Source organism: Corapipo altera, unplaced genomic scaffold (assembly GCF_003945725.1).
Source record: "Corapipo altera isolate COAL_440 unplaced genomic scaffold, ASM394572v1 113, whole genome shotgun sequence".
NCBI classification, from domain to species: domain Eukaryota; kingdom Metazoa; phylum Chordata; class Aves; order Passeriformes; family Pipridae; genus Corapipo; species Corapipo altera.
In genome coordinates this window covers 2,410,483-2,478,277 of record NW_020884895.1, presented here as the reverse complement: position 1 = coordinate 2,478,277, position 67,795 = coordinate 2,410,483, and the positions used below count along the sequence as shown (strand labels likewise).

At 52.1% G+C, this 67,795-nt stretch overlaps 4 protein-coding genes and 2 non-coding genes across 8 annotated transcripts in view; 4 read left to right on the top strand and 2 right to left on the bottom strand.

Annotated features, from left to right (window-relative positions):
• Positions 1-8,877: 8,877 nt before the first annotated feature.
• Positions 8,878-12,021, top strand: NMUR1 (neuromedin U receptor 1). Its single transcript, XM_027647653.1, has 3 exons — positions 8,878-9,036; positions 9,484-10,380; positions 11,618-12,021. The coding sequence occupies exons 2-3, from the start codon at positions 9,486-9,488 to the stop codon at positions 12,019-12,021; spliced, it is 1,299 nt and encodes a 432-aa protein (XP_027503454.1). The 5' UTR covers positions 8,878-9,036; positions 9,484-9,485.
• Positions 12,022-29,992: 17,971 nt separating this feature from the next.
• On the top strand, positions 29,993-37,841 carry NCL (nucleolin). Its single transcript, XM_027647355.1, has 15 exons — positions 29,993-30,097; positions 30,732-30,839; positions 31,405-31,708; positions 31,950-32,099; positions 32,504-32,686; positions 32,895-32,978; positions 33,229-33,364; positions 33,698-33,834; positions 34,300-34,426; positions 34,653-34,786; positions 35,142-35,277; positions 35,389-35,540; positions 36,042-36,168; positions 36,614-36,834; positions 37,093-37,841. Exons 1-15 carry the CDS (start codon positions 30,080-30,082, stop codon positions 37,167-37,169), a joined length of 2,094 nt encoding a protein of 697 aa, XP_027503156.1. The 5' UTR covers positions 29,993-30,079; the 3' UTR covers positions 37,170-37,841.
• On the top strand, positions 33,079-33,148 carry LOC113949331. Its single transcript, XR_003528424.1, has one exon. It is a non-coding gene; the product is annotated as a small nucleolar RNA SNORD82 (small nucleolar RNA).
• Positions 35,658-35,734, top strand: LOC113949332. The gene has a single exon (XR_003528425.1). It is a non-coding gene; the product is annotated as a small nucleolar RNA SNORD20 (small nucleolar RNA).
• A 3,803-nt stretch (positions 37,842-41,644) lies between the features above and the next one.
• On the bottom strand, positions 41,645-47,673 carry B3GNT7 (UDP-GlcNAc:betaGal beta-1,3-N-acetylglucosaminyltransferase 7). Its single transcript, XM_027647638.1, has 2 exons — positions 47,584-47,673; positions 41,645-43,114 (listed from the first exon to the last, which is right to left on the bottom strand). The coding sequence occupies exons 1-2, from the start codon at positions 47,592-47,594 to the stop codon at positions 41,914-41,916; spliced, it is 1,212 nt and encodes a 403-aa protein (XP_027503439.1). The 5' UTR covers positions 47,595-47,673; the 3' UTR covers positions 41,645-41,913.
• An 18,271-nt stretch (positions 47,674-65,944) lies between these two features.
• ARMC9 (armadillo repeat containing 9) overlaps positions 65,945-67,795 on the bottom strand; it is a 64,428-nt gene continuing 62,577 nt past the window's right edge. For all 3 annotated transcript variants that reach the window (XM_027647328.1, XM_027647329.1, XM_027647330.1), the window contains one exon: positions 65,945-67,795. This exon is cut by the window's right edge and continues 1,364 nt beyond it. The gene's annotated coding sequence lies outside the window, so the exon portion shown is untranslated.

The window sequence follows — 67,795 nt, the reverse complement described above, 5'->3', positions numbered from 1 at the left end:
TGTGTGTGTGTGTGTGTGTGTGTGTGTGTGTGTGTGTGTGTGTGTGTAGCCACCCCAGAGCCTATTCCCAGGTTTGGGAGCATATTGTACCAGACAACACTGGGTGTTTTCCAGCAGTGAGACTGTACCAGCCTAGTGGCTTTCACCCACCAACCACCATCCCGCTGGAAGGGGAAACTGGACTGGCTGGACCAGCTGTGCTTGTCAGATGTGGCTTTGGGATTATCCTCAGTCTTTGCAGGTGGGATGTTTAATTACTTATTACAGTTTCTTTCTGAGTGTAAAAATCGGGCTAAGAGTCTCTCATCTTTATCCCTTCACTTAGAGAGAAATCTTCTTTCATCCCCTGGGTGTCCCCAAGGTCTCAACTAATGGCAGGATGACTTTGGTGTCTTGATGTGGTCCCCCAGGGTGGGTGTCATTTGGACCTGCCACCCTGCATGTGTCTGCTTAACCTGTTAGTGCCTGTGTCCCCATCTCTGGCTTTATGCCATCACTGTGCATGTCACACCCTAATTAGCTGATGTGACTTGGCCCTATGGCTTCTTGTTCAGCCCATCCTGTGCTACGCTGAGAGGTTGGGTTTGCCAGTGTCCTCAGGTACAGTTCCTATGCACTTCATGGTCATGGTAGACACAGGCTGGATCTTCTCCCTGTGCCCCCTCCCATACAAATGAAGTGAAAGAAGGGCTGGTGAGAGCTGCAGAGGCAGTGAGGAGGAGGAGGAGGAGGTGGGAAGTGGAGTTGTGACTTTGGGCTGAAGAAGGTGTGTTGCAGCAGTGATTGTTTTGATGGGGTGGGCAAACCATGGGAAGCAGCAATTTCATCTCAGAGAGACGATCAGCTGCCTGAAACACAGTGAACTGTCCCCCTTGGGACCATCAACAGAGGCAACTCCTGCCTGCCCACCTCAGTGACCTCTGCTTGCTGCTGGAGCAGGTGAGGTGATGCCAACAGCCCTGGGAAGTGCAAGTGAGTCCTCTGAAAAGCCCAGGCCATGGCATTTCTCCTGCTTCTTACCCATCCTGGTGTGATATATCTGATCCATCCCAGAGCAGAAATCAGACTCCCGGATGCTCCAGTCTCCCTGGCCTCTGCAATGATTGTTTCTCCCTGAACCAAAGCAATGGTCAGGCAGGTGACACAGAGAACTGGGAGCTCACTGGAGCTCTCCTCGTATCCATCTCCAATTCTGCTGGCAGCAAAACACTACAAGTTTCTGAAGGGGCTGGGCCCACCATTCTCCCTGGTGGAGCCTGAGCATCCCCTGCTCTCCAGCACAGCAGCACTGCTGGCAGCTGTCTCGCAAATTCAGCTGCTGTTTGCTGCCTGTGCTCAGAGATGAACCCTGCCAGCTCCACCAGTTTGCTAGATTTCTTGATTTCTTCTCTCAGGAGTATTTCAGGCTGTTTGTTCACAATTGTGGCTTTTTTTTTTTTTTTTCTTCCTGGGGGTCAGGAGACTTTTATTGATGCTGAAGTTGCCATGTTGCTATCCCTGAGAGCTCATGATGTGCTTTCAGTTTTAATTCTCTCTAGCTGCAGCATAAACTTTTTGATTGAAAAAGGTGGAATCTGTGCGTGTGTCCTGCTTTTTTTAAGTTGAATTTCTTTTGAATGCAGAACAAGACTGGAAAAGTCCAGCCCTGAAGTTTATCAGTACCTGGCAAGTGAGGTGTAGAGAAAAGTTCTGTCCCAGGACATGGAGCAGAGTGGGGTACTTCTTGCATAGGGAAGATTCAGGGAGAGCATCTTATCTGGTGCCTGGCAGTCAGAGTGAAAAGGGCTTTGAATGTGGCATGTGGGACAGTCTGTATGGAGGACTGGCAGCACCCTTGGCTTGCCAGCTGGATAGGGAGGTGCAGGGGCCTTACTGGGAGCCCTGAGCCCAGGTCTTCCAGGAGGTCCCCCCACTTTACTATTGTAGGGTCCATACTCGGTTGAAATGCTGTGGGTGTGATGTTTCAGGTGACAGGTTAGTGTGACCCTCTCCAAAGCTTTCTCACCTCTCCCATCTGCCCCACTGAACTTTTCTTATGCCCTGGGGGAGGATGCTGCAGATGTGGGGAGGGTTCCCTGCCCTTCTCCCCAAAGCAGCCATTCTCTTACCCCCAGCTCTTTGTTCTCCCAGTGAACCAGTAAAGGCACCAGCAACCAGTGCAAGATACTCCCACCCTCCCCAGTCGCCAGCTGTCATGCTGAAAAGGAACAAAGCAATAAGGAAAATTGCAGTATCATTAATGTGATGATTAAATTGGCATCTGGGGGTGTCAGCATGAAGAACAAGGCACTCACAGCAGACCTCATCCCTGCCATTGCCATGGTCCTGTCCCTCAGCCCTATTGCATCCCAGACCAGGGAGATCCTCATTTGCAAATTACTTCCAGGGAAAGTGCTGCAGATCCTGTGTTGACTTTCCCTTTCTCTATCCTGCATCTCTATTTGCTGCCATGCTTATGTTTCATTGGGATGTTGTTGTAGCTGATTGAGGTTTTTTTATGAGTATAGGTTTTGATTTTGACTCGGAGAGTGAGTCACTACATGGCAAATGGAGCCCATCACAGAAATGTCATTTCCTCGCCTGGTATTCTTTGCAAATGAGGTTTTGCAGAGCTTGAGCAGCTCTTTTTCCTTCCAGCTGAAAGCCTCTTCCCAGGCCCATTTAAAGACTTATGAATTGGGTGCTGAGAGCTGTGCATAGGCAGGGAATTAATATCTACCATGGCCCAGTGGGGGAGGTAAAAAAAGTCTTGGCAATCAATCCTGGGAGACCTGGGGGCACCTTAAATCAATCTGTGAGTACAAAGTGGCTCTGAACCAAGGGGAATGGAGGGAGCCATCCCTGTGCTATACCACGTAGTTACATATTTTTGATAACTAAAAAAGGAGGAGACTTGGAAAGTAATAAAGCCCACAAAGTGACTTCTTGATGCCTGGGAAAATACCCTGGACCCATGCTCCATTGAAATGTGTTTAAGAGATTGTCTTGCTGGAGATGAAGTGGCCCCAAGCTTGTTATGTGTTGGCCAGGATGTTTCTAGCTGGCAAAATGTTACTTTGGGTGTTCCCTGGCTTGGCTGTGCTACTGAGCAAGGGAAGAACTGGTCTGGCCAAGTGCCGAGTCCCTCCTGCCCACTGAGTGTGCCACAGTCTTTGTCATAGGGCAGATTTCAGCCAAAACAAGGGATTTCCATCACAGCTTGTTTGCTGCCTCTGGGGCTGGCAGAGCACTCTGCTGCAGCACTGGGACCTGCTGTGGGCTGCCTCTCATTCTCCTCAAAATGGAATTTTCCAGGTTAAGGAAAACATGGTGGTAGCTGTGTCCTGAACAGGGGGCTGAGTGCCACAAGACCTCTCTTCTTGCATCTACATCTCTCCTCTCCAGGTACAAAATGCCATCTCCATTGCTGGTTGCAATGCCAGTGTTGGCTCTGCCACCTCTGCTGACCCTGCATGCTGCCATGGAGCAGCATCAGATAGGAGCTGAAGGAGGTGGCAAGGGGGAGGCAGGAAAATAGTGTGTTATTATTCAAGTCCTGGCTGACAGACACATCCACAGCTTGGGGTGAAATAATCTGATCCTTTTCTGATCTTGGGTGATTCACCTTGGCCTCAGTAGAAAAACATGGTCCCCAGCCTCATGCTGGATGGAGGACACAGTGTTGGGACTGTGCAGCTTCTTGTCAGGGTGCCCTGGCTGCATCCAGCCCTCATCCCACTCCATCACTGTGCAGGGAGCACAGCCAAGGCAGCACCACCAGGCAACTTGGCCTGATGGGGGACCTGCAAGAGCCCAGTGCTCCTGCCAGATGAAAAAGCACTTCAAGTCTGTGCCAGCCCTGATTAGCAAACTTATGGTTGCCATGGGGCCTGAATACCTGCTCACAGAATACCTGACTTTCCTGTCCCCCCAGCAGACCTGGGGGACACATGCCATGGAGCAGAGGCCAATTTTGCTGTTCCTTAGAGAGCTGATTGCTTTTACCCCAGTGGCCATTGAAACGTTCCTTTCTTTCCTTTTTTTTTTTTTTTTTTTTTTAACGTCCCCTTCATTCCTTCTCCTTTTAGCCTAGATGGAGTGGAGGAGAAATGCCTATTTCTCAGGGGAGCTATGGGTCTTTAGGTCCAGAGATTACTGCCAGGAGAAACCTGAGGCTGTGAGCAGGGTACCAGTCCTGCATCCCATAGGGATGTGGTTAGCTGTCCCAGGGAAGCACGGGCTCCTTTCTGGTTACTTTGCTAGATGCCTGCACCCTGGAAAGGTGCTGGCAGATTTATGACTAGCTCAGAAAAGGACCAAATTTATGACCAGATCTAGAAAAATTTGCCAGTACTGGGAGAGACTAAGATGTCACCTGCTTAGGCTGTGTGCAAGGGGATGAGGAGGTAAAAATGCTTAGATGAGATTTGGGGAGTGGGAACAGCTTTTATACATACAAAAAAGGCCTCTGGAGAGCTAGTGACTTGAAATGCACATGACAAAAGATGGCCAAAAGATTACTACAGGAGAGTGTCCCACCGAGACAAGGAGAGAGGGGGGCTCTGCTGGGTAAATGACATCAGGACTGCTTTGAAAAGGCCACCCCAATGCCTTACCTTCAACCCTGGCTATGTTTGTGCAAAATTACCCAGATCCATCTGTGTTCAGTGCCCTGTGGGTCTGAGTGGCCCCTCCTGGCCTTGAGGACTGAAATAAGCATGCTCCTGCTCTGTGAAATGCATCCTCTAGACATGTCACCTCCAGGTGACCAAGAGGGGCAACTTTGAGTAGGCAGCTCCCAGCAGGGAAAGAAGCCTCTTGCACATCCCCATGGCCAAGAGATTTGCCTGCTCTCCAGGGGGAGAGGGTTCGTTCTTGTCCAAAAGCTTCATGACTGTTCTGTCTGTGCTGGCTATCCCTGTCCTGGAAAATTTGCTGCAGCAATATCCTGAGAAGGGGCTGCTCGTCCACTTGCTTCTGTGGCAGAAGGATGCATCCCAGAGGCTCTTGCCTGCTGCAGGGTGGCATGGAGGGGACAAGCAACTGTTCATGCCTCAGTTTTCCTCCTGGATGCAGTGTCACTCTGTGGCTTGGTGGCTTTTTGTGCTCAGGACCAGAGGTTGTTAATTAAAACTGCAAAGTGGGGGAAGAAGCAGGGACGGAGCACAGACAGCTCTAAAAGGCTGTGCTGGGCTGCCCTGCAATTACTGTGATGCACTCTTGAAAAGAGCCAGGAGTGGATGCAGTTGGTTATTAGGGCTGTGCCGCTCAAGCTTCAAAACTGCTGTTTGTCTTCACTTTCGGCCTCTTAATCCTCCTGGAAATGCTGCAGACCGGTGCTTTCTCAACTTCTGTGTGCCAGCCTTAACCCCCTTGTGGAGGGACCCAAATACCAGGAGGGACAACCTCCCCACTGACTGGTTCATTGGGAGGGATGGGTCTACATCAGGGAGCAGGAGCAATTTTAGCCTAACCCAGAGACAGTCTGGCCATAGAGATGGCTGGGATGTGGCTGACAGATCATGGCGAGGAGCAGGTTTTGCTGTGCTGCTGGTCATCCCCCTTGCTACCTCCCCAGGCAGGGTTAATATAATAAAATACTTGATAAGGGGAATAGGTTGAAGGATCATGCTCCCATGCGCAGTTCACCCTCTTTAAAGCAGTGAGGGAGCAGAAGTTGAAGAGGGGTTGTCACCTCCTGGTCATTTGGTTTATCAGAAAATTGAAAAAGACAATGGATCATTCTGAATGGATCATCACATTAGATGTGTGGGGCCTCAGAGGTGGGGTGTAGCAAGAAATGCAGATCCAAGGGAAAGAAGTGATGTGCAGTCAGTCCCTGAGAGCTACCAACTCTTCTCAAAGAGGTGACAGAAGGTAGAAGGGGAGCAGCTGTTGAGGCCCCAGTTATGTGGGATGCTCGAGCAGGCTGATGCAAGTGATGGAGGCAAAGGGAGAAGGACCCCCATGTCTGGTGGTTCTGGTGTCCCAGGAAAACTGGTGCTGGGAGAGCTGGACTGTAGGTCTTAAGTGGGACAGAGAGGTCTGTCACCACCTAGAAGTCAGGATCTGACAACCTGGGGAGGGATGGGTAAAGCCGTGGTTCAGCTCTGAGTGAACCAAGCTCTGTCTGCTCCTTGCTCACCATCCTTACTATGTGCCTGCTGTCTTCAGCTAGGAAAGGAGACTTTAGGGAAACAGATGTCGAAGCAGCATCTCCATTGCTTTGCTCCAACCCAAGAAACCTCCAAACATCTCACTCCTGGGAGTGCAGGACAAATGAGCCATGGGGGTCCCTGCAGGGACAAGGACAGCAGTGCAGAGCTCAGGGGGCTCCCCAGGGGCTGCCCTGCAGCAAAACTCGGGTGGGAATGAGGTATGAAACAGGGGTGGGAGGCATTGTGGCTGCATGCAGGCAACTGCCCCAAGGATGGAGAGATGGCTGTGTAACTGCACAGAGCTTGGGGAACAGCTGGGACTGCGCTGGGAGCTGGCTCATCAGGGTGGGTGTTACCATCCTCATCAGGGTGGCCAGAAAACAGAGGGGACAGCTGAGGGATGGAAGGGAGAGAGATTTCCAGGAATGTTTCTTTCCCTGTTGCAATCCCTGAAGTGGGTTTGTGTTCAGGCTCCTTGTGCCTCAGCAGTACAGCACAACCTGTCTCTGCACTGGCACAGATCTGTCCCCTGCCTCAGGCATTCCCCAGGGAAAACAGACTGTGCACTGTCTGGAGGCAGGGACAGAAATTCATGCCTTATTAGCTCCTGATTCTGGCTTTGCCACACAGGGACTGTGACCTGCAACGTGCCACTTCCCTGGCACTGTCACCCGTCCTGGCATCTGCCGAGCCAGTCCTGCTGAGTCCCTGCCAGCATCATCTGGCTGCTGTCCCTGTGTTCTGTCCCAGCTGTCACCAGCACTGTGCCATAAACCCCTGTTTGACTGTGTCTCCATTTCCCTAAAGGGGGTGAAGTTTCATTTCCTTCATTGCTTCCATAGGAGCAGGCAGCAACTCTTCTCCCTCTCCCTCACCATTTCAGACACTATTTCCAGCTTGTTGATTTCTTCCCTTGAGTAATGTCTTGTTTACACTCATTTACCCTCCAGCCCTTTGGCTTCAGCAATTCCTTTCCTCTGGGGAAAAAGATGATTTTCCGAGGAAAGTCATGTCTCAGGGCAGCCCCAGACAATTCCAGCCCTCAGTGTGTTTGCTCTGCCAGGTCCCTCTGCTTGATGCCTGTTTGCTGCTGTGAGCAGAGGTAGGGCCAGCTTAAGGCTACCAAGCCAGACCAGGGCTTTGATGGTCTTGCCCTGTCATCCCTCACCTGCTCTGAAATTTCTTTGACCAAAAGCATCGAGGGGTGAGTGGTGCTGCTCCCATCTGCTGTGCACTCTGGCATCAGGAGGAGGATTTGGGAGTGCAGCACCCCAGGGGCAGTGTCCTGATGCTGGAGGCCACAGGATCCAGGTAGCTCCTCACATCCTGGCTGCAGGCGCCAGGCTCAGCAGTGCAGTGAGCTGTGCTGGGGCTCAGCCTGAGTGGGAGTGGGGAGCAAAGGTCTCTCCTGGTAAGTCTCTCCACACTCCCTCTCCAAGATCCCTACACTGCCTGCTCGAATCCAGCCCCACCGGAGGCTCTTTCAGCTCCAGTTCAGCCTCTGTGCAGAGTGGGATGGTGCCGGGATATGCTGAATGAGGAGGGTCCCGGGATGCCAAAGCCCTTCAAGGTGTCATCCTCAGGAGGAACCGGGTCCACCTGCGCCCTGCCACCCTCAGAGAGGATGAAGAGACCGATGCGTGTCCCTGTGCACACGGGCACCTGCCCGTCCCGTCCCGCGGGGTGGCAGTGCCCGCAGCCGTCGCACGGAGCGGCGGAGCGATTCGCAGCCGCCTCCTCACTTACCCACCCCCCTCTTACTCACCCGCCGCCTCCTCCCCACCTCCGGGGGGTCGGGGCGGGCTGGAGAGCCCGGGGCCGGGGAGCCCCCGCCCCGCAGCCGACAGCCCTTCGCCGCCTCAAAGGGAGCGGGAGCCCGTGGGCTCCGCCGGCTCCAGGAGGGTCTCGGGCAGGTGCAGCACGTGGAGGAGAGAGGAGCCGCGGGTGGAGCAGGGACACGCATCCTCGACACGCGCCCGTGGGGCTCAGGAACGCGTGAGTACCTCTGTGTGCGAGTATCTGTGCGAGTGTGTGCGGGGGGCTGCGGGACGGCAAAGCGGGAGTGCTCCTTGCGGCCGGAGGCTGCCAAAGGACGGGGTGCCCGCACGGAGGACAGGCTGGAGCGCAGACAGAACTGGGAACGGAGAGGGAGCTGCTCGAGCCGGACGCGGAGCAAGGGGCGATGCTGCGAGCGCAGCAACTTCCTCGCACTGAAGTGTGACAGGAGCCGGCTGGAGCCACCTGCTCCACGGGGGAGTGATTCGAGTGACCCAGGGGTTGCACATCTGGAAGTGGGGACACGCCAAGAAGCCGCAGGGTCCATCTGCATGTCCCTGAGATGAGCCCGGACAACTGGGTTCTGCACAGGCCCCCGCGCCCGGCAGTGCCAGGGCGGCAGCGGGGCTGATCGATGCTTTACTCACCACCGAGGCCATGCAAATGACAAATGCCGGCGTTGCGAAGGCTCCTGGCGGGGCTGGAGACGCCTGCCTGCGCCGCCCTCCCCTGGGACTCTCGGAGTCAATGGGGTTTATTACTTTAACGTTATTTCCTCTCTCTCTGAGGAGCATCTTTTCGGCAGTGCTACGTTGCAGATGAGGAGCCAACCCCTGCCAGGAATAGAGGTCTCAGCACCGGGATTTGCCCAGCCAGCGGTGGGAAAGGAAGCCCCCGGCTCACCCACCAGACTCTCAGCTCACAGAGAACAAGAGGGAGAAGGTGAATAAGGGCAGGCGGCTTCCCCGAGCTGAGCCGAGGGGAGAGCAGCCGCAAGATTTCGTTAGCCTGCCTCTTAAGGCAGTGAAGTCTCCATCCCCTCCCACACTCCCTCCCCAGCCTGACCCTGTCCGGCGCAGGGGTGGTGGGACCTCAGCCTTCAACTGGAACTTCTCAACAAGCCGTAAGTCCTTCTCATGTTGGAAAATCAATTTTCCCTCAGCTGTTTTATGGTTGCCTTGCCAGTCCCTCTGCACAGCTGGTAGAATTGGAGCTGTGAGTGATTTTTGGGGTTGGCTTTTTGGGCTGTGTCCTGCTCTGCTTCCAGAGCCCTGCTGACATTTCCCTGATGATGGGGTGAAGGGGCTAAGGTGGGCTGGGGAGTTGCCAGGGTTGTTTGTAGATGGGAAATTGGGCAAGAAGCACTTGGGAAGCCTGGAGGGAGGTTAGGTGGAGACTTTCCTCTGAGATTTTTGCCAAAGGAAAGGCTGTGGTTGGGGTAGGATGGGCACAAGGGTGCAGAGCAATGGTGATCAGCAGCACCGTGATACCAGTGGGGAGGGGGACAGAGGGAGCAGGGTTAGCAAAGGGGTTGGGAAAGGATCCCGCAAACCTCCCTGTCTCTTGGCAGCCATGAATCCTTATGTCAACTGCTCCAGTCCCGAGTTCCCTCTGTCCCAGCAAGACTTTCCTGTGGAGCCCATCAGTCCTGATCTCAGCAACAGGACTCATGCAGAGACCTTGTTTGACCCCAAGGATGCCAACCTGACGGAGGAGCAGCTGCGGGATAAGTACCTGGGGCCTCGACGGTCCAGCTTCTTTGTCCCAGTGTGTGTCATCTACCTGCTGATCTTCTCGGTGGGGGCTGTGGGCAACACACTCACCTGCATTGTCATCCTCCGGCACCGGTTCATGAGAACACCCACCAACTACTACCTGTTCAGCCTGGCCGTGTCTGACCTGCTGGTGCTGCTGCTGGGGATGCCGCTGGAGCTGTACGACATGTGGAGCAACTACCCCTTCCTGCTGGGTGCCAGCGGCTGCTATTTCAAGACACTGCTCTTTGAGGCCGTTTGCTTTGCCTCCATCCTCAACGTCACAGCCCTGAGCGTGGAGCGCTACATCGCTGTGGTGCACCCGCTCAAAGCCAAGTACGTGGTGACCAGGAACCACGCCAAGAAGGTCATTGTCACCATCTGGGTCTTGTCAGTCATCTGCTCCATTCCCAACACCAGCCTCCATGGGCTGCAGCCTCTCTATGTGCCAGGCCGGGGGCGGGTGCCCGATTCAGAGATCTGCACCCTGGTGAAGCCACGCTTGACCTACAACCTCATCATCCAGATCACCACCATCATCTTCTTTTTCCTGCCCATGGGGACCATCAGTGTCCTCTACCTTCTTATCGGCCTGCAGCTCAAGAAAGAAAAGATGCTGGAAGCCTTGGGAGCCAAGACCAGCAGTAGCCGCAACTGCCACAAGAGCCAGGGGCAGAAGAAAGTCAAGAGGAGGCAGGTCACAAAGATGCTGTGTGAGTCAATGCTGGGGATGGCAGAGCCAGGGAGTATCTCCCAAGGCTGTGTTGTGAGGGTGCTGGGGGGAAACTGAGGCATGGACAGTCCAGAGCACTGAGGCTGGGTCATCCTAGAGGAAGGCTGTGGCTCTGGCTTATGGGGTGTCAGGGCAAAGGCAGATCTGGTTGTTCCAGTACAGCACGAGGATTGCTCATGACAGCTCCTTCCCAGCCATGAGACCTCCCCTCCTCAAGGAAAGTGCTGGGTGAGAAAGGGAAAGGAGTTGGGTTGGACTGGGAGAACCTGCTCCCCTTCCCCCAGCCCAGACCTCACATGCTGGTGGCAATGATGGGATTTCCCAGAGGGGGACCATTTTTGTCCAGCCCCACAGCCTCTGTGACTGTACTGGGGCAATGACCCAAGGCTGAACTGGAGCATCCTCTGTTCCCCTGCTCTGTGCTCTTGATCTCCTCCCCACAGCCTCTGGCCCCCTTCCAGCAGTGGGAGCTGGATGCTCATGGGTAGCTGTCTCTCCCCAGCATGCTGACCTCTGCATGCTCCCAGTCCCGTGATGGCACAGCAATGGCAGGTTGCCCAGCCCAGTCCAACAACAGGGCCAGAGCTGCTTCCCCACCACGTCCCAGACAAGTGGTAACTCTGCTTCCCCTGGCACCAGGGCTGGGAGGGGGACAAAGGGGGACCTGTCCCTGCATGCCACAGAGGTGCATCGTGGCACAGGTACAGCAGAGCAGGGGACCCCAGGACTACCTATACATTACCCCCTTTGCTTTCCATCAGCAGAGCTGTGTTATTAAAAAAAAAAAACAAAAAAAACCAGAGTACAAGGAAAGGTCGCAAATAGCTCTTGCTCCTTGGACTTTGCTGGTGAAGGTGGCAGGTTCCTGGGGGCTGAATGCCAATAGGAGAGTCCCCCAACTGCGCTGCATGGCCCCAGGGCTGTGGTAGGGCTGCTGCCTGCCAATGAGAAATGGAGATAATGTGGCACAGGAAGCCCTAGAGCAGCCCTGGCAGGAGATGGTAGGAGGGAGATCCTGTCCAGACTTCCAAATCCCTCCATGACAAGTCCAAAAGGCACTGGATGGACCTTTCCACTCTCTGTCTTTCTCTCTGTCTTGCATTTTCAGTTGTTCTTTGCTATGGCCAAAGCTGAAATGGGGAGGTGCTTGGCCATGGACTAGAGGTCTCTGGTAAACCCCATCCCCCCAGTAACACTGGCTCCTCATCTCCCCACAGTCGTGCTGGTGGTGGTGTTCGGGATCTGCTGGGCTCCCTTCCACACCGACCGCCTCGTCTGGAGCTTTGTCTCCACCTGGACCAGCAACATGCTCCACATGTTCCAGTATGTCCACATCATCTCAGGTGTCTTCTTCTACCTGAGCTCGGCTGCCAACCCCATCCTCTACAACCTGATGTCCACCCGCTTCCGGGAGATGTTCAAGGAGGTGATGTGCCGCCCCGGCCACCGCCCGCCGTGGTCACGGAAATACTCGCCCAGCGTCACCCGCACCACCACCCGCAGCACCGAGTGCGAGCCCATGCCCGGCACCAGCGGGCTGCCCCTCTCTGACGCCGAGGAGTACGAGCTGGAGGAGATGGAGAGGGGCCAGGCCACCACCCACGCAGTGTCCCTCTGCTGAAGAGTGCGGAGACACAGAAGGACTGGGACCAGCTTTCTTCACCACCAGCATCCACATGACACTCATTCTGTGGTGGGGAGTGGGGCAGGAGTAATGAAGGGGTCCCTGACTCTCTGGGCTCATCCCACTGGGATGCAAAGGCTGGTTATATCGACAGCACTGCTCCAGGGACATGGTGGCAGTGGCCATGCTGTGCCCTGGATGCATTGCACGCACTGTGCTCAGCACTAGGGCTGGCCAAGGCATCCCTTCTGATGTGGGGACAGTTGATTTCTATGCCAGAGATATGCCAGCAATTCCCAAAAACATCCCAGCCCAGTGGGGTGAACCCACAGGGGCTGGTATTGGGGGTGTCAGGCACCCCGGGCTGTTTTGGGGCACAGTGCTGGATGGGTGCCCTGAGAGGTGCTCCTATCTGGGGTGAGACCCATGGAGATGGGAGAGGTTTGCATGGGATGGAGTGGGGAAAAAACAGTCTGTGGGTGCCTTCTCCCTCAAGATGTCCTCAGGGCTCTCTGGCACCAACATGACCCTGATTTTGTGGCACCGGTGGGGCCAGCTGGTGTCCAGCTGCAGGGTGATGGTACAGCTCCTTCCTCCCACTCTGCATTCCCAGCCCTTTGAGGGCAAGGGAAGGAGTATGGCTGCTCTCTCCAAAGCTGGAGTCTGCAGGGGAAAATACAGGGCAAAGGGAGCCCCAGACTGCCTGTAGTGCCAAGGCACAGCTCCATGCCTGTCCTTGTGCCCCATGAATATGCTCCCCTCTCCCCTCTCTGATCAACATCTCATGGGTGCCATCCTCTTCTTCCTCTGCCCACTGTGGCCCCCTGAACCCCTGGGGAATGTGGGGAGCCCTTCTCCATCCCTGCTGTGCACGGATTGAGCCTCACCGAGAATTAAAAAGGGTCATTGGCTTGATTTGTGCTCTCGTTGTGTCCCCCAAGACCCACTGCTGCTCCCAGCATGGGACTGAACCTGGGCCGTGCTCGTGGAGAGGGCCATGTGCCAGGGTGGTGGGCACCAGGGTGGTGGGCACCCGGGTGTTTCACCAGGTCTCCCTGAGGGCTCTGCTGCCTCTGTGGGTCTGCGGGTCCAGGCACATTCAGGGCACAGCAGGGAGGCATAAGTGGGATGCATGCACCCTTCCTGGTCTCCAGGATGCTCAGGCTGAGCTGGGGCTGGGGCTTTTGCAGAGGGACAGCTGCCTCTAGAGTGGTGGCCATCAGTCTGTCCCCAGACACATGGCTCATAAAATGTCGTGAAAATGCCAGGGAGCGCGGCCTGGCTGGTCATGCTCTCCTGGGGTGGAAGGACCCATCAATTTTGTGTCTGAGATCAATGCTGCTGACTCCCCGATGTACACGAGGTCCTCCCACAGGATGAAATATTGAGGATCTGAAACGGCAGCTGAGGGACTGTCCAAGCAGCTTGAGTTCTTGCTTTGCACTACTTCCCCAGCCCCAATTCCCCCTGGCCAGCTGTGGAGGCTTCCTTGGCTCAGCATCCCATGGCCTTGCCTCTGGGCAGCATAGACCCTGAGGGGACCTGAGCAGAAATACAGCAGGAGCAAGCCCCAGGCAGAGCACTGGCAGCTGCTGCTCTGCTTCCAGCCCCTTCTGAGCACATCACATGGGACTGTGGCCAGGCCAGTGAACAAAAATGGGCAGGATTTGGAGCTTGCAAACTCACTCCTGCCCCCATTCACTCAGTCCCTGGCTCAGGGGCAGTGCAGATGGCTCCCCTCCACTTCCCATCCCCACAGCAGGATCTGCCATGGGCAAAGCCCTTCCTCAGCCCTTGTGGGTCCTGTTGGGTGCTGCTGAATGAGGGTGGGCATTGGGCTGCAGTAACTCTGCACTTCAGTGTACTTCAGTCCTGCTGACTGCTTGCATCCTCTCTGGAGGATGTCAGCATGGCCAAGGGCATTGAGATCCCTCTCTGTCTGCTGTTGCTGATGGTCCTGGCAGGAACAGCACTTTGGCTTCATGTGAAGACTCTTGTTGCTGTTACATGAGTGGATGTGACTGATGCCTCCTTGATGGCCATTATTGCCCCATCTCACTTCACCCAGCCACTTCCCCAGCCAGTAATCTCCAGGGAATGGCTTTTTAATAGGCAGTCAATAGTATTTTATTATGCAGCAACAGACAGGTGCCCACGTGAAGCTTTGGGGTCCCTTGTGCTGAAAATCGGGAGAACATGTTCCCCTGCTCATGAGCAGACAGGCTGTGCAAGGATGCAGCTGTGGTTGCTCCAGCTCAAGCTCCTTGTCAGTGCCAGAGGACAGTGTGTGTGTTCCCAGGGTTTTTTTAGGGCATTCTGGGTCTCAGCACAGCTGGAGTAGAGTTCAGAGCAGCCAGAAAAACAAGACACTGGCTTTGCCTTCATCCAGCGTTATGTCCCCAGCTGTCTGGCCATCCCCTGACCTGGGACTCCCCATTCTCCTTGGCTACCCCAAATTCCCCTCTCTGAGATGCAGGAGGGGTGTGTTCTGCTCAGGCCGTGGCATATTGGGCAGTGATGTTGAGGGCTGCCCCACTACCCACTGCCCCCACACACAGCTGGGCCAAGATCACCCTGAAAAACATCCCAACAACTTGGCAAAGCTGCAGCTGCAGCACAGCTGGTGGCACCTCCTGGGTGGAGATGTGTGGGCAAACTTTGCCCCCCTGGCTGTGGTTTGGCTACAGTGTGTGGAGACGTCCGGGGTTACCACGTGCCAGCCAAGCTCTCGAGAGATGCTGGAATCAAAGGCTCCCAGGCAAGTCCTTTAATCCCTTAATTAATAGTAAAATCTGCAGTCAGGGCATGTAACCTAATGAAAAGAACTGATCTCCTCAGGGAGAATGGTTTCATGGAGAGGGTTTTATGCCTCTCCATCACTAGGAAAGGAGTGGTTGATGGCTCCTGCCAGCCTCAGGCTCATTGCAGACCCCAGGAAGGGAATTATGGAGCCTGTTAGCACTGAGGACAATGCTCCCAACTGCCTCAAGCCCTCAGGGTCAGTCTAGTCCCTGCTGCCTTCCCAGTATAAATTAGGGGGATTATTCCTGCCAGGGAGGTGGTATAGAAGCAAAAAGCCCTGCTGGACAGGGGAAGACAGAAGCAAGGGATGGGTAAATTGTTCCCACTGCTCCACCTATGTAACTGGCCAGGGGGAATGACTGGCATTTCAGGATGGTTGCAGGGAAGGGGCATCCCAAAACAATGCCTGGGAGTCAACTGAACAAACATTTCAGGACCCAAGGCAGTCCAGAGGGGACAGAGCAGAGGTACATCGAGGGACCAGGAGCTGCAGGGAGTGTGTGGATGCCTTTGCTCCATGTCTTTGCTTGGAGCTGGAAGAAGCACCTCTCTGTCCCTGCAATATGGAGCACATGGCCAAATTGGGCTCCACACCACCACCTCCTTTCCAAATACTTAGTCCGAAGAGCTGTTCCCCATAATGTGTCTCTGTCTCATCTGTCCTGCCAGACTTAGAGCAGCTTCTGTCCTGCTCCTGCCTAATCACCTGTTCCTGGCTGCAGGGAGCCCTCCTGCCCTGCCATGTCCACTCAGCACCCCCACAGTGAGCACCCGTCCTCCTCCATCACCTCTGACCCCGCTCCCAGGAGACTCCCTCCCTCCCAGCAGCTCATGGAGTTGTTTTCCCCCTGCGCTGCCGCACACCCTGAGCGACACAGTATCTCCAGAGCTTTCAGTGAAAAGATTTATCACCATAGCTTTGGGGATTAAAAAGCAATCCATCTGTGAGGCTGCCCCAGCCTTGTAAGGCTTTTTTTTTGTGCTGTGGTTGTTTGCAACAGGCATGGGGTGGTTTCTTTTTCCTTTACGGAGCCAAACTCAAGTTTTACAGCAATTGCCTTGTATATTTGTAGCCATGATAGATGGCTCCTGAGTGTGCCAGCAGATTTTTTGCCGCCCCTTTTCAAGGGAAAATGGTTTCAAGAAAAGAATTGTTTTTCACTTCCTTCGCACAGCCATGGCATGGGGAAAACTTGTCCAGTGTTAATTTAGCAAAGCCTTTCTGTTCCTGGGACTGAGCAGTCCCTGTCTGGGGCTGGGCAGTGGGGCAGATTTGGGCTGCCCAACCATGGATGTGGCATAGAAGCCTTTCCCACCAAGATCCCAGCCTTTGTGAGGGGAGCAGGGAAGCAGGAAAATGCAGGTGTCAGAAAACCACAGGGATGTGCTGGGTTTGAGCTTAGGCAGCTTTTTGAACCATATTTCATTTATTTCTCTTGAATCCCGGGATAGTGGTGGTGGTGAAAAGCCAACACCCAGGGGGACAAACAGACAGTGAGAGATCATAGAATCATAGAATAGTTCAGGTTGGAAGGGACCTTTGAATGTTATCTAGTCCAACCCCCAACATATATATGTAGAGTTTGATTCTGCTCCTCTGGGGCACCCCTGGGCTCAGCTTTTAGCCCCATCTTCCTGCTGCTTCCTAAAGAGCCAGGACTTACAGAAAATAGCTTTCAGGCAGCCTTGTGCTGTGGGGAGGCTGGGAAGAGGCAGTGTGGGAAGCACAGCCCACCCAAGGGCCTGGATGGAGGAGCTCAGGTGCAGTTCTGGATGCTCAGGCTGACTCAGCTGCAGTCCAGTGTGACTGTCACCTGCACTGGGGATGTCCTTCTCCATGTCACAGCAAACCGAACAGCCCTGGAGAAACCAGGCCATGTGCAGGGAAGGGAGGGCATCCGTGTACCCCACCTCTCCCTCGGGGAGGGAACACACTAGGGCTAGAGGGACAAAAGACATTCCTAAGAAGTGAAGGTCTGGGTGTTATTTCCTTTCTGAAATCCCACTGTTTTCATGGCAGGGTGAGGGGAAGGACAGAGTTACAATGCACAGTGCAGTCTAGCAGAGACAACGCATTAAAGCCACTGGTACCTCGCAAGCATCACCTGGGACAGTGTTAAAACCCCACCTCAGTGGGTTAGAAGAGAAGAGACTGCCTGGTTAGCCCACGTCTTCTCCCGTCGCGACTGTGTTGTTGCTAAAGATGACAGAATTTATGTCAGAGGAGCCTGTGTGATGCTTAATTTTGTTCATGGGGACACTTTGGTTAAGAAATGAAAGTGATGCATAATTAGCGCAGCAGTAAGTGGATTAAAGCTGGCTGCATGGCAGAGCTCTGAGGCTAATGGGGACTGCTAATAACTGGGTATGATTGCTGGCAGGACTGGGGGGATTGGGCTCAGCCCCTAGGCCCCAGATTGTCCCTGAATATTGTCCCTGAACAGGTCCCCAGGGCTTAGGGAGTGCAAGTAGAGCACCCTGAGACTGACCTGGAAAATAAAAGCCCTGCAAAGGACTTCCCCACAGCCCACACAAGCCACACTTTGGGGCCCAGGCATACGTGTCCCAGGGGTCTGCCCTGGTCCCCTGTGTGGGATGAGGGGGCACCAGCTCTCCAGTCCTCATTGGGGTGGAATAAATTCCAGTATGAAGAGGAAGGCTGGGATGCCCCAACTGGGAAAAGCTAACTTTTATCTAGTGTTATATATATATTTAGAACCAGTGAAACTGGTCTCTGACCAGTCCCTATTGTCCCTGAGCAGGTCCCTGAGGGTGGTGGTGGAGTCTCTCAAGGGGAAATGCCTCCTCATGGATTGGGTGCTTTTCTATGATGTCAGCTCCTCTTCAAATGTGGTTGTGAGAGTGTTTGCTTCTGCTAAGGATCTGTCTGTGTCACAGAATCAGGAAGGGAATAACAGCCCTTGCTCCTCCATTCCACCATGCCCAGATGGCATCTTCCCTTCCCTCCTGGCAGCTGGCAGTACCTGGGCTGAATCCCTCCAAAATGAGTTTGAATGAAAACAAGTAAAAACCCAAGATATGGACCCAGGCTCAGGGCTAGACCCCAGCTGTCTCTGCTGCAACATTATTATAGTGGCAGAATTTAATTATGTGGGTTTATCACTCTTTGTGCTTATCACGGCAGCCAGGGCGAGTTTGTCTTCTCAGTTCAGGACTATTTAATGTGGTGCATTGGAGAAAGCTGTCTGAGAGGCCAAATACATCTTTCTTCTTATCTTTCTTTGGCAGCTGGAGTGACTGTCTCACATTACAGACGATCTCACATTAATGATGCTGAGACTGAGCATGAGACATCCCCTTCCGCCCCCATAGCTTGCATCAGGCACAGGATGGTCCCAGCTGGCCCTGGGGCTGAAAGCCAGGCCAAAAGCTGTATTTCACACAGCAATCAGCCTGAGGCTGCCAGGAGGTGAGAACACAGGTTCACAGTAGGTATTTGGCAGAGACTGAGTGGCTTCCCCAGGCAAGCTCCTCTCCATTCCCCTGCAGGTAGGTGCCTGCAGGGGCAGGAGCTGCCAGTGGGCAGCAGAAAATAAATACACGGACATAAATCTGTTTTTCCTCAGCTCCGTGCCTGACGTCTTCCAGGACAGCTGCTAGAAACTCTTTGCTGCCTGACACTTGCTTGGGTAGGCTCGTAAAGAAACTCAGCAGCACAGCCCTTCATGCCCAGCCAAGGGATGCTCCAAGGGGAGGGGGGGAATCCCTGGGGTGCTGCAGCTTTATGGCAAATGGTGGACAAGTCCTGTTTTCTCAGGGCAGGCTTTTGGCTTGTTTGTCCTGTCCCTTTCGGGCAACTTCCACCTCAAAAAGCATTCCTACATGTTCCCTGTCTCCCTTGGCTGGGCTAGGTCCCACAACCTATCAGTCTCCGTGTGTGCTCTTGCATGGCAGTGGTCTCAGCACACAAACAGATGTCCCTTCCTCAGCCAGACCTCGCTGTGGCAGACACCTGCTTTTCAGTGTCCTGCTCACAGGGAAAAGTGTGAGCTCTGGCACCACTTCTCCCTTCCTGGCATCTTCCACTACTCCCATTACTGCAGCTCCCCATCCCCCCTGCCCAGTTATCACTGGCCCAAAGCACCCCCTCCTCTGCACACCAACCCCTCCAGCACTTGGCTCAGTTTAATTCCTTTTAATTTGTCATCCCTTGCTCAGAACAGCTGGGACCAATTTGCTGCTGCTGTCACCAGAAAGAAATCAAGTTAATGACAAGAAAGACATTATAATTTAGGAGACCCATCAAGCCTCACCGCTGTATTAATAAGGAACCAGGAGGATATTGCTGCTGCCTGCTTTGCTCTTCTCTCCCACACCTACAGCCCCAAGCCATCCTGGGAGCCTGTTAGCAATACCAGGCTCAAGCTGCCTTTTTTCAGGTACTGCCTTGTGTTTGCATTTGTGTTTTCAAGTGATTTCTGCTCTGGCTAAAGGGAGATTCACACCTCGCTGCAGCTCTTCACTTGTCCAAACTTATCCTGGCCTCAGCTCCAAATCTCTCTGATGGGACTGATTTAAACAACCTCCTTGCACAGATGGAAAAGCAAATGGTTTGAGCTGGGTTTCATTTCTATTTTTCTGTGGCAATCCTGGCTGACAGGCGGTTAGTCCATCTGGCAGGAGCCTGAAACACAACAGCAGCAAGTGCTGTGCTAAAGCATCATCTGTGTGAGCTGGGAGCCCTGCAAGATCAGGGCTGGGTGAGAACTTCTTCAGCCCCCTGCCATGGGAGAAGGGAGGTAGATGAGGCATTTCTACTGATTGTGTGTGTGATGGATCATTGAACAGCAGCAAAAAGCTAAAAGAAAGAAAACAGAGTAAATGGTGATAGCTGCAATGAAAAGCACCCATTTGCACCCAGTGGGGTGGGTGAGTGTGGCCACAGAAGCATTTAAAGGTTTTTCCTCCTAAAATAGGATTTGTGTGTCTCTGGTGATTATCTCTGTGCAGATGTAGCTGGGAGGTGTAACAGAGTTTAATCCCTATTCCAAAAGCCACTGGGCTGCAGTAGGAAACCATCCATCCTTGGAACTGACATAGGTCTGATGGGCCCTATCTTCAAGCACCTCCTCCCTTGCTGGGAGCACCAGACTTAGGAGGCGTCTCTGTGTCCATGTGCTGTTCCTCACAGCTCCTGGCCTGCTTCCTTGCCCCAAAGGTTTAACATCCCCCCAGTGCAACAGCTCTCCAGAGCTGAACAGGTTCTTTGGCTGACACTGGTGCAATTTTATTCTGCAGGTGTGTGTTGGGAGATGCTGGGATCAGCAGTGAGGTACCCTGTGCATGGCTCATGATTATCCCCCCTAAACCTACTAGTAACAGGTTTGGGGATCTCTAACCCCATTCAGGAGGTCCCAATACTTGGCTTTTCTATGCCAATGATGATTTTGGTCACTAAGCCTGACTGTGCTTGAGCCAGGAGTTGGGAGAAAAATTTAAAACAGCAGGAAAGACCAGGCTAAGCAATCTGGTATCCTTTCAATTTAGCACCCAGAGGGAGCTGGAGCATCTCCAAGCAAAAGCTGCAGGGAGACATGGTCCCACTGCAGTCCTGCTCTGCCAAGGGCCTCACTTCAGCCTTGTTCCCTCCTTGCTGGTGAGGTCAGGACCCCTCCTACTGCAGCACCAGTGGGTGTGAATTCACAGGTCACCCCACAGTAACTGCTTTTGGCACCTGGGACACTCGTGAGTGTGATGTGGCTCAATGGGCACCTGTCAGCATCTTCAGGACCTTCTGCTTTAATTTTCCCTCATACAGGAGGCTGCTCTGTGCCCAGTGCCAGCCCCACAAAATCAGGCTCATCACCCGAGAGAAGGATGTCATGGGTATTTTTCCAGAAAACAGTTGGGCACTTTGCAGTGAGCCACCACATTGCTGCTGTCCCTCTAAGCCCCCTGTTCACTGCCTTTGCTCCAGCCTCAGTGTCGGCAGGAGGAGGATCTTCTTTCTGCAGGTGAAAGCAAGGCCAGCAGGAGGAGAAAAATAGATCTTGGTTTTGTGCAAATACCTGCTTGGGTCAACACACTGGGGAAAAGAGAGAGGGCTCAATATGAGTGAGCAAAGCAGGACTCTCCATGCTAGGTGCGTTTTTGCACCCTCTGATCATTCCTGTGCTAAATTCATATTTCAATACCAAGAGGGTGAAGCTCAGGCTGTGCAGTACTGCACTAGTCCTGCAGGAATGACAGTGCAAGTACAGCTCAGTGCTCTTTTAGACTCACTAAGATTTGCCTTAAGATAGTTTTCCAGCAAATCCTTGCCGGATTCTGGGGCAGGGACCTAGGGATGCACTTGTCTCCTCTGTCTTTGTCAGATGTGAAAACAACTCTTGACCCCCACCTTTGGTCAATCTGCATGATCTTTTCAATAACCCCATCCCGGTTTTGGCCAAGACTTTGGCAAAAGATTGATGGTGAAACGAGGCTCTGTGTTAACCCCTGCACTGCTGCAGCAGGTGTTTGGGAGGGCTCAGGCTAGTCCTGAACAAAAACCTCCTGTCTCTTCTCTGTCCACAGGCAGCCTTTACCTGCAGTGTGATAGAGGCACTTGAAAACTGAAGCCCAAGGAAAACTCATTAAAATAGAAAAACTTGGCACCCCTGTAGGCTTTCCATTAAATTTTCCCTTCTGGACCTTTCTCCCAGTGCAATCTCCTTTTGCAGACAGGTTTGATCCCACAAAGGCTGTGGATCGTCCACTGGGGATGTTTTATCACCTTCAAGGTTTGGACGATGCAGGCCCTGCAGCAGGAGACATTTTTGTGGAGCAGCCTCAGTTTCCCTGGGAGCGATGCCCTGAGCCAGGGTGAGGATGCAGGCACAGGATGAGCCCCGGTGAGGTGGTAGGACTAGTTTGGACGCTCCTCAGCCTAGAGGCACATCTGCACCAATCTCAGCAAGTTTAGGCATGAGGCTATGAGGCTCAGAGCCCAAAGGGTGCTGGGTTTGGCATCCATAGCAGTGATGATTCATTCTGCTCCCAAAAAAGGGTGCAGAGCAAGCACTGTCTGTGCTCCACAGCACAGACCCTGACCTCTACCCACCACTGCACAGGCACATCCAAAGGGAGACACAGGAACGTGCTTCCTTTACCCTCAGCATTCTCAGGAAATCTATTTCTTTCCTAATATCCCAACAAACCCTTAGCAAGGCTGTTATACACACATATGTACCAACATAGGTGTATTTAGGCTAACTTTAGTTTCATAAAGGCTTTTATAGAGTAAATGCAGCAGCTCACACAGTCAGGGCTGCCTTACCTGGAGAGATGGGACACGGGGAGCACCAGTACTCCTCCTCCCCTGGCTCAGTCTCTACCTTCAGCCATTTCCAAAACACCAGAGGGACCCTCTTCCTCATCCCTAGGGCTGTAGGAAAGCACCTTCTCTTTCTTTCCAGACTTTTTCTTTTTTTAAACTCTGTAAAGAAATATACTTAAAGAGGTTCGATTTCAAGCCATGAATCAAATGTTTGGAAGAACTGCAACCTCACGAAGATAAATCAGGCTACAAACAGTGCTCAGAGGTTACTTACCCCACTGAGAATGACTGTAAAAAGCCATACTTTTTCCAATCAACAGCATACCTAGGGAGCCCATCCTCACAGGCAAGACAGAAAGTGCCAACTACTTGTAAATTATATTCATGGACCTTTTATGGGGCAGATGCTACATTATTGGACTATGGCAGGGTAGAGAAAGTAATGAAGGCAAATAGTGCAGAGCTGCCAGAAAAACAAATCAAATAAGGCTTTGACAGCATGATCTGTACTTGGTTTTGCTCAAAGAAAATTGCAAGTTCTTTTCATTTTCATGCTGGAGGTCAGGAAGGGCTGCATGGGCTCCCTTTATTCTTGGGCAGGGGGTTGATGATATGAGTTTGAGAGCTTAGATGGAAATTGTGCCTCTTGTGGATTTTTAAGCTCCAGGTGAGGTGCTGGGGTAACCCAGTGCTGTGGAGGGGCAATGCCTCGCTCATGGGTAAGTGGGAAAAAACTCAGCAGGGGATGGTCTTGAGAAGGATCCCTTCCCCCCATGCTGCTGCAGGTCCTTCCTTCCTCCACCTTCTGTAAATGGGCCTTATGCATCCTGCTCAGCAATGGGACATGGGATTCCTGCCACGTGGGCTCTGAAGTCCCCACAGGGGGTGATGCTGTACAGCCACTATAGCAATCCCCATCCTTCACTGGCTGAGAACCCCTTGGGAAGTGCACAGAAACTGCTGCCACGTTCTGAGGGTCGACACTGCTTTTCCCAGCAAGCAAATCACCCTCTCCAGCTTGAAGCAGTGCTCACTCAGCCCCACTCTGATGTGCTTAATCCCAGGCAATGTGCAGGCTCTGCCCTGTGCTCCACATCATCTATCATCTGCATAATAAATATACAAAAGCAGACAGCTAATTACTGGGAATATGGAACCTGGCAGGAGGTGGGCAGACCTTCTCATGCCTTTGCCATGGCTTGTTATAAATGGGTTGTACTGCTTAGAGTTACCTTCCAGATCCCACAGCTGACAACATCCTAGAGCTGTGCTGGGGGCAGCACTGATGCTTGAAGCCCAGACTCCCATCCCCACTGCCATGGCTGGGGGGAGCCTCCCTGGGGTAGGGGCTGCCTGCCTTCTCCATGGTCCTTCTAGCCCTTCCCTGTTCCCCTGCTCCCCAGGATAAGCTCTCACTCCTGCAGGTTGTCACGGCACTAATTCATTCAGTCCCTAAGGTTTCACTGCAAGCTCCCATCCCGCGTAACTATCATGTTCCTCGGGAGCAGCTCATGCCCCTTCCTTGCCATGATATAAGCGATTATTAATGCATTAGTGTTGGGCTGCTGAACCATAATGTTTTTATAGTCAATAGCATTAAGCATTTAATTACCCAGCGGGATGAATTGATGGGCTTCTTTCTTTGCTCTACAATTAAAACTAAGCAGGAGAGATGCAGTGTAATTTTCAGTCTGCTTCAAGCTTCCTCTGCCATTTCATACGCAGGGAGATGAGCTGTTGCCTTGTAAGGGATGGGAAGGAGAGGACTTTTCCCCAAGAAACCATGTTCTCACCTCCCTCCCAGGATGCACATATCACGATCACATGCTTGCCCAGCTTAACGAGACACCACTGAGTCGTTCAGGACCAGGTTTCAGGTCTGACAGCACCAACAGTGGGGATATTATTCCTCTGAGTCTTATTTTTAACTGCAGTTGTAGGAAGTTTCAAAGCAGTGGTTTTAACTTGCATCCTGTCAGTGAGAATTTCTGCAGTGAGAGCTGGTAAGTGAAACAGCCCAATGTACTGCTGGGACAAGGCACAAACAACCCAAGAGTGGGCTGGGCTGGGACAGTACTTTTAGCCCTCCCTTTTGATGGAGTTTGCTGTGGAGGAGAGGCTGGGGCAGATGGAGAGTGAAATCTGGATGGGCTCAGTATCCCTGACTCCTGAGCTCTGACTTCTCCCAGGCTCTCAGGTGGTCTCTACACCTCGACACCTGCACAGGTTGCTTGAGCTCTGCAGGCACAGCCAAGTGCAAAGTGACCCTCTCCACAAAAGCTCAGCTTGTGTCTGGATCTCTCCATGCAACCATGAGAGCCCTCAGGGTGGCTAGTCCCTCCCACTGGCAAGTTGAGGAAAGAGCTTTGCAAACTGCATGGATGAGGCTCAGTAGGCAACTTTAGCCGGGAGAATACAGCACAGCAGCTCCCTGGGGGAATGATACAACATTTCCTACTAAGCTAAAGAAGCCACCTGGCATGCTTTCCACTGGCACTGACACCTGTTTTCAAGGGCAGTTTTGGCTCTTGCTCCCTGGCAGAGGCTAGGACACATTATACTGGGGACACGTGTGCGTGGCTCTGCTCTTCCTGGTGGCATTTGGCTCTGTTCTGGTTCTAGAGGTAAGGGGAAGCCCAGGGTTTCATGCCAATCTGCTCTCTGCCTTCGCTGAGTGATGGGTGCATGTGGCTCCCAAGGCAGGGATGAGCTCACCCCCTCGCTCAGATACAAACACAAAAATAAAGGGAGTGGAGAGAGACTCCTGCTTTTCCAGTTTGGACTCAAGACTGAATTTTTTTTGAATGAGAAGTAAAATAAGAAAAAAAATTGCCTGGTTTGGTTTTATTCCAGGCAGTGTCTGCCTTCTGCTGGCCCTGTGCCTGGGAGCTGCTGTGAAATGGAAATAGCCCAACACAGACCTGGGAGCAGAGACAACTTCCAGCAGGTAACATGTGAGTGAGTTGAGGCAAAGCTCCAGGTCACTGCTCCATGGGGCTGTGCTAAGGGGCAGATGTGCTGAGCCACAAGCAGGGTGCAGATGTTTTACTTGAATGTCTTGACAGTCATCCCTGGGGACCCAGTGCTTGTCTGGATCCTGTTCCCTATTGCCCCAGCTCTAGGAGATGAATAGAATGCACAGAAATGCCTGTGCAAGAAGAGCTTCCACCTCTGGGCTGTCTCCACAAAGGTCCTGGAAAGCCTTCCCAAGTGCCGCAGGGCAGTGCAGGGAGATGTGCAGCCAGGACTGTGAGGTGAACTGGCTGCTGGCCTGGGATTGCTGAACTGGGATCACCTGTAGCTTCTCTCCAGATTGACTTGCCCTGGGATATAAAGGCATTTGCATGCATTGCTTCAAACCACCTGCCTATTCCCATCTCACTGACTTTCTCCACTCCAGCTTTCTCCAACCCAAGAGAGAAGAGTGCTCCCAAGCCTTCCTCTCACCACTCAAATTGTTCTACATCTCCCTATCCTGGTTCCTCCTCTTTATCTCACACGTACTGCAAGTCCTCTTGGTTTCAGTCCCACTTCTCTCCCTCATAACCTTTTTTCCAGGGCTGCACTTGTTCCTCCCACTGAGCAGAGCCAGAGGGGAGTCCTTCCTGGCCCAGAGGCTCTGGGTGTCTGCATGGACTTGCTGAGGGCTCACAGGCAGGCAGGCAGCAAGATCCTGCTGCCAGCTCCAGGCAAGAGGCATTAGGGAGAGGAACTGGACCGCCAGAAGGGTCATCTTACGGGAATTGGCTCCTTCTGGAAATAGAAAAGCCCTTTTTCTCTGCAGAGAAGACCACTCTGAGGAATACTTGGAGGTCAGGGGGAAGCGCAGCATGTACAAAACTCCCTGTGTGAGTCATCAGGGTGTTTCCTTGTTCATGAACCCCAGGAAATGGCACAGGGATGTGCTGGGTTATCACCCAGCATCTGCTGGAGTGACAACTGGTGCCTCTGGCTCCAGGGGCCCATCAATACCTTCAGCATCCCACCTCAAGAAAGGATGGTCTGCAGAGAAGAAATCCCGTTCTCTGCCAGGCACTGTCATTCCTGCAGCCTAATGTGTCCCACGCTGCCCATTTCAAGGCACAGGACATGTGCTGGTCTGCGGTCACTCAAATTAAATGCCATTCGTCACAGCAAGCCCTGCGCCAACTTCATACTCATCAGCCTCGAGGGCTCTCCTCTTGGCATGGACAGGGGGATAATGAAGAAGAGACTTAATTAGAGTACCACACAAACCCATCTCATTTGATGACCTGCATTAATCAGGGCCTCGGGATAGTTTTCTCCACCTGACAGGTATTTGAAGTGAGCTGTGCGGTTGGGAAGAGAGAGAACAAGCCCTGAGTGTCTGGTCCTGCTGAGTTACCATCCGTCATCTGTGGTACCTGCTGGCATGGGAGCAGCACAATGGGGTGAGGTGGGCACTGGTGACAGGGGAAGAGGTTTTGCCAGTGGGACGTGGGGATGCTCAAGAGGTTTTAAGCAGCACCTAGACCTGGGATGGGTAAATTTGCTTATTTGGTGGTATTTTTGCTGCCATCTTTGCCATGCCTTATCCACATTCAGCTACTGCTCAGACCACACAGCCACTGAGCTTCCCTTGCCAGGGAAGCAAGTTGGGGATGGGGAACTTGGACACATTCAGTGACTTTTTTAGCTCGTTTTCCCCCTCTCTGAGCACCCGCGGGGTGTTTGCATGGAGATTCCTGTTAGTCTTCCGGCAGCAATTGCCTTCACCAGCCACTTTTCCCTCTCCTGACTGCACTTGGCTACTGCTTATATCTGACAGGTATCGAACGCGGGGCGCGTCTCAGGCTCTTCTCCACATCCCCAGATCTCCTGGGAGTGATACAGTAGGCAGGACGGGATGTCCGGCTCAGCTGCGCCCACAGAGGCTGTTTCAGGGGCCGGGCTCCCTGTTTCAGCCCCGCGGGCTCCCACCCGGGACAGGCGCTGCAGCCTTTTGTCACCATCTAGTGGGAACACGCAGCCGCGACCAGGCACTGGTTGAACAGGACGTTTGGGGACACTCACTCCCCTCACCTGTGGTTCCTGCGGGGATCCCCCCGAGCTGGTCACCCATTTTTCATGGCTTTTGGGGAGGCCGTTTTGCCTCGCAGCCCAGCTTCCCCTCAGCCCTGGGCAGCAGCAGCTGGGTAAGGTGTCTCCAGTGCTGCCAGGCTCGGGAGAAGCATAGGGGATGAGTCTCTGCTGTGCCAGAAACTGCAAATCCATGGCAAAGCCCTCCTGGGGTCTCCACTAAACCAGTTAAATTCCCTTTAACTGTGGAATTAGATCAACGCTCCCAAGCTGCAGACATGCTGCAACAAGAGACAGCCATAAAAGGACCTAAAGTATATTTACTGCACAAATAGAGCTGTTAAACCTGCTCTTTTGGCCAAATTACCCTTCACTGATGCTGCTCTGCAGACCTCCCTTGGTTCTGAAATTTCTAGCAGTGCCTGCAGAGGAGCGGGGCTGTGCTGTGCCACTGGGTCAGCCTTGCAATGTGGTGTGTTCCCAAAACAAGGCTGGCCTTGCTCCCCTCCAGCATCCTCCTGCCCCCTGCTAGGGCTGCCTGGAGGTCCTGACCACAGGTAGGATAGAGGCCCAGCCTAAGTGTTGGAATCTGCAATGCCCTGGCTACCTTCCTCCCTGCAGCATCCCAGGCCCTTTATGGCCACAACAGCAGCTGGCAGGGTCAGGCCATATCCAGACCTGTTCAGTGGTGCATGGATTAACACAACACTGTAGGCAGAGTTGGTTCTCACTCCTCTGCATGGGGGTGCTGTGCTCCTTTCCCTGAACATTGGGTCCTGCTGCACCCTCAGAGATGCCAGTGCCAAGGACAACCTTCCAGCACGCTGCTGGGAAAAGAGCTGGAGCACAGGTCATACAGAGATGTCCCTTGCCAGGGCTGGGAACTGAGACTGGCCAGCTTCCAGCCCAGCTCTCTGCTGATCCCACCACTGGCACCGTGTTATAAGACACATGCAGTGTCCCAGCAGCCAAAACTGCCCCTGGCTGGAGCAACAGTTGTCCCTTTCTCATGGCAAACCACCCCTCCCACAGCATGGGGAGGAGCCAGGGCCAGCCCCAGCACTGGCAGCAGAGCTGTACAGGCAATCATAGTAGCGGATTTTGTTGCACTACATGGATGGCAAGGAAAGTGCAATCAGCTCTTGCTTCACACAGATAAAAATGCCCTCCAGGTCTCTCTGTCCTCTGTCTCCATCACTCTGCAATCTCTCGGGCCACCCTGGGTCTGTGTCTCTTCTTCCCCCAGCCACTTGGGGACAGCTCCTGCAGCACACAGTGGGACAGGAGCCAGGCGTGGCTATTTCATGTGCAGAGTCCAGCTGCCCTACACAAAGGGTTTTCCCAGCTGGGATCCCATCTGCCTGCATATGTGACCAGGGCTGGGACATGGTCAGTCTCCCCTCTGTTTCAGCTCCCTCTCTCCTTGTACTAGCTGATGGTGGCAGGCTCTCCACAGGTTGGCTTGCTCCTGGAGAGGCTGGCTGATCCCATCACCTCTTTGTGAGCAGGTGCCTTCAGCTATAGCTCTGCCTGCCTGGAAACTGCCTCTCCTTGCCCAGCAGAGTAGAAAGAGGCACTAGGACAGCCTAGGAGCCAGTAATATTGGCTCATCCACAGTGTGTCCTTTGCTTTCAGGTGGCACTGAGCAACCCAGCGGTATCCCCTCAAGGCCATCGGGGCCATGGAGGTCTGCATTCTTTGATAATCTGCATTTTTTTTTCTTTAGGTCTCACTAGGATTTTGTGTTCCCCAAGTCAGGGGCTTCTCTCAAGCAGGCCCTGGAAGGGCACATGCCCGAGTCAGGAGACCTCAGGAGCTGGCTGGACACCCAGTCTGAAGTGGGAGGGGATGTAAGGCAGTGGGGAATCCCCATCAAAGGAGGACACTCCAGTCCAGGGGGAACACAGGCAGGGGTAACGCAGCACTCAGCCCTGCCAGCACACCAGCAAGTTAAACAGGAGCACCGGGGGTCATTCCTATACTGACTTTACAACCACCGAGGTAAAACTCCATGGGACGAAACCTGGTATCTTCTTCAATGACTGAATTCAAAAGCATTCATCGGGCAAGCATGGGCTTATTTTTTTCTCCAGCTTTGTGCCTTTTCTCCCTGACGGGAGAGGTGGAGGGTGGCAGCTGCAGGGTGCTCCTGTGCCAGCTGCAACCCCAGCAGCTGTACACTGACCAGGTCCTGCGGATTCTTCTTCCTGAGGGCCGGCAGAGGATGCCCGCGGGGAGCGGAGCGGGGCTGGCAGATGCAGCGCTGGGAGACCCCAGCCCCAAAGAATAAGGCGAAAGTGTGCTCGGGCAGGGTTCCAGTGTCCCCGGGCGCCGCGCTGCCGCAGGGCGAGCTGTGGAGGGCGGGGATTCCCGGGGGATTCCCGGGGGGTTCGGGACCCCCGGTACCCCGGCCCTGCCGCACCACGTGGCTGCGCCCGCCACGTGCTCTCCCGCGAGCGCGGCCACGCCCCCCCTGCCGGGGCCCCACCACCCAATCAGCGCGCAGGCGCCGCGCTGCCTCCCCCCCATTGGCCGGCGTTCATTTCCCCCTGGCGGGCGGTGCGTCCCCCGCCCGCGCCCCCCGCCGCGCAGTACCGGGGCTGTAACGCGCCCTCCCGTTGGCCGATGGCAGAGCGCCGGCCATTGGCGGAGGGGCTCGAGGGGCGGAGAGCGAGGATTGGCCGGGCGACGCGGCGCTCGCGGCGATTGGCCCGTGTGGGGGCGGCGGGGGCGGGGCCTGGCGCGGGGCGAGCAAAGGGGGCGGAAGGGGCGCGCTCTCGCTCTTTCGTGTCAGTGCCCGGCCCGGCCGCCCGCGCGTCCCCGCCGCTCCCGCCGCGCCACCGGCACCGCTCCCGCCGCGCCGCCGGCACCGCCCGCCCCGCGCCCTGCACAGCCCCGGCCGCCGCCCCTGCGCCGCCAGGCACCGCCGCCATCATGGTGAAGATCGCCAAGGTGAGGGCGCGCCGCCGGGGCGCAGCCGGCCGGGCGGGGGAGCGGGGTGGCCGCCGTCGTGGCGTGGCCGGTGGGGATGGGGATGAGATGGGGAAGCAGAGAGGGAGCCGGGCCGCCTTCCCGCCGCTGTTCGCTCGGGCCGCGCGGCGGGTCCGGGCCTGCTCGGCCTCGCCGTGAAGATGGCGGCGAGGGGAGGGGCCGCGGCCCCGAAGGGAGCGGCTTCGAGCCCCCCCCCCCGTCCCGCTCCGCTCCGAGCGGCGGTCGCCAGCGGGGCGCGGGCTGGAGGGGAGGGTCGGTGTTGGGGGGGCGTGTGTGTGAGGGACGGGGGGAGCGCCGCGTGTAAGGGCGCGCGGCACCGGGGGGCGGGGCTACGTCACCGCGCGGCCACGTGGGGCGCGGGAACTGCGCGCACGTGGGAGCGGCCCCCGGACCCCCCGCAACACCGGGAGGGCCCCGCACACCGGCCGTGGGAGAACACCCCGGACCGCCCCCCCCCCCCCCCGTTATCCCGCGGCGGCCCCTTGAGCGCCGCGGGGCCGGGCGGGGCGGCCACGTGGTTGGTTCAATTGTCCGCCGGAGCGCGGGCGGCCAAGGTGTGCACAGAGCTAAACGTGCTGCCCGCGCTCTCTTTCAGACCCCGAAGAACCAGATCAAACAGAAGAAAATGGCTCCTCCTCCGAAAAAGTTCGAGGAGAGCGAGGAGGAAGAGTCCTCTGACCTAGACGAAAGCAGCGGAGAAGAGGTGATGGATCTATAGATAAAAGTCGGAAGGATGCACGTGTTACAAAAGTGTCATGGGGCCTGTGGGTTACACTGTGGCAAAATGAACATTAATAAACAATCGGTGTCCGTCAGTTAACTGTGACTAAAAAATAAAGTGAATTTTATAAGGCAAAAGCAATAGGGAGGAAAACTAGCTTAGAAATGTAGCAAAGTCTGTACTTCCAAACTTTGGAAGGACTGCTGGGGTCTCAAAGCTGTCCTAAAGGTGATGAGCAAGTGGGTAAATATTAACTCTTGTAGAGCACAAATTATGTACAAGTCTAAAAGTTTCAACCTATTACATGCTATTAGAGATCACTGGTCTTGCTTCAGGACCAGGAAATTTGGAGGGGCCTGAATGTTACATAAGCAGTTTGTTAAAAGCATGGTCTTTATTAATTCAACAGGATGGGCAATTAAGGTAACTTAACAGAAACTTTCAGAAGGTAATGCTTTAGTTTGCAGTTGCTGTATGTTTGTCTGATATTGAAGTAATTGTAGCATAAAGGGGCAGCATAAGAGTCTTACACTAACGTGTCTTTCAGATGATCCCTCAGAAGAAACCACAAAAAGTAGCTGTTACCCCAGCCAAGAAGGTTGCTACCCCTGCAAAGAAGGTTGCTACTCCTGCGAAAAAGGCAATTACACCTGCAAAGAAGGCTGTGCCTACTCCACAGCCCAAAAAGGCTGTTGCTCCATCACCTAAAAAGGCAGCTGTCTTAACCAAAGGAGCAAAAAACGGAAAGAATGCCAAGAAGCAAGAGAGCGAGGAGGAGGAGGATGACGACGAAGATGATGACGAAGATGAGGAGGATGATGATGAGGAGGATGAAGAGGAAGAAGATTCTGGTAAGTTACTTTTGAAATATGCATTGATCCTTGTATAAGTTGTGGGAGAGGTGGGCAATTGGTGAAGTCTGGAGGAGAACTTGGGCTGCAGCTGCATTACACACAGCCCGTGAAGCACCTCCTAGTTTCCTGACTCTTCTTTGCTGAACTTTGTAAAAATCTTGTGAAACAAAATACTTTTTACCCATACCACTCAGCCTTCCAGCCTTGATAATAAAGACTTGTTGTACTCTTGATGCAGATGAGGAAGAGGAACCACCAATGCCTGTGAAGCCTGCAGCCAAAAAGCCTGCAGCAGTACCAGCCAAAAAGCCTGCAGTTGTGCCAGCAAAGCAGGAATCTGAAGAGGAGGATGAAGAGGATGATGAGGAAGATGATGAAGAAGATGATGGTATGTGGGATTTAGGGAAATTTTGTCTGACTCTTAAAAAAGGGTGGGTAACTAATAAACACTTATAGGGAGCCTGGGGAGGGGAGTAACTTAATGAATTAGTGGGAATGATGCAGTGTGTGCCCATCTGGTTTTAGCTGGTGGATGTTGTCCATGTGGCTGAATGGGTGTTAGTTTATCCCTATTAGTAAAACTTCTTACTTTTGGTGAACAGGTATTATTTTTTAATGCAATAAAACTTTAGGGGGAGAGGCAGCGTTTATAAACAACTATCAAACTTCTTTCTTGAGAACAAACAAACTTAAGGAGGTGTGAGAAACACTACTTTGCTTCACTGAATTTTCTTAGTCTCAAAAGAGGCTTAATCTGAAACTGACTGAAATACTGTGCTGAACTTGTTTCAGAGTCTGAAGATGAAGCCATGGACACAGCCCCTGTTCCAGTGAAGAAAACCACTCCAGCCAAGGCCACACCAGTGAAAGCCAAGGCAGACTCTGAAGATGAGGAAGATGATGATGAGGAAGAGGATGAAGAGGATGATGAGGATGATGAAGAGGAGGATGCTGAGGAGGAAAGTGAGGATGAAAGTGAGTTTAAATGTTTTTGAGATCATAACTACTCAATAACAGGAAGGATGGCTGAACAAAAATTTCATCCCATCTTTTGGGCTGAAGAGCAGTTGTTCTATGACAAGAAGTCTTGTGTATGGCTGGTGTAAGGTTTAATACTCCTGAGTTGATTCTGTATAGGAAAAGTTCTGTATTTTTCAGTGTTGTTGTTTGTTCTCTGTCACAGAACCTGTCAAGGAAGCACCTGGAAAGAGGAAGAAAGAAATGGCCAATAAAAGTGCACCAGAGGCCAAGAAAAAGAAAACAGATGGTAAGTGGTGTGGGATCATCATACTTTTTGATGGACTGAGATTGGACTGCTGGGTGAAACAGAACTGTGAAGAGCCAGAATGCCAGGGGTGGGGTTTCCCAGCACAAATGATGATCATAAGGGACTTAATACTGACACATGATGTCACTTTTGAGAAGCAACTGATGTGCTAAAGTTGTCTGGAGTCTGGCTCCCAGTTGCTAAAAAAACTGCCTTAAAAAACTCCACTTTATTATCTTTTTATTTAAAGGGCCTGTGTCAGCTTTCTCCCTCTTTGTGGGAAATTTGGTCTGCACCAAGGAGTTTGAAGAGCTGAAGGCTGGCATCAGAGAATTCTTTGGGAAGAAGAATATTGAAGTTTTAGATGTCAGAATTGGTGCTTCCAAGTGAGTTCATCAGCAGAATTCTGCTGCTTATTTCTTCTAACTGGCAATAATTTGTTTAGAGAGGTGCAAGTGTGCTGATGCTGATTTGCCTTCAAGATGGTTTGCTTAGTAGTGTATGGAGGAGCTACAGTACTGATAAGGGTTTAATACTTTGCCTGGTGTGCAGCTATGTCAGAGTGTCTTCCTGCAGAGCTGTTTCTTAGGTGGAACAGGTAGCACTTAATTTATTACAGTCAAACTTGACCAGTGGAAACCCCTGGGTTTGGGTTTCTGTTTGTGGTCTTTGCTGCCAGAGGGAGATCAGTTGAGATATTAAGGCTGCTGTTGTTTCAGGCGGTTTGGCTATGTGGACTTCTCATCTGCTGAAGATCTGGATAAAGCTCTCCAAATGAATGGAAAGAAGTTAATGGGTTCAGAAATCAAACTGGAAAAAGCAAAGAGCAAGGAAACTATGAAAGAAAATAAGAAAGGTATGGGCAACAACTCTGCATACCTGTGTACATCAAAGAAGAGTTGTTATAATGGGGGCTTGGAGCAGGCTTGGGGTATTACTGATGCCTGCTTTTCTACTCTGTCATGGCAGATCTTTGTACTCTGGCCTCTACATAGTAAAGTTTCTCAAATGCTGACACGTAGATATGCAAGTTCAGACTGGAATATCTGCAGATGTGGTCCTAAGAAATAGTACATATTGGGATGACTTTGGAGGAAATGTGTTTCCTTTAAAGCTTTAGGACCTGTTTCCTGACCTTGATGCCCTTAAAAGAAGTTCAATGGCAGCATGGTTAAGTTTCATAATAGTTGCTTTTGCAGCTTCTGAAAATGTGAATACTTACTGCGGTTTATTTTCTGCTAGATAACTTGCTGGCAGTGGCAGTGAAGACGAGGAGGGATTTTTAGCTGGTGACCTGAAAGTAACTTTTCTCTCTTTGCAGAGAGAGATGCCAGAACACTGTTTTTGAAGAACCTGCCCTACCGTGTAACCGAGGATGAAATCAAGGAGGTGTTTGAAAATGCAGTAGAAGTCCGGATAGTACTGAACAAGGATGGAAGCAGCAGAGGGTGTGTAGCTGAGAGGACTGTTGGATGTTTGCTGTTCCTTTGACTCTTGGCATATGTGTAAGCTTGTGTGTCCTTTAGCTGCCTTAAAGGAACCTGCTGCATTAGGTATACTGAAAAAGCTACTTTTTGCAGCATTTTTTTCCCACATCCTTTCCCCTTCTCCCCATTCATGAGCTTTGTCATTTCCAGAAGGAGACATTTGCTTACATTCTTTCTTGTGCTGTAGGATGGCCTATGTTGAATTTAAAACAGAAGCTGAGGCAAACAAAGCTCTGGAGGAGAAGCAGGGCACAGAGATTGAGGGTCGTGCCGTGATCATTGACTTCACTGGTGAGAAGAGCCAGCAAGAACATCAGAAAGGTACTTTTCCAGACCGATAGCGTGCGTACAAATGACATTCAGGATTTAAGTCCACATGTTTCAGAAGTTTTCTGTGGGTATGGCAACTTTAAGCACTGCAAGAAAACTAAGATATCAGGAAGGGACCTTTTGCCCGACTCGTGCTCTGCATCCTATGAATTTTATGTCTCTACTGCATGTTTCAGACAAGGTGGGTCAGCAGATCTAGGTGACCAAAACAGGGTTGGACTTGGCTTTGTGCCTCACCTTGAGACAAGGAGAAGGCAACAACTACTCCCCTTAGACAGGGTCTGGTAGCAAGAGGAAGAGAGCTCTCCTCCAAACTTAAACTTACAGAACTGACTTTTCCCCATAGGAGGTGGAGAGAGGGAGTCAAAGACCCTAATTGTCAACAACCTCTCGTACGCCGCTACAGAAGAGACGCTCCAGGAACTGTTTAAGAAAGCTTCTTCCATCAAGCTGCCACAGAACAACCAGGGCAGGTCTAAAGGGTATGTTGTGCCTTTCTTCTGCCTCTCCCCCCTGGGCTGGCATTGTGAATGACTTGCCTCCAGATACTCCATGTTGCTCCCAGGCTGACTGAAATCTTCCTCTCCATGTAGATATGCGTTTGTAGATTTTCCCACAGCGGAGGATGCCAGGGAGGCATTGAATTCCTGTAACAACACAGAGATCGAAGGCAGAACAATCAGACTGGAGTTCAGTACACCATCATGGCAGAAAGGGAACACGAACGCACGAGGAGGATTCAGCCGTAAGTGTTGAACGCTTGATCGTGTTGAGAGGGGCAGCAGTCAGGCAAACTTGGGGCTGTTTTAAAACAAAAAACTGTGCCAGTGGAGTGAAAGATCTGCACTGTAAGTGACTGTGCTGGATATGATGACTGATTATCTGAATTGCTGATGAAACTGTTGTCAAATTCCTCTAGATAGTCAAGTGCTGATCCAGCAGTGTCTGTACAGTTAGTTGTTATCGCTGTTGATAAGATGCAGGCATCTATTTTACAAAATGGGGGAGTGGGAAGAACTTATTTTGACAGTATCAGGTTGGTGAATGGAAATCCTTTGATGTCAGTTTCTAACTACAGTCTTGGAAAAATTTTCACGAGTTTCAGGTGCCTGAGGTGTTACTTGAAAACAGCCCCGTCATCCCTGGGAGGTGTTCTAAGAGCCAGTAGCACAAGCTGGATGTGATAAGAAGCTAAAGGTTGCCTTGTTCAGGTTGAATGACCTGTGAATATATTCCTTTTCCATAGAACAAAGCAAAACGTTGTTTGTCAGAGGCCTTTCTGAGGATACCACGGAAGAGACGCTAAGAGAATCATTTGAAGGCTCTATAAGTGCAAGAATAGTCACAGACAGAGACACTGGATCGTCTAAAGGGTATGTTAAACATCCCCTGGGATCAGTTCAGGTGCTACAAAGCACCTCACACTGGATCTGTGCAGTGGAGGAGGTTGTCATGCTCACGCGGGTGATTGTGTGAAACAACTAAATTGGGTGGAAGCAGAGAATGTGCTTAGAGCTTTGGGGCCTGTTCATGGAGTGCAGCACATGCTCACTTCTCACCTCTTCTCAATGAGCTCCTTCCTGCCAACAAATCCGTGGCAGCTGATGGATTCGCACGAGAAGGATATTAACTGTTCAGTACTGGCAAACTCACAGTGGGGATCCATCGATTGTGATTAGCCACTGCTGTCCTACACGTGACACATCTGTGAGATGCAGAAGTGCCAGTATTTGTTTCTGAAGGGATTACTGTCGGGTACCTGAAGGTGGTGCTGCAGCTCACAGAGTGTGACTTTCATTCTTGTAACCCGTTCTCTAGGTTTGGATTTGTGGACTTCAGCTCTGCAGAAGATGCCAAAGCAGCTAAAGAAGCCATGGAAGACGGAGAGATAGATGGCAACAAAGTGATCCTCGATTTTGCCAAGCCAAAGGGTGACTTCCAGCGTGGCGGCGGATTTGGTGGTCGTGGCGGCAGAGGAGGCGGCCGAGGAGGAAGAGGTGGATTTGGTGGCAGAGGTGGTGGCAGAGGTGGATTTGGAGGTAAGAGGAGGCAAATGCTTCTGTTCTGAGGGGGTGTGCTCAGAAATTAACCCAAAGCCATTCTGGGGTTATGATGTGGGGCTACCACAAGAGCAATGGATTTGAATTTATTTTCTGTCCTGTGCCAGGATGGCTTTGGAAGGGCCAGTGGTATATATTACATATATCTATAAAATGTATATATGTGTACATATATATATACACACATCATATATATTGTACCTCTAACTCTGGTTTTTGCAATAATTTTTTTTTTAGGTAGAGGTGGCTTCCGAGGAGGCAGAGGAGGAGGTGGAGATCACAAGCCGCAAGGAAAAAAGATAAAGTTTGAATAAACTTCCCCTTTCCTTCCCCTTCTTCTGCTCTCCAAGACTATCTGAAAGGACTCCGGGGGTTTTTTACTCTCCTTTGATCTTGGCGGAGCCTTCGGAGGACATTCCAAGAAGCGAAGCAGTACTGTGAGCCACTTGGAAAATACTAATTTTCATTTCAAGGAAGCGAGAGCAAGCCATTTTGACTGCTTGCCTGTTCAAAGGAACTTTTTAAAAAAAAACCCACAAGTGATAGATGTGGGAATTTACCCCTTGTCTGTGAGTTGTCTTGAATTTATAATGTTTTACCATGTACAAATTTTTTTTTCCTATAAACTTCTGTAGCATTTTTGCTGTAAAAATGCAGAATGTTTTATCATTTGTGCTTCAGCACCCTGTCTTGGACAGATTAAAGGACCTAAACTGGTTCGTGTTACTTCTGTGCCACTAAATGAAGCCAGGCTGGGAGAAAGAGGCTGTCTCTAGCCTTCCCTCTCTTATGTTAAGGTCATTAGTGTCACAGCAGCAGCTTCTGTCCTGCTTTGCTTGAGCTTGTGTCAGCTCCCAGCTGTGTGTGTGTGCTGTGTTAGAGTGCTTGCAGGAAGGAGGGCAGAAGAATATGATTGCCAGGGTAAGGTCTGTGACCACAACCATGTTTTGTTTTATTTTTTTTTAACTAAAGATGCTGTGATGCTGCTTAGTAGCCAATTGCTCTTTTACATTCTTTTTAAACAAATGAGTAAATCAGATCTTGTAATAAGGCCCTGCAGCTCAATTGCTCCGTCCTACAGGCATTTCCTCTTGTGTATCATTCCAAATTGTCTCCTCTTGAGTTGTCTTAAGTATGAAGCAAATACATTGAAACGGGAGGTTGGAGTAAGTGGCTGCTTACATGCAGGCCTTCTACTATTCTTCAGGCTGGGTCAGGGTGACTGCCTGGGGATGATGGAGCTCAGTGGCAGTGGTGACCGGCCAGTTTCTCTAGCCAGTCACATGACTGCTGTCCTGCAGTGGCAGCTGTTGGGGTACAGAGTTTCTGCAAAGTGGGTGTGCAGAAAATGGGCACAGAAAGCAGGGCTTTGCCTTCCCGGGTACAGGGACCTGCAGGCTCAAATGTCAATGGCCTGTGCCTTGCTGAAAGGTCCTGCCCTGGGCTTTGGCATTCCAGCCACGTTCCAATGACCTTCATCGTCGCCTCTGGCTGCAGTTACAGACTGTTCCACCCTCCAGGCCCGTTGTACCAGCGCTGGGAACTTGCAGAGCCCTTGCAGCCCTTTTGTGGCTTCCCAACGTTGAGCCCTGGGGGAGCGGGGATTCCCTGTGACTTTAATGTTTTATGTTAACCAGTGGTGGGGGGCGGTCGGGAGGGTTACGAGTTTTGTGTGTTCTGTGTGTTTCGCGTCCTCGCCCCCCCTCCCTTGCCCGAGGCTCCCCCGGCCCTTTGGAATCGGCCATTTTGGAGCCACGCGCGCGCCCCGCCGGCAAATGGTCGGAGGGCGGGTCCGGCCGCCAGGGGGCAGCACCCGCCCGCTGTTCCCGCCGGGACTCGTCCCTCAGGACACACCGGCTCGTACACCGGGATATGGGCCCTGCGCCCACTCCAGCACCCTGGGATGCTGGCTGGAGCATTCTCTCGCACCCCAGTACCCTGCAGTGGAGTCCCACAGTGGGACATGACAGCTCGAGGTCACATTGGAGCAGGAAAGGGCAGGACCACCCACAAGTGTACCTGCCTTTTGTCCCCATGTGTGAAATTTTTGATGCAGCTCCAGTGGCAGGTGGCCCAGTCCACCATGTCCACCATGTCCTGGTCTGCTTTGCTGACCTCTCTACTCTCCATCACCATGTGGAGCAGCTGAGCTGGGAGCCAACTCTGGAAACTGAGCCCCCAGTGCCCTACAGGCTCACCTATGGCTTTCCTCCTCTTCACCCCAGCCAGGTTCAAACCTGATGTGGGTTTGTCCCTGAAGACGCAGCTCACTCTGCTCTGAGGTCACTGCTGACCCTTGGCATGCGTGCCCCACTGCCCTGTGGCCAGGGCTTGTGTCACCTTGTGGTGGAGCTTTGGTTGGGGCAGAGGGCAGTGAGGAAGGTCTTGCCGTGGGGAGGGTAGTGGGCACAGGAGGTGTCGATCTCCTTCAGCATGAGGAGAGGGTGTTCAACAAAACGGGTGAGTTTCCAACCCTTCTGAAATGACTCTTGTCATGGAGGTCAAGATGAGAAGCTCCTCACTACAAGGCACCAAGAGAATCCAAAGTTTAGCTTGGTTTGAAATGGAGGTGGCAGAGTGCATGAAAGAGAAAATACTTGCCGGCCTTGTAAACTCCATGCCAGGCTCCAGGAAACTGTGCCAAACTGGAGCAGGGCAGCTACAGTCCCCAGATGTCCAGTCCAAGCAGTAGTTTTGTCACTGTAGCCCATTGCCAGGTTTTGTTCCCAGCAGAAACCCACTAGTAATAACAGGAGCTGAGGGCTTGTAGGATTTTTTCTTCTTCTTTTAACCTTTATTTAGAAACTAGAATATTTACCAAAATCTACAAGGTTTCTCTGTACAGGTCCCACCAGGTGAAAAACAACACTGAGAGGTGTCTGCACTCAGCCCTTGCTCCCTGTACACGTTGCTACAAAGAGCAAGAGCCAACCCTGCATACAGGATAAATAAACTGCCCAAAGTACTGTACCTGACATAAATTATGGAGGTGTCAATTTGGAAAGTATTTCTGAACTCACTCCCAGTGGAAGGAGGGAGGAGAGGGGAAAGGAAAAGAGTGTTGTGTGCTGCCTAACCTATATGGGCACAAAAAATGCCCTTGGGGCTCTGCCCTGCACTACCGGCACTTGCCTCAGGGACAGGGTGAGTGCATCGTACATCAAATTTCACAGTATCACTACCAGCCAAGCCCTGGGCAGCGCTGGCTCTTGCTCTTTCTCCTCTTCAAATCTGCAGACAGGGATGTTTGCCTAGAGTGGCGTGGCTTGGTGTGAGGTGCCTTTTTTGACTGGTTTATGCCCTTTTTTAATTCACTTTCTAACCTGGGGAACATACAGACTTGGAGTAAACGAAACAGGCCCATTTCCAAAACACATTAGGAAAAAGAAAGAAGGAAAAAAAAAGGCACTGCACAGGGGGACCTTTGAGGTAGTCAAAAGTTTTTCCTTTCAATGTCTGGCACCAGAGAGGGAGAGAGTGAGTGCACATGTGCCTGCATTTCGCTGCGCATGGTCAGGGCCGGGGATGTGGCTATGCTTGTCCACCCCATGCAGGGACATCTTGAGTGTGCAGATCTTGTGCCTGGGAGCTGGTACAGCACTACCCATGCACGTGTGTGTCTTTACTTTGCTCACACCTGCAGTTGGTGGCTGGAGAACATCCATGGCCCTTTCGTGGCCATGTGTCTCTCTGTGTTGGGGGTTTCCATCACAGCAGCTGACCCAGGGCTCCCCTAAAGAGCCTGTGGCCCTTCCAGCCATAAAAAGGGCCATGTCTCATGACACAACTCCCTGTTGTGCTCCTGCTCCTCATCCTGTAGCATAAACACTGCAACAACCCTGAGAAGAGCAGATGTGGTGTGAAACACCAGCCCTCCTTTACCTTGTCCTCTTGGACCCTGCTCCATGTGCTAGGACAGGACCAGTGCTCCCCAGTCCACCCTGGAGCATCACAGTTGCTGCCAAACCAGGGCTAAGCCTGAAGCAGCCATGTATGGAGCCTTTGGGGGCTGTTGTCCCCCTCCAACCAAACCCACTAGGGCAGCCCTGCTGCAAGGAGAGGGTCTCCCCAGAGGAAACCCCCAGGATGCCCGCACCCAAGCTGAGGTCCCAGGTGTAACAAACCCCCGGGCCACTCTAGCTGAGGGTCACAAAGTTTCTCTGCCACTTCCTGGGCCACAGGCAAGGACAGTCTGCCTGGTCTCTTCTCTTTCCTTCCAGGAGGATCAAATCCCTGAGGAATTTCAGCTGGGTGCATTCCTCTGAGGGCCTGCACAGCAAGGCCACAAAGGGTCTGGGAGCCACCATCGCCTGGGACCCTCTTATAGGGACAAAGACCTTGATGCCCCAACTGCCATTCTGAAATCCTAAGGGGACCCAGGACTGCTGAGGGCCGGCCTTGGAGGAGAGCCCCTTACCCCAGCTGCATGTGGGGACACAGAGAGGATTTTGATGGGGATGAACCCAGTGTGCACAGGGTCAAGGTCACCGAAACTTTGCATGGAGGAGAAATTTGAGATAACAAATAAAATCCCTTGATTTTTGTGTCGTGGGGGGCTGATGCACTTGCGATCAGCTGAACTCCCTTGGAGCAGCTTCCCTGGATAGCCAGACCTGAACACCTCCAAAAATGTGCCACATCCCTCCCTACCTCCCCGACTCCTTCACTTATCACGCTCCTGTGAAGGAGGTACTTAAAGCAAAGCACAAACCTCTGTGCCTTCTCTCTCTCTCTCTCTCTCTTTCCATTTTGTGGTTGATTTGTCATGTTTTTTTTTTGTTTTGTTTTGTTTTGTTTTTTTGTTTTTTGTTTGTTTTTTTTTTCAGCAACCCCCAACCCAGCTGGAGATAAGTGAACCACAATACAGTACAGGAACAAACACTATCACAAACCCTGCCCGCGAGCCAAACCCTGCCCGCGAGCGCAAAGTCTCTGCCCTCCTTGCCCTGGAGGGAGATGCCCCCGAAGGACTCATGTGCCACCAGCAGAGGCTCACCCCATTCTGGGTGAGCAGATCTGGGTGAGCCCCTCCAGTCCCAGCTCTCCAGAGAGACTGAGCTAAAGGACATTGAGTTTTCTTGAGCATGTCAAGTTACTGTGGACCAAGTCCCACATTTGGAGCAACTCTGGAGGCAGCAGTTTATGAACCACCAACATACTCCGGAAAAAACATGGCTCCTTGTTCATCTTGCTGTTCTTGTTCTTCACGATGCCAAAAGTTTTGAAGCCCTCATGTCCAACAGGTGATACTTTAAGGACCTCCAAGCACATCCCTAGGAAGACGTCGTCTATGGGGTACAGCTCCAGCATCTCCGAGGTCTTGTGCAGCTTCTTGGCCAGGGGTCCATCCATGATGAAGCCGCCACCCCCTGCATAGGGTGGGTAGATGTTTTTGTTGTAGAGGGCACTGGGGATGTAGTACTTGTTCTCCTTCTTACGGATTGGCCTGGCCTTGTGGAGGACATCCCCCACAAAGAGGTCCTCTCCCTCCTTCTTGTCCTCCAGGAACTCCAGGATGTTGCTGGGACTCACAAACACATCATCATCACCTTTGAAGATGAAGCGGACATTGTCACAGTAGATGTTGAACCACTTCAGGAAATGGACCTCTTTGAGGGTGAGGTTGAAGAAGCTGTCCAGGAAATCCCACTGCAAGATGTCGCCATAGATGTGGTTCTCGTAATCCAGCAGTTTCTGGTAGTTGGCTCTCTCCTCCTCCTTGGAGGCTGTGCCCAGCAAGAACAGCGTCCTGATCCTCTTGCCCTCCACCTCCTTCTCCTGGCCCCAGGTCCTCCGGATGGCCTCGCGGCGGTCGTGCTGTGTGATGATGGACTTGACCACGATGAGCAGGTAAACGTCCCCACTGCACTTCTCCGGGTGGTTGATCAGCATGGGGAAGTATCGGCAGTGCCGATAGAGCAGGAACTGCTGGAAGTTGGGCTCCAGCCCCTTGAACCAGTCCACCTTGCTGAAGTTCTGGTTGGCTGAGCAGTTGGTAGTGGTGACATCCCAGGATTTTGTCTGCTTCTCTGTCACACTCTCCTCCTTCACAGGAGCTTTCTCCTTCTTGGTCTTCCAGAAGGTGCTGGTGATGGAGAAGGCGTTGTCTCTCTTCTGTGTTTTCAGAGGTTCTGGAGGGGGCAGGTCTTTTTGCTGCTGGCCCTGCATGAACTGGTTGGGGGCCATTCCTCGCTGCAGCACCGTCACCGTGATGACCAGCAAGAAGGAGAGACAAACTGTTTTGTAGATGGTCTTCTTCCTAAAGGCACGAGATGGGGGGTTAAGGAGAGAAATCTGCAGGCTGCGAGAGACCTGTTTGCAAAAGCACCCCCTGGAGAGGTCATGGGATACTCATAATCTGCGTCCCATCATCTTTTGATGAGCAGAAGCCTCATGGAAAGCGCTGTGGGACACCTTCACACATCCTCTTCCCACCTGCATCCCACTTGTGGGGTGGCTCTGGGGCCACACATAACTGCAGGGACAGGCTCAAGGTGTGTGGCAGGTGACTGCAGCGTCATCTGATGACCCCAGTGCAAAGAGCTGGGAAGGGTTCACGGGGAAAAAAAAATGGGCTGAGAAAGATGAAGTCAGGGTGAGAGTTTTGGCAAGGCAGCCATTTTGGAGGAAACTCCCAAGGGAAACCTCTGTTTCAGCCATCTGAAGATTGCAGTTTAGGACAAGAGCAGAAGAGAATTATCTTTTCTACAGAAGCATTAGCTCCAAGACACAGACATACTGCCCTTGGCCCTAGACTGGCAACACTGAGAAACCAGAGCTGGCAAGACCACAAGAGTCAACATGAAATTGGCATTATTATTCCTTTTCAAAATGGCACATCAGGACAAAAAAAGAAGCCAAACTTCAAGATTCAGCGGGGAAAAGACATCCCTAACCCTGTAATCACCTTGGGAACCAGCATTTCTGGGGGCACTGCTGGGCGTTTTGGCCAGCTCTTGGGTCCCACTGCTTCCTTTGTGGTGATAAGGAGCAGTGGACTCAGGGCAGAGAGGGGGACAGATTTTCCCAGCCTGCAGCAAAACAGGTGTCTGCATGTCCAGGGTGTGTAGGGGACTGGGTAGATCAAACCCAGTCCCTTGTGGGGCCATCCTGTTGCTCTCCTTCATTGCAGACCCATCTTCCAGGGAAGCTGCTGGCTCATAGGACAAACCCTGGACAGAACTCATGAGGGGATTGAGCGGGATCCTCCTGAGGTCCTTGGGACAGTGGGAAGGCTGCACTCAGAGATTACTGAAGCACAAATTCCCCCCAACCCGCTTTTCCACATAGGTAAAGGTGGGTTTCTCTTCCCACTTCTTCAGAGGAGAGGAACTGCCCTCTCTGCCCATCTGAGCTATGCTGCTCCCAAATGCTTGGCTCCCCTCCACATCTGGCACATCTGCACGAATTCTGTCCCACCAAAGCCCTGTGCAAGTGAGCCATCTCCCTATGCAAATGAGCACTGGGCATGGGGGGATGGCAGCTGACCTCCTTGTGCCCACTCCTGACAGCTTCCTAAAGGCAATACCATCTCTGTCTGCTCCAACTCACTTTCCCTGCCGCTGGGTGAAAGGGACTTTGGCAGGGGATCTGAAGGAGACAGACATGGCACTGGTCTTGTGACTCCCATGAGCCTGTCCTCTTGGTGACAGAAGCCTGTCCCAGCCTGGGTGACACCAGCTGGGGACAGCCCTCAGTCTCCCACTCCAGAGAGCCAGAAAGATCCAAAATCATCTCTGACAGGCAAATGGCACCTTCACTTTGGGATAGTCCAGAGAAGGAGCTTGGGGCTGGAAGTGAAAACATTTAACCCAAGTATTTTACCCAGATAGCCAAAAAACCAAAAAAGCCATGAAACTCTCCTCGACCTGGGGGCTTGACTGAGATCAGCACCGCCAGGAAGCTGCTGGGGCTTTGGGCCACAGGCTGCAGCAAAGCACCTGCTTGGTGGGACACCCTGTAGCCCCTCAGGCTCCCTGGGACAGGGGTCAGCATTGTCCTTGGAGTCACCCTTAAATGCAGGAACCCCAAATGGGAATCACAGGAACTGAGAGCCTTCAGGGGCTCCTGTCTCTGGCTTCTCCCTGAAGTACAAAGAACTTTTGAGCCCCACGTTGTCGTGGGAAAACTGTGATCACTAGTGTGAGAGCGAGCATGGAAATAAGTAATTACGGGTAAATGGATAGATATTCCCCATCCGGTTTTATATGTGGCCACTCATCTGAGACTGATGAGGGAGCAGTCCTGATTAGATCTCACCATTCCCTTAACCCTCTCCAGCCCTTCCCGCACAGCTTTGAGCTTGTTCTTAGAAATCCTTCAGTTCCAATACAACTTCACTCCAAGCACAGCCAAGTAATGTTTAAAATCTCTCATAAGTACCCACCACTGCCACAAAAATAACCCTGGTCACCCCTGTATAGTAACTCTATTTGCATCAATCCCACCCTGACAACCCAGCCTTACTCCCATCCCATCTCATCTCATCCCATTCTATCCCATCCTGTCCCATCCCATCCTTGCACTCCCCACCATGCCAAGGACATCAAGTGATAAAATACCCAAACTGAAGGATAGCCAAAGGTTCCCCAGAAGCCAAAGGCAGGGAATTATTGCTATAATTTTTAAAAATTTGCATAGGTAGGGCTATGACTAACTGGCATGGATGGGTCCTAGTCTTGGCAGACTCTGCCTAACAGAGAGCAGCTGCATGGATCCACTCACCCCCCTTCACCCTCCTTGGGTCCAGGCAGAAGATCAGACCTGGGGCTGAGGGGATACCTCTGGTGTTTAGTAAGAGGTGAAGAGTCAGGTGGCTTGGGTACATCCGAGTGTGTTGGTGAGGTGTTGGACAACGGCACAGAAACTTATTCCTCCTTCCTTCAGGGGACACCGTTTCCCAGCTCTCACCAGTGCAATGTACAATTCCTGCTTTATTACAAGAACCTATTTGGGATTTTTCCTACAGATCTGACTACAAACCACGGGGTACCACCAGGTCCGGTGGGAACGGAGGCCCCATGGCCACTTCTCCCCTGCAGAAATCTCATCCCTGCACTGTCAGGAAAGCAAAAGGGGTTAGGGGGACCCTGAGCAACAACTGCAGGAGATTGCCACATCAAACCGAGGATTTGGGGGGCAAAAGAGTGAGAATCATATGCACATCTTTTCTGATCTCAGGTCTTTCTCTGTGGTCTCCTCAGCTGGGAAGTACTTCAAGAGGGGAGAAACCAGGTCCTGTTTTCTGGAGATGCCAAGAACCACCACATTGGCAAAGGGCTTTGGGTTTGCTGCCATTACAGAGAAGACACCCTGCCGAGCCCCAGGACCCTGATTTGGGGCACAGCCCCCATCCAGTCCCCAGCAGCATCCCAAGGAGTTGGGGACACCCAGTGCTGCAGGGCCTGAGGGCAGCAGCCACCCGGAGGGCTCCCATCTGTGCCAACCAGAACCGACTACCCCAACTGCTGGTATGGGTGCCACTGAGAGAGCTTTGAAAGGATCCCAGACTGGTCCTTCTCTTCTTTTTGTCCATCAGGAAAACTCTAAAAGCCTCCCTGTGAGGTGGCTGCACTAGCGGGCAATTAAATGTAAATCCCAAATTAGAGGTGGGCAGTTTCCCTTTCAGGTGTTGATGATGGAGGGTAGACGATGCCCCGGAGACTGGGGCTCTCTAACCCCATCCCATCTCACTTTGGATTCACATGAAAACCTCTTTGATCCGCCAGTAGTGTCTATTTATTAGGCTGGGGTTTTTTTCTGGCCCCTCAATTAGATCCAGTCACTAGAGGCACGGCCAGTATAGAGTCTTGTCTGTTGGCAGTGCCAAGGACTGGGAGAGGGAATCTTATCTAGGGGCACATACTGGGCAGAAAGCACCCAAATGTCCCCAAAAGTAGCCTGTGCCAGCCAGGTGGAAGCACCAAGCAGAGCCCCAATTCCCAACGGTTTTCCCTAATGCCAGGGTGCCCAGAGACGTGTCGCCTCCTTATAAAAACCGTCTGGTTTAAACAGAAAGCAGTACAAACGCAGGTTTGGAAAACAGGCAAGAGCCGAAATCCCGGGTGTTTCCGACGCCGAGGGCATCTGCCCCCGGGCTAGCACTGCTCTGGGACAGGGACCCCACGGGGCAGGGCTGGTGGCCCCGCTCTCCCCGGCCCCACCGCACAAACCAGCCCTTCCCAGGGAAAGGCTGGGAAAGGCATCCCCAGGGATGGGGGGCACCAACCACCCGCCTCTGCCCGGTGCCCCTGTCCTGGCTCCCGGCGGGCCGGGATGTACCACGGGATGGAGAGAGATTTGCGTAGGCAGCGGACAGCCCAGAAAGCCTTCTCCAGGATACCGGGCCCGGGAGACCCCACCTGAGAGCCCCCGCAGAGCCCTCGCTCCTGGAATGAGGACAGACGATCAGGGGACAAAGGACAAACGCCGTCCTTAGTCGCTTCCCTCCCCACCAAAGCTGCCTTTTCCCAGCCAGCCACCCCTGGGGCGCCCCTCGAGAAGGACCCGGTGGGGAGGGGACCGGGGCGACTCTCCAGAGGGATCCGGTAGAGAAGGGACTCGCAGTCCCGCGGCTCCGGGCAGGATGCGGCGCCGGGACGGCGGTGCCGGGCGGTGGGAGCGGAGGACACTCGGCAGGACGGCGGAGCAGGGAACAGCGGGGCTCAGTCCGTGCTGGAGCGGGGCAGGAGCGGGGCTCGGGCTCCCCGCTACCCGGAGATCACTCACCACTGGAACATGCTGGGAGTGGGACGGGGCGGCCGCTCCGCTGCTGGCCGGGCTGCCCGCGGTCCGGGCGCTTCTCTGCCCTCTTCCTCCTCCTCCTCTTCTTTTTTTTTTTTTCTGCTACTTTTTCCCTTTTCCCTCCCCTTGCTCTCCGAGGTGGAGCCAAGAGGGATGGCAGAGCAGGTAGGTTAACTCTTGCCCTGCCCCTCAGTCCCCCCCCCCCCCCCCCCGGTCGCTCCAGCAGGCAGAGACCTCCCCAGTGTTGCCCGGGGAACGTGTTGAAGGGTGACTGCCCACACGTTCCCTGGGGACCCTCCCCGCTGCTGATGGGACACCCACCGGGAGCTGGGAGCTCGGGGGGGTCCCAGCCCGGCCCCGCGGGCACAGTGACCTCTTCAGGGTGCTGTAGCTCTGCCCCAGAGCCTTTAGTGCAAAGGAGCCCAGTTATGGGAATGGCATCCCAGTAGTCACCCAGAGAGGTGTTTTTGACAGCTGGGATCTTTGGAAAAGCCATGTGGGTCTTTTCTAACCAGCACCCAACATGGACCAGTCACTTTGGGATAAATCCCAAAAGGGAGCTAGGGCTTAACACCCTAGTTTCTCATAGCAGCACTGAGATCCCAGCTTTGCTTCTGTGCACAGTGTGGTTTGGGATCTCTGGGGCAATGGAGCTACGCATCTTGCCTTGGATCCCCACATCTCCTGGGACCCACCCTTCTCCCAAGACTCACATCTCACTCAGGATCCACACCTTGTCGGGGACCAACACTCTGCCCAGGACTCCCATCTCATCAAGCACCCACACTCTGTCCAGGACCCAAAAATCTCCCAGGACCCACATCTCCCCTGGGGGTGTAGGGAGTCTAGAGGAAGAGTTGCTGCAGCAGGAAGGTGCCTGTTTGGCATGCCAGGACCTCTCATGGGTCAAATTTCCAACAGCACCACAAACAGGTGAGATGTCCTTCCTGTTCCCTCAGCCCTGGTTTGGGTGCAGTTTCACCAGCATTTCTGCTACAGCCATGTCAGCATGGGACACCTCGTTGCCCATTGAGAAGCAGATTTATGATCTTCCTTTCCTCTTAAATGTAGCATTTCAGTTGAAGGTCTTTGTCAGCCATAAAAATTGGTCCCCATAATTTCTGATATCTGCCTTTTTTGTCACCTTTCCAATCCCACCAGCTGCTCATGACCACCATGAAGCTGGGATGGGAAGCCTGCAGGAAATCCTTTGCAATATTTCTTTCCCTGTTCAGCAGAGATATCTCAATATCTTTCTCAACAGTCCCTTGCATTTTTCATGGGTGATGAGGGTCATGGTCTCCTACAGCTCTCACAACCCTCAAGACGCACTGAGCTTCTCATGCGAAAAGCTCTTCTATTCCAAGGCTGGGCTTGCAGTGGAACCCACACAGCCTCCGCTAGCCAAACAACATTTGGCTCTGCACCAAGAAAACCCCAAGTCCAGCCCAGTTTGGGGAGGAAAATTGCATTGCTTTCTCCAGACCTGTTTCTTTCTCCTTATCTCAGCTTATCACTTTCCCGGATGCCCTGCAGCTCCGTGTCCTGGAGACTGTGAAAGCTCCCCAGGAAACATTGCCCAAACAGGCTGCACCAGCTCCACTGCATCCCATGACCTTATCACCACCAAGGGTCCCTACATGCCTTCCCTGATTCCTTCCTTGAATCCCAGTGCCCACAGGAAAATCTGTATTTGCAGCATTCATGACCCCAAGAAAATCATGGTCATGGGATTCACTGAGCATCAGCTTGACCAGAACAGGGTGTGAGAAGGACCCATCTCATCCCTGTAGCACAGCAATGGTAGATACACACCAGCCCATGGCTGGGAATTCACCCCACTCTGCCAAGAGGGGCTCACAGTGGAGGGGGATCCCACTGGAGAACCTCCCTTACACAAACAGGGTGTGAAAAGCAAAACCCTGAGAGATGCAGCCACCATCTCCTCCTTGACACGTGCCCTGGGACCATGATGGGTACAGGAACGGCAGCATCCACTCACGGGGAGCTGCAGTAAATCCCAAAACACATCCCTGGGCTGTGCTGCTCCAGCGTGGAAGTGGCAGTGCTGCAGGCCGAGGAGGGCTCTTGGCAGCTTGCAGCAGGGAGCTCTGCCAGCCATGCTCCCAGCTTTCCGCCTCTCCGACGGCTGCTTCCGTGCAGGAAAGTGGCAGGGCTGCAAGCACAGGATGATTCTGTGCTGCTGTGCAGGGTTTCAGCTCAAGTAATCCCCTCTGGACAGGGAGACCCCCTCCTGCCTTCTCAGGTGTGGGAAAGATGCACGTCCCTCTTCATGAGAGCACTGCAGGCCTGGGGTGTGACAGCTGCACAAAGCTTTACCTCTGATGCTCATTAAAGACTCAAAACCTGTCAGGTCTGGGGCTACTGATGCCAGAGATAAACACTGTCCTGGGCACCCCTGGCACCACCACCTCCTGTTTCAAGGACAAATCTGAAGATGAAGCAGCATTTTTTATGATTTTTTTTTTCCATCCGTACATGGGAAAGTTTAGGACAAACTTTTCACACTCTCCAGATTCACCCTGTGAAAACAGAAAGGCAGCAGGAAGGATAAAATCTAACTGAAATTATATTTCTTTTAAAAAGTCTTCCTCCACACACCTTCTCTTTGCCTCTTGCTGGCACCCAGCAAGAACAGGTTTTACCCAAGCAGCCACTACCACTCAGCTAAGAATGAAACACGAAAAAGAGAAACCTGAGGTTTTTTGTTCATCCCAGCAGACCCAGCCACCAGCAGATCCCTGCCATTCCTGCCCAGCCCTGCCTTCAGCAGAGCAGCTGGATCTGTAGTCCTGCCCTTCCTTCGCTGCAGCACACTTATTTCTTAGGTCTAAGCCATTAGACTGGAATCTGGAGGCACTGGGTGCCTTTTTGGAACTGTTGGCAGTGCTGCAGGTTTCTGGATAAATAATCTTGGGTGGCAGGTGCTGCTCTGGTACAGAAAGGCTCCTTTGCCTTGCACAACACGGGTGATGTCTGAGGTGTGCCGAGCTGCTGCAGCCCTGAGAGAGCCGGCAGGGGACCTCTGAGAAACAGCACTTGAACACGTTATCGTTGCATTGTAAGGGGATGCAACCTGTGAGATCACAAGGTTTTGGAGCTGGCATCAAACAGGGATATGGGGCATCATCTGGGTAAAGGGAAAGGGTGAGGATTGGAGCAATGCCTGAGTGGCTAATTTAGATGTTCTCAAAGTGAATCGCAATGCTCTTTTTGTTTCGAGAATCCTCTTTTAATTTCAAAGTGGACCTGAACGAAAATAATTTTTAAAAATATAAGTACAAAGAAAGAAGCCAGCTTTTTTTATCAGGCTTATGTGATCCCAAAAGACTGGCCAGTGGCAGGCTGACCCAGCCAGTGTCTTCTCACTGATGGTTTGGGGTTTGTTTCACGGAAAAGCTGCTCTGGTTTCTTTGATATGGGCTTTTTTTGGTATGTTGTTCTCTGATTTCATTCCAGAAAATTATACATATACAGAAAAAACTCTCATTTCATCTCCCAGCATCTCGCACACCTCCTGGCCACTTGTGCCAACACTGTGGTCCCTGGGCTGGGTTTCCCACACAAGCCAAGGTCCCATTGCCCTGCGACCTGCAGAGACACACAAACCAGCCCTCTCCTCCCCAGACCTCTGAGTGCCTGGAGCAGGACCAAGGGCTCAGCCTGATCAGAGGTTGGCCACACAGGGTGGTCACATATTTAGGTTTTTCTTCCTTAAACCACTCACCTGCCAACACTGCTATTTGTTTAGCTGAGCCAGACAAACCACATTAAGACTTTGCACACTCTAACGAACAAACATCCTGGGTGTGATAGGGTGTGATGTTCCTTTCTCCTTCCACGTTTTCTAAGCACCTTTCACGGATGCTGTGGTAAAGAGCAACCCTGGGAGACTCACCCATCACCGCAGCTCTCACGTGGAATGCGGGGCTGTGACCAGGGACCGCCACTGCCTCTGTCCCCGGGAAAGTCCCCCGGGCAGTTAGGATTAATTATTAACCCGATTTATTGCTGAGTTTTGGAAGCTGGAGCAGACGTCATGTACTGGCCAGGTCTGACGTGGGACACCAGGAAAGACAGCCACCCCCACAGAAACCTCCCTCCGCTTGTCCATGTTAACAGGGCCATAAACCAGACCCCAAGTGGGGTGAGTTATTTTACTCATTAACCCTCAGTGCCCCGTGGCTGTTTCCCTCCCAGCACCTCTTCCAGAGTGGGGCGGTCCTGGCTCCCAGGTGGATGCAGGAGCAGGTGTTCTGCCTTCCCAAAGTCAGCTGCTCTGTCCCACTCCATCGGCCTTGGCAGCTCACACACTGAAACACTGGAGGCTGCTGAAACACCTTGAGCCACAGTCGAAAGAAATGCCCACTGCCCTGCTTGGAATCAAACACCGTGGGATTTGCACTCTTTCTTCTAAAAACAGAGGAGGAAGTTGCTTTGCAGGATGATGGCTGGGACAGCTCCCCCCGCTCAGGGGTCCCCGAGCTGCTGTTGCCCTTTGCAGACCCAACCTGCCTCTGGGTAGAGAGCACAGTGCTTGTGGGAGGGACACAGACCCCACAGCCACAGTGTTGGGCACGATGGGGTGAGACCCGAGTGCCACAGGCTCAGGGAAGGCAGGGGTGTGACACAGGGTTGGTGGGGCAATGCTGTGGCAGCTGGGTCCCCAGGTGGGATGCAACCAGGGCTGGCAGGGAAGCACTCTCCTGGTCTTTGTGCCAGGAGCCACAGGAGCAGGGCAGGGGGAAGCACTCTGCAAATCTGGGTGAGCAAATCCTGGGGCTGGATCCACCCAAGGGTTTGTCTCCTTGGGCTGCCCCTTCCTCAGTTTCTCCAGTGAAAAGGCCCCCTTAGCCTCAGGGCTGCTGCCCAGTAGGGATTCTGCCTCCTTTCCCCTTTGGATTGGAATCCCTGGGACACCTGGGTCTCCCGGGGAGCCCAGTGTGGCTGTGCTGTTGCTTTAAAGCAGCAGCTGGATCCAGCTGTGACTGCAAGTAACCCTTACCGCAGCCTTGCCCAGGCCTTTTATGCATTTTCCAGTGGTTCCAGAGGCGCTTGGCGGCAGCGGCAGCGCGCAGGGGAAACCGGACTCACGCTGGCAAGCAGGGCTGGGAGGGGAAAGGGAAAACATTTCCCTTCCCGAAGGAGCAGGGGGAGCCCAATGCTGTGGCTCAGGCAGCAGGCACGGAGGGAGCAGACCACTGGTGGGGCTGCCTCTGTGATGCAAACAGCCTCGTGGCTGGACACAGCGAGCCACAGGCCCGGGCTTGTCTCTCCCAGCCCGGTGTGCCCCTGTGAGAAGAGCTCACCCCAACGTGCCTCAGTTTCCTCCTTGTTGATCAATCAATTCAGCCTCATGCAGAAAGCCCCAAGGTCTGGGTTTGTCCCGAGAACCTGTGCCAGGATGGCATCCAGGCACTGAAACAAACAATTCCATGAGGACACAGAATGGAGAAAGCCAAGAGGGATGGGAATGTGGGGTTGAGAAGGGAGACACTCTTATGCTGCCCAGACACAGAGAGGAAAGTGGAGGAGGATGGTGCACTTGGCCTTGAGAAGGGAAAGACCTTTCATCTGAAGGGGATCACTTGCAACCCAGACCCTCTCAAAGAGCAAAGATGGAGGAGAGGGCACCAGGAGGGAGAAGTTCCCGGGCTGGAGTGTTGGAAAAGCAATGTCACACCAGAACCCAGGAGCCCGGCCGGCAGAGATGCTCCTGCCCATTGCAGGGACCATGGGCCTGTCCTGCCCAGCCTCGCCACCGTGACTGTTCTGCAAAGCCAGTCATGGGCACAGGCTGAAGGTAAAGCCCTGGCTGGGCATCAGCCCAACAGAACTGCTCTCCCAGCCCCAGCCTGGGAAGCGTTTGGCTCAGGGTGCCGTCACACTGCACTCGCAGCCCTGGGAAGCTCGGCTGCCTGGGGACTGGCCCAGGCCCAGAAGCCGTGAGCTGCAAGGCAACGTGTTTTCTGTCGGGCAGGAGAGCACTCGCGACGTCTCTCATGAGTCAGATGGAAAGGGCGGCTCAGGAGTCACCTGAGCCCAGCAGCTGCCTGCCCACAACCCCTCTCCAGCCCAAGTGGAAAAACACACAGCCCCAGCACAGCATATGCCTGCTGAGACCCCGAGCTCTGGCCGGGCCCCCTCCCAGGCTGGCAGATGCAGAAATGCTCACATTAGCCTTTTTTGGCCAAATTGGTTTAGGAGAGAGGCAGAGGCGACTCAGACATCCCTGGCTCTGTGGCTCTGCTGGTCATTAATCATCACTCTGCTGCTGCTCATCGCCAAAACCTGGGCTCTCCTACAGCCACTGGTGGATCTGTCTCTAACAAGAGAGAGAGAGGGAGAAAGAGGGCATGCAGAGTACAGATTTCCCCTCTTTGGCTGGGGCTACTGGACTGATGCCACAGCAAAGCTCCCTGTTTCTGCATGCACAAGAAGGGAGGGCAGCACCCATGGTGCCACCTCCGGGCAGGCACCCACCTGGCACAGAGGATGACCTTTGCATGGGCATTGCTCCCCAGCCCAGCTCAGGATGTTGGTGGAAGAGGTGACAATAGCAATTTGCTAGCCTGGGAGTATTTGAGCCATAACAGAGCCCTCCGGAGAGGAGAAGAGAGTCGGCACACCCAGACGCATTCCTGAGGTTTGGTTTCCATGGTGGGATGTTCACCCGACGGTGAAGTCATGCTATGCTGTGGGCTGAGATGGCCAGTGAGTTAATGCATGGATCCAGCTCCTTCCCTGATTCACAGCAGGCGCAGCCACAGCCCTGTGCCATCCGTTGGCCTGACAGTTCTTACGTGGCTCCGGCGCTTCTCGTGTCTTGGAGCAGGGAGGCTCCAGACATTGCTGCTGGGTTTATCCCTGCCTCACCATGGGAAAACAGCTCCTGCAGTAGGGTGGAGGGACAAACTGATGGCTCTCCTGGGTCCTTCCAGCCCACTTGTATCATCCAGCTGTGTTCCCCATCATGTTTTACTTTGCTTTCATCCTATTGCTGCCACTGATGACAACAGGACAGAAAAACACCACCCTAAGAGGTCACTCCTGCAGGGCCAAAGTCTTGGAGATCTACCCAACATTAAGGAGAGGTGGGGAAGGATGGAGAGCTGGGCAGCATGGAAAGAACAAGATGGAAAGCCTCGGGGAGAGGTGGCAGGGACACTCCCTGGTACAAGCAGCTCACGGTGCCAACACCAGGCACGTGGCTGTGGAGTTCAGCGATGGGGCTCCACAGATCAACAAACCAAAGGTGTGGTGAAGGAACTGGCTCTGGGATGGCAGCCAGTAAATTGATAGGATTATTCCCAGTCTCTGGAGTGGTTTTCTCCAGGTCTGGAGGTACAAGAATGTGGCCAGTCTGCCCAGGGCCATCAGATGCCCTTCCCATTTGCTCAAGTGGTGAGACTCCCTGCTTTTGGGCTGTGGCTATTTGTGTCAGAGGGAAATGTCTTAGCATGACTTTTCAGCAAAGATCAACTCCCTTACAGTCCAGTCAGCTAAATCCCCACTAAAAAGCATATCCCCTTAGGATGCATCTCCTGATCAACCACCACTGCAGCACTTTCTGGACACACACTTTCTGCATCAGAAAGTGGCAGCCTCCTGCTGTCCCCAGCAGCTGTTGGCTTGAGGACAGGGGCAAGCTGAACCCCAAGGAGACTCTTCTCTTGACCACATGCTGGTGTCTTGCATGAGCACACGATGCCCCTGGAAGCAGCAGGATGCATCTAACTAACTCTCAGACAGATCATGGGGGACCTCTCTGGGTGCTGGTACCCCCATGCAAAGGCTGTTTGCTTTTGAGATAGACCCAGACTTTTCCACACATGCTTGTGTTCAATCTAAACCAGAAAACCCTCCCTGCTTCTCATCTCACATTCAGCCAGGCCCAGAGGTCCTGGCTGGGACTAGCAGGAAGCCACTCTCCTTTTGGGACTGGCACAGAGCTACCAGCAATATCCTCTGCTCCGGGACATGACAAGCCACCCCCTGGGTCTGCCACAGCAGGTGACGTCCCTGGGGAGCAGGAGATGATGCTGAGGATGTGTAAGGTGCTGGCACAGCCCGGCAGTTGCCTGGGTGTGTATCAGCCAGACAGGGAAGTGCGCAGCCAAAGTGAGCCAAAAAAACCCAGCAGCTCCAGGGATGTTTTGCACTAGCCAGGATGGAGTCCCAGCCCTGCAAACCAGCACTGGGGGCACTGAAAGGTGACACAAGACAGCTCTCTGTCTTGAGGACCCCACTAATCTTTCCAGGGCTTTCCCAGCCTTTCCTCAGGCTTTGTTTGACACCCAAAGCCACATGAAGGTTAAGTGAGGTACCTGGGGTGCAGACAGACCCAGCCGTCACTGCCCCCTTCCTGTTCTCATCCCTGACCCTACACAGACACCCAGCTGTGACGAAAGGGGCCCTTAAATCCCTCTGCCCCTGGAAACACCAGTTCCCAGCCTTCCTCCTTCCTCAGGCCCTTCAGCCTCCACTCCACGCTAATGATATTCATTTCGCCACCTTTTCCCGGGGAGCCGGCCCCTCCTGCAGCAGCTCTCCTCTGCTCTTCTGCTCTCCTCCGACGGCTCCCAGCTGCCCTCCAGAGCGGGTGACTCACACTCAGCACACACTGAGCCCTTTCAGCAGCCCTCGGCCCCAAACAGTGTCCCAGTCTTCCCAGCGCCGGCGAGCCGAGCCCCCCCCAGCACCCGCTGCCGGCACAGGCTCCTGGCCAAGGGGAGACATCCACGCCCTCCCTGAGAGAGCGGCTTTCACGGCTGAGAAGCCAAAGACCTTCCCGGAGTAATCTGGGCCAGGATGAGGCACAAGCAAGAGGTCAACCGACAGGGATGGACTCACAGCCCAGGTTGCTTTGAGCAACAGCCAGCAGTTTAAAAAAATAAATAGATGTATTTGAAAAGAAAAAGGTTTACAAGCTCCTAACGGGACCATTCTTGGCTTGGACAGATGAAACCTGCCAGGAATCTTTTCCTCTCTTCTGCCTTCACCAAACTTCCTGTGACCAACAGCAGGGCTCTGTCTGCTGTGTGGGGATGGGGCCAGAGAAGGGGCCTCTCTGTTCCCCAGCTCCCAGCTGGCAGCAGGGTGGGCACCACCATACAAACCACCCCTTCACCTGGAAACGTTGCAAAATCCTCCATCAGATGAGCCACTGGAAAAGCCACTTGCAGTTTCTCAGGGCTAGAGTTGTGCAGAGAGTGGGCTGGAGGCACATTGCCTGCAGGACAGCACCATCCCCTGCACTGCACTGGGTCCTGCTTGTGCAACGGGACTTGTTGCCTTCCCCAGAGACTTGGGTCTAATAGCCTGGGGTGAAGTGCTGGAGCCTGGGAAAGTCCAGGCACGCAGTTGCAGGGGAGAGTGGTGCTCAGGTGTACCCCAAAAAGAGCCTTACCAACCTGCCACAGCCTAACCCCAGGGCTTTTTAGCTGTCACAGCCTCTCCAGTAAGGCATGCACAGCTCAAGGGACACAAAGAGCAAGGTGAACTCTTGTGACCATGAGTGACACAGTGGGGAGGTGCACAAATGCCGCAGAATCCTCCATGCATGAGGCTGCACAAGTGTCTTCTGCCTCTTTCCTTCCTGCCTCTTGCTGCCCTTTTCACCTCTGATTTTCTGTTCAGTTTCCCAAATTGCCCAAATTACCTGACCAAAGAGTCTCCTCTGTCTGTCAGGGGAGATCACCATCACCACAGCTCTCAGTGCAGACAGGATGAAGGGGCTTACTCACCCTCACACCCTGGGCAGCATCACGGGGTCACCAATGCTGCTGAAGCTGTGCTGGCTTACACCTGGGGAGCATGTGAACCTTCATCAAGCTGAGCTCCAGGCTTGGGAACAGGGCTAAAGGGAAAAAACTACAACTCTGACTGTGCTAGAATGCAAGAGGCAGTTGAACAGGCTTGAGGGGAATTTCCACTTAGGGTTTGCTGCTGACTGACAAGCCTCTGCTCTTACCCAGGCATCTCTCCTTGGAGGGCTTGTTTATTCCCTTCCACAGGTAGGGCCAGAGAGGTGAAATCTCAGAATCACAGTGGTATCTGAAGGGCTGAGATGTTCATTGCAGCCTCCCTCCCCTCTGGGTGTTTGCCAGGTTTCGGTAGCAGTGAAGTCCCTCTTCAGCTCCTATTGCCACTGAAACCACCACAACAAATGCAGTGAGGCTTATAAGCCTGAAGAGAGGCATGAGGCTTTTGCAAGCTGTGCTTAACCTGGGAAAGGTCACCTAGAGGTTGCCCTCCTGGCCATGAGGTCAAGCCACCTGTGTGTGGACACCAGCAGCCACAGGGGAAGGAGGTGGCTTGTCAACAACCCATGGAGCTGAACTGCCTTGGAGTAGACGGCAAGTGTTGCTACATTAGGCTGCAGAAACAGCGCAGGAAAACCTTTTTCCACTCCTTTCCTCCCCGGTTGTCCTTCCAACATTGCCTGGGTTTGTTAAGGGGTGGGGAGGATGGATCCTGTCAACCCCTCAGCACAGTCCAGAGAGTGTACGGGTAGGAGGAGACTCACCATTCAGGGGCAATGACAACTGTGCCAGATGTTTTGATGCCTGAAGGAAGGGGGGGGTGGCAGTCACAGGGGAACAGTTCATGGGTAAGGTTTAAATATATACAGAGCCCTGAGATTCCTACAGCCCAGAGGGACCGCATTTCCCAGGCCCAGTGTTGCTGAAGTGTGGAAAGGGCCAGCAAACATTTCCCACACCGAAGTCCTGCAGGGCACTGTGTGCTGGGGTGGACAGGGAAGGAGGGGAGCCTTGCCCCTGCTGGCAGCTCCATTCTGGGCTGGTCCCACATCCCATGTAAGTCTCAGCGCACTGGAGCAATTTGGAGGCACCTGCCACCTGCTCCCAGGGCTGAGGCAAATATCTCCACTGCTCCCACTGGCCTTGGGATCAACCATCCAACAGCAGAGCCCTGGGCCAAGCTTCAGTGCTGCCAGCAAAATTATCTTCAATGATTGCAAAGGGAGAACCAACACATTTCACACCCAGGAAACACAGAGATTCTTTTCTCAATAATCTGGAAAAGCAATTGATATATGTGTGGAGGAAGGGGAGAGGCAGAAGAAGGTATTTATGGAGCTTTTATTCGTCACTGACTCCTGCACGGCCAGGCTGGACAGCTCTAACCTGCTTGAACCCGCTCCTTTGTGGCAGAACACATTGTTTGAGTAATACCCACCAAAGGCACTGATGCAACAGAAACCTGACCAGATGCTGCCTGCGTAAAGAAACGCAGCAGGAAAAAAGTAAAATTCAGGCAGCAGCAGGAAAAAAGCAAAATCCAGCCTGCAAGAAAAAGGGACAGAAAAAGGGATGGGGACGTGCAGGAGGAGAGGCGTTGATCTGGTACTTTGCACCCCATTAGCTGTGGGTGGGACGGCAACGGAAAACCGGGGCTGGGTGTGCGCAGCCCCAATCTTTGGCGTGGGTTGAATGTTCAGTGGATGTGGAGGAAAAGCCAGATCCCGTGTAACAGCTCTCAGCTGATGTGGGTACAGCATGGGCCAAGTTTATGCAGATGCAGGATCAAAAATTTCGCAATTTCACTGTGAAACTAACAGTATGTAGGAGATTCCCTCCTGAAACACAGGAGTGGGGAAGACAGGCAGTTGTCCTGACAAACACAATCTATTTCTAGCTCTCAGGGTCACAAATGTTAGGTTCAAACTGTGCCTGGAAAGGATAATAAGTAGAAGCTAGTACTGATCATACTAACCTTTTAAATCTCCAAACAATTTTCAGCCACAGCCCCATAAGCACAACACTGCAGGTCTGGTTCCCCCATCTCCACCCTCCCTACCCACAGGGCAGCCCTTCCACCTTCACCCTGCCCAAATGATTTCACTCTGCTGCAAGAACACGAGACGACATCAAGGGATCACAAGAGTCACCCCCACCAACAAGAAAAGGGACCCCCAGATTAAATAATAAGGATTAAAGCAGGACTCCCCCTAAAACTTGATCTCTATCTTTTTGGCTGTTGCCCAGCAGCCACCCAGCCCAGCTGCTCACACCTCAGAGAGGCTCAGGGGCAGCCCCACATCTTCCCTGCTCTGTCTCTTGCAATCTCTTCATCTCCCCTGAGGCAGATGCAAAGCTCTCTCAAGCTGGAAGGAGTTAAAATAATGAGACCCTTTTAAACTATCACATTTGCATTTCAGACAACCACCGGACACTGGAGCCACAAAGGTATTTCTCAACTTCTTTGTGATGTGCAAGTTCTGAAAGTAGGTGTGGTGGTAAAGTTTCCATTCCTGATTCTTACCTTTACAGGAACAACCTTAATTTCATATTGATTCAGCCCTTACTGCACCAAGACTATCGTATGACCTTCTCCATGGCTAAGCCTAATACAAACCCATTGGTACATACACACCTCCACACAGGTCAAACTCCAGAATCCTGCATGCAAATGGCACTGGGTAATAAACCAGGCTGAAATGCAGCTCTCATGTCCATCTGGTGCTACATTAGCAAACCAGAGCTTTTTGCTTCTTTGCTTTCCCCTTCCTTTCATTTCAGAGCACAAGCCTGCACAGAAAGTCGGGTACAGCAGCAGACTTTGGAGCCATTACAGCTCTATCTATGGCATCAGTTCATGACAAGACACAGAAGAAAAGCTCTTCATGATTAAAATACTGATATTCTGCTCATTAGGGCTGAAAAGGAGCCTGCAGCAGCTCAAGCTGACTTGGAAGAGCTGCTGCAGTAGCAGGAACCTTTGCTGAACTGGTGAAAAGGGAACCTCACCTCTCAGTGCAGTATTGCTCTCCTCCATTCTGTCCAACTGGGGGTTTAAAGGTGCCTGCCAGGAACTCACTGGAGATGAGCAGATGACAAACAGCTCTCACTCCTTTCAGGGTTCTATGCTACCTCCTCTCAGATCTCCACACAGGTGTTCAGGAAACCCCAGTTTCTACTATCTCACTGGCCTGTGCCCAGTAACTGGGTGCCAGCCTCACACCTCCTGCTACTGCCACCCACCCACTTCCTCTGGTGCCCAGCTGCGCTCAGAGGAGCTTCTGCCTGTCCTGAGTCTTACTGTGCTTCCACTCATCACATCTGATGGCCAGTCCCACACAAAGCACGATGAACAGACCTGCACCTGCCCTGGCTGTGGCTGGGGCAGAGCTAATTTTATCTATAGTAGCTGGTATGGTGCTATGTTTTGGATTTGGGACCAAAACAGTGCTGATAAGGCAGGGATGTTTTAGCTGTTGCTTACACAGCATGAAGGCCAGCTCTGTTTCTCACGCTGCCCCAGCAGTGAGCAGGCTGGGGGTGCACAAGAAGCTGGGAGGGGACAGAGCAGGGACAGCTGACCCCAACTGATCAAAGGGATATCTCAGACCGTGTGCCAAAGTGCTCAGCACTAAAAACTGGGAGAAGGAAGGAGTTATGATGTTTGTCTTCCCAAATACCAGTTAAGCATGATGGAGTAACTGTTCCGGCTCTCCCAGAAATGGCTGAACACCTGCCTGCCCGTGGGAAGCAGTGAATGAATTCTTTATTTTGCTTTGCCGGTGCACACAGCTTTTACTCCACCTATTGAACTATCTTTGTCTTAATCCACAAGTTTTCTCACTTCTACCCTTCTGCTTCTCTCCCCCATTGCTCTGGGCAGGAGCGAATGAGAGCAGTGTGGGGCTGAGCTGCCCACTGGGGTTAACCCACCACACACCCCTAAAGGCTGTGGTGATAACACCCCCTCCATCATCTCCAGCATGCCTAAGCAAGGACATATTTCCCCAGGAGCTGATTTCCTAGCAAGGACAGGGTATTCTCGGCACAAACCACACTCATAGCCCAGAGAAAAGTCATTCAAAGCAGCACGTGGGTAACACCAGTAACCGTGCAAAGCTGCAGGACCAGTCAGCTTTGCAGAAGATAAGGCAGCTTGAGACTCGCTGCTTTGCCCAGCACAACTGTCCATGTTGGGAGAAAGAAGCAAAAGACTCTGGTAGCTCATTTGGCATCACACTGTCCCATTCCCATTGCTCAGGAATGGTTTGAGAGGTGTCTGATGAAGCCCAGAGGTCTCAACCCTGGACAGGTAACACTTCAGGGCTGAGCTGCACTGAACTTTTCTCACTAGGAAATGGTTTTGTGTACAGTACTGACGTCAGAAGGTAATGAGAGATTTTAATCAGTCCCCGCACAGAAGGAAGGAGATTCCTGTATAATACCAGAGATTACCATAATACTCTCATTTGGGATCTCTTTGGGATCAGGTCTGTGCTACAGGAAGAGGCTGTGGTTCAGGTGAAAGGAAAGGGGCTACAACCAGCAAGAACCAAACATCCAGCCAGTTTTCAAGGAGCTCCAGCCTGGGACAAGCACCTTTCAAAGCCTCCCTTTTCCTCTGTAATGCATGAACACGATCCAGCCATATGGAACAACTCCCATTGCAGGGAAAAATAAGGCAAATCCCCCTCCAAACAAAACAAAAAGTTAGAGCAACGGAAGGAAGCAGAGACAGGAAACTACAAGGACTTTCTTCAGAGAGGCCACTGCTGCAGGATAAAAGGACAGATTTTTATGCATGTGCTGAGATTCCTTTTCAAACTTACTTTAGGCACCTGAACAAAACCAGCTTTGCACAAAGGTTCAAACCATCCCCTGCTGCCAGTGAGGAGAAAACTAGCTGCCTCCTGACAGCTGCTCAGGGGAAGCTTGACTGGGTGGAAATACAGGATATATTTCCTTTTCACTAGCAATGAATAATGAAAATAACGAGATGTAGATCAAGGAAATATCTTTTTCAGATTTTACTCTACAGACACAAATGTGTTACTGTCACCAGAAAGGTGTAAGATCACTGGATTGCTTATGGTTAAAAAGCCTTGGTCTCTGCCCTGTGCATGGCCATGACCCAGGAGCCAAGTAACCTGCTAGGATTTGAGATGAAATTGGTTGTCACTGCTGCCATTTCTGGGTGACTTGGGCAGTGACACACAACTGCTGACACTGGCTTCTGCTTTAGTTGTTGTAAAGGTGGTTTCAGAGAACCTTGGGAGCCCCAACAAAATTTGTGGAAGTTCACAGTGGTTCAGACCCACCTTTCTGTAACTCTCAGCACGGCTTTGTGAAAACCTGCATCCTCACCACCTGCATCTTCAGAGCCACAGGATAACAAGGGTTAGAGAGAAAGAGCCTTATGATGCCTCTTCTTGCCCCTGCCCAAAGCACACTGAAGTTTTAACCTACAATATGGGAAAGAGCCATTTAGCCACTCAAAGTTTTTCATCTATGAAAACAAATTCTGCACAAATGGGAAACCATCCTCTGCAATGGCCAGGTCCTGAATTTGAGTGAGATGATGACATTAAATGTCAGGCCAGCTCCAGGTATGCATGACTAAAAACTCAACCAGACCAATTTCTAAATTTTGGGAGAAGCAAGCCCAATCCTTCTTGGTGTTACTGTGTACAGGTCTAAAAGCCTTAGTTATGGGCCACGCTCTTCATGGCCTCACATAAGCACTGAGGTTGACTAAGAGCCATGAGACCAGTTGTGATGGCTCATAATTCATTATTTGCCCCAGTTGCAGTGTGGCTACACTGGTGCAGCTGCTCTGGACAGACCCAGTCCCTGGATCTGGGCAGAAACAGGACAGTGATGGCTACTGCAGCCAGTATTGCTGGGGCATGGAGTGATGGGACCCTTGAGAACTGCTGTTGTACTTTGCCAGTGGATCATTCCCTGAGGTGGTGGCTCATGATTCCCTGGCATGGAGCTTTTGGTATGGTTAGACAGGGTGAAAATTTTGGCTGTTTCAAACAGCCCAGTTTCCACAGGCCTTGAGGATGGAAGGGGCTTGATTGAAACAGAACTGTATTCCTCAAGTGCCAGAGCTGCTGTATTTCATTTCCCAGCTGCTCACTTGGATGAGGAAGAAATAGAAAGGAGCCAGTTTCATGGAAAATCATGACAGGCCACAATCTGCTGAGTTAACAAAAAAAAGTCACCTGCTTCAGAGCAGCCAGTCCAGTAGGATACTGCAAATTCAGTCCAGGGGGAAAGCACTTGGAGAAAAGGGTAAAAATTTCAGGGAGACATCCTGCTTGACAAAGAATTCATTTGGTGCTAATGGTTCTGCTTCTTGCTACCAGCATGAACCACACTCCCAAAAGGCAGTGCATGAGCAGACACGAACAATACAGTGATTTGTTCTCAGGAAGCATTCAACCTCTGCCAACAGTCAACCGGATCCAGACAACGGCGAGGGCAGTCAGACCGGCACATGGCACACCAAAGGAGGAGCTGTATCACTTGGCACAGAGCTGCTATTTCCAGCACTTACATCCCATCGTCATGCTAGCTCAACTTTTTCACTCTTCAGAGGAGGAGGACTATGCTCCTGTAATGAAATCTGGATCTACAAGGGCGAGAATTTTTCCTTGAGATCAGTAGAGGGAGGTGTCCTCAACTCCTAAAATCCCTCAGCAGGTGGTCTGATTTGCAAATGGCCTCAGCATTCAAAGCTGTCAGCTACAGCTCAATATAAAAGGCACCTGAAACACCTACAGCACAAACCTTATGGTTTCAAGTTTCCACTAATTTTTATTTGTCCTGTTTACTTGCTTACTTAACAGAATTAGCTCTGAGCATTATTAAAAGAAAAACAAATATGATGTAGTAACACTTTAAAGACATTTTAAGTTGAAAACCAGCAAGGCATATTGGAAATAATTTTTTAAATTAAATACGGTGCCAGGTCACTGGGAGTGAACAAAACAACTGACACTCCCTAGATCTGTTGATTTAGAATTATATCAGAACAGCATTTCCCATATTTGAAGAAAATAAGAACAAAGCACTGGATTTCTTCCTGCTTATTTGAAGGATTCTCACTTTCGCTGCAACAAATTACTGCCCTACTTTCTTGGAAACTTGGACCATATGCCAAGCACTGCTGAGAGAACTTGTACTAAAAGGAGGATGCATTCCAGAAAGTTATTAGATGTCCCAGAGTGTGCCACTGAGCCTGTTGTTCAGAGAGCACCAGGTCCTCAAAATGCGGAAATTTGGATCATGATCCTGTAACTGAATACAATGCCCTTCCACTGCAGGGCAGAAAGCAGCCCAGAGATGGGAATAAACTTGCTTTGAAACATCAGATCCCAACCACTGACAAGATGCCAGGCTAGAAGAATTACTGGTCTGATAATGTAGTAGGACAAGGTTCTATCTTCTGCACCTAAAAGTTGGTTTCTTTTTAAAATCTATTAGCAGCAGATTCCCACACAGCTTGGCCAGAACAGTCTGGTCTTAGTCTGTTTTGTTTGTCTTGAAACATCTTGCTGTTTCTCACCCTTCATTAGGAGTCCCACTGCTTTTACAACTTCTATGAATAGCTGAGGTTGGGAAAGTGCAGCATAGCCTGGAGAAGCCCACATGGCTCAGTCACAGAGGTATTTTGGTATTCAGTTCCCATAGGGTCAGTGGAAGTTTGCAAGGCTCCATCTATCCCCTCTTTGCTGGCCATGCCCACACCCCTCCTCGAGCTTGGTGGGCCACACTGCACAGCCAGGGTGCCTGGCAGGGCTCACACACTCCTTCGTTAGATTACACTGAGCAAGGTGCAACTGCAACTCCAGCATTTCCTTTCTTGGGAAAGGGCTTGTTCCAATGTCAAGCCAGACTGCAAGCGTGAGCATGGCCCAAACTGCCAAGAAGCTGTGTCTCAAAGACTAATTCAAGCCCCAAGCTAAAAGGCAAGCCTAGATGTACTTAATGACCTGGGAGGAAGGCAGCCTGTTCACTTGTCTGCTACCACTACTCAAAGACGTGCATGAACATAACGCAGTGCTTTTTATCTCTACACTGCAATCTCCACCATGATTTATAAAGACTAGGCAAAGTTTGTTTAAAGGAACCAACTCAAAGCCAAACCAAGCAACCACTGTCCCTCCCCATCACAGCAATATTTTCCCTTTCAGAGAACTTCCTTGCTTGTCTTTCCCTACACACTTAAATCATACAACAAATAATACTTCTGACACCAAACCAATGTCACTGGTAGCATCCCACATGCCTGGGCTCTCCTCATGAGAGACCACGAACAATGAGTGGCTCACACCTGCTTTGCAACACTTCTGAGTGAACAAGGCTACCTCTGCAGAGGCAGGCCAGGCTGAACAGAAGCGAGCTGTATTTTCCACTTAGATGGAGATAAAACTGTTGGAGACAGAATTTGTCAATAATAAACCAGAGTGAAATGTAAAGAAATGCACACAGTGGAAGTTCACAAACCCCAAAACAAACATGTCAGAAAGAGAAAGAAGGGGGAAAAAAAAAAACCCTTCAGAAGCATTTTTATCTAGTCACTGACAGATAATTTTAAACCATTCGTACAGAATGATGGTTCTATGCAAACCTATATACACCTATGTAGTTTGTCTCAAATAACACTGTCCGTAAATAAAATTACACAATATACAGAAGTTACATCCAAAAGGCATGGTAGCACCACACAGGACTTTGGTCTCAGAAAAACTTCACCTGCAGATCTGTGTGTCCTATGCAATAACCGTACTTGCTTTCTGTAAATGAATTCACAGCCAAAGTGCAATCACACCCTCCCGTTGAGGCAGCAATTTCCACTGCTCCTGTTATGAATTTACCAGAGGGGTGTTGAATCTGGCAGCAACCTCTATGTGGCTTATACAAAAGACACTCAACAACTGTTTGGTGAGGTGCTGAATTTGCTATGTGTGTGCTACTGACCTGCATTCAGGGTCCTCTCCCCCCTGAACAGTGGAGTCCTACGAACAAAGGCAGAACTGACATTTTTCATTAGCTTCAAACCTTCCTTCTGGCATCACAGGGGCTTTTTGTGAATAAGACAGGGAAAGGAGGACATGTTATTTCCTTGGCCTCTCAAATTACTGCTCAGTGGATAATTATTTCTAAGCATATCCACAGTTTCTCTCAGGCATTTGGAAAATGAAGTCTCTCATTCATTAATATAAAAAATACTCTCTGTTTTCAAACTCCATACTCACATGCCAAAACATATAAGAGTTGAACATGGAAACATGTACATACAGAGTTCTGCATTGCAACAGGCCTGAGTAAGAAACACACAAGTACACGTACTTCAGCTTGTTCCTTTCAGTCCAATTCAGCAAGATGCATTTTGGTTTTTCATGAATCTTGATCTGCTGGAGCAGTTGTAGCCATACCTACCAACCACCCTCAGGTGACTGGAAAGGAGTGATAACATTTTGATCTCAATTCATTATAAAATCAGTGAGGTTTTGAGGTTGTTGCTTCCCCTCCCCCCCAAAAAAAATAGTCTGTACTCAACACTTTTCAAAAGCTGCTCTCCACATCAGAGAATCAGATCTGCTCCAACATGAAACTCAGCACTGCTGTAAAATAAATAAAATTCACTGCTGGAGCATTCTGTGTTATCCATGTATGCAAATGAATGTGCTTAGCACTTCAGTGTTAACAACTTGGCCATTGATACCACATGATGGAAAAACCTCTGAATTTCAGAGGAAAGAGAAAAGCTGCCTATCCTGGAAAACCACACGGTGAGCTTTTATGGCTTTTCCATTACTGCCCTTTTGTGAACCAGAGGACATTTTCCCATTAATGGTGTTGATCAGCTCTGAGAGGAGGTAGATGGATCTAAGCACAAGTCAGCGATTTTCTGTGACTTCTTTGTCTAACATGGGGATCAATGTGATGGGGGCTATCAAGTGTCTATAGTCACTTCATGTCCTATGTAGTTTGGGAGTTAAAGCAACACCCGTACTCTGCCTGCTTCGTGTTAGGTCTGTGGACACCCTGAAGGTACTGTGTAGTAAATTGTAACTCCCACATGAATTTGACCAGATTTTAAGTTAGAGGGTGTCTTCTCCTACAAAACGTCCCAATTCCAATTTAAAGTCTATTATCCAAAGGGGTTTCCTGAACCTGTGTGTGGGAGTCCTTTCTACAAACATCTGACACCGCATCAATGAACTCAGTGGGTCTCATGGCAACTACATCAGTGGCCTTGGCTCTTCAGTTGCCACAACACACCAAGAGGCAAAATTCAAGACCTCGGCAGAAGCACAAAGCTTTCTTCTGGTCCTATGGAAATGACCAGTGGCTTAACAACTCCTCACTGCAGGGGAAGGCAGTGTCACTGTGGGAGT

Bases quoted from the DNA above. Each gene is read 5' to 3' on its own strand.
- NMUR1 (XM_027647653.1), top strand. From the start codon at position 9,486: ATGAATCCTTATGTCAACTGCTCCAGTCCCGAGTTCCCTCTGTCCCAG. The intron at 10,381-11,617 runs GTGAGTCAATGC...ATCTCCCCACAG, and splicing joins GCAGGTCACAAAGATGCTGT to TCGTGCTGGTGGTGGTGTTC.
- NCL (XM_027647355.1), top strand. The intron at 34,427-34,652 runs GTGTGTAGCTGA...CTTGTGCTGTAG, and splicing joins AAGGATGGAAGCAGCAGAGG to GATGGCCTATGTTGAATTTA. The intron at 35,541-36,041 runs GTAAGTGTTGAA...CCTTTTCCATAG, and splicing joins CGCACGAGGAGGATTCAGCC to AACAAAGCAAAACGTTGTTT.